Consider the following 72,089-nt stretch of genomic DNA (forward strand, 5'->3'; position numbering starts at 1 on the left):
ATTCGTTTTTTCTTGTCACAGATCCCTGTGCTCCACACATCTATCGTGTGGTAAATGAAGGCTGGAGGAAAGATGACGCTTGCAACATTTTGCCCGGGATGAACTCCTCCTTTAACAGCGACAATGAGCTAAACTCCGCCTGGATCCGTTTTGCTGGCACTTCAGGAACAAAGCTGAGAGATCGCTGTGTGCCACTGTTACACTGCGGGACCAGGAGACCTGTGTGGGTCAATGGATCCCATCCTACTCCAGAGGCCAAGCTTGTGGATCGAGTCGCGTGTGTTCCAGATCTACTGTCTGGAGACTGCTGCAAAGAGACACTGCCACTCAAAATCGCTTTCTGTCAGGTTCCTGGGTCAAGACAAGTTTTCTACGTGTATAAACTTCCCCCCACTCCGATTGGTGGAGCTTACTGTACAGGTAAATACAGGACTGCAAAACCCATGGAGCCAGCTCCATCCATTGTCTGGATTCTCTCTCACAAGTTAACACTCTCTGACGTGATTTTATTATATGATGTGGAGGTGCTGGTGTTGGACTGGGGTGGACAAAGTCAGAAGTCACACGACACCAGGTTATAGTCCAACAGGTTTATTTGAAATCACACAGGTTTTCGAAGCGCTGCTCCTTCATCAAGTCAACCTCACCGGATGAAGGAGCAGCGCTTCGAAAACTTGTGATTTCAAATAAGTCCATTCAACTACAACCTGGTGTCATGTGTGACTTCTGACTCAGTTTTGTTCTAGCCCTCACTCCCTTCCTGATATTACATTCATACATCCTGTGCTGCAATAGTACCCACTCTCTGTGCCATGTTACACATACTGGCCCCATTCCACTCTAACTCCTATTCCCTAACCATCTGTCACATTCCTTGACCCCGTCCCACTATAGTCCCCATTCCTCACTCTGTAACACTCACTGACTCTGTTCTACTATAATCCCTGTTCCTCACTCTGTGTAACACTCACTGATTCTGTCTGAGTATAGTCCGCATTCCCCAACCTGTGTAACACTCACTGACTCTGTCCTACTATAGCCCTCATTCCCAAACTGTGTAACACTCACTGACTCTGTCTGAGTATAGTCCGCATTCCCCAACCTGTGTAATACTCACTGACTCTGTCCTACTATAGCCCCCATTCCCCGCTCTGTGTAACACTCACTGATTCTGTCTGAGTATAGTCCGCATTCCCCAACCTGTGTAACATTCACTGACTCTGTCCTACTATAGCCCCCATTCCCAATCTGTGTAACACTCACTGGCGCTGTCCTACTATAGCCCCCATTCCCCGCTCTGTGTAACACTCACTGACTCCATCCCATTATCGCTTAAATTCCCTGACCCACGTCTCACTTACTGACGCCATCCCACGATTCCTCTCACTCCCTGATCCTACCCCACTGGACCCCCATTTCCTGACCCATGCTACTCTCACTAACTCGATCCCAGAAATGCAGGAATTCCTGTGGTCTTTCTCAGTCACCAAATATATTGTTAACAATTCCTTCTTAGAATTAATTTTGGTCACATTTTTAAAAGGTGTATGTTTAGATTTCCACATGAATCAAGAGAGGAACCTCCAATGTGTTTTCATTACACACAGAAACTAGGGCATACTTACCTTTAACATGTAGATTGATCATGCACAGTGTTCCCTAATGATGATCCCCTAATTTATCACTGTTTCTTTTGCCCAACAGAAGATTTTTGGGATCAGTGTGCTGATGGGACCCATAACTGTGATCCAAAACTGGCTACCTGTGTGAGGACATCATACAATGCACAGAATGGGACTGGATACTACTGCTCTTGTATCGCGGGATACAAGGGGAGTGGATCAAGAGGAAACTGCACAGGTGAATCCTTGAATATTGAAGACAGGAATAGGTAAAAACAAGCCAAAGAATTGCGGATGCTGGCATTCTGAAATAAAAAGCAGAAATTGCTGGAGAAACTCAGCAGGACTGCAGCATCTGGGGAGAGAAAAGCAGAGTTAACATTTTGGGTCCAGTGACAATTTTTCAGTTCTGGACCTGAAACATTAACTCTGCTTTCTCTCCACAGATGCTACGAGGCCTGCTGAGTATCTCCAGCAATTTCTGATTTTGTTTCTAAAAAACTTCAGGATGTCCGTTGATTCATTTCTTTGTCATAGATTGACTCGACTTATCTATCTTCCCTGCAGCTCCCTCAATCTCGTCTCTCCCCAGAAACATACCCAGTTGCCTCGACCCAATGAGTTTGTTTAAATGAATAATCTTGGTAGCGTATTGCAAAGATTCATTATCCAGGTGAATCTTTGATATTCCAAACTCCGTAACTTCTAAACAGTCTCAAACCGCACTTGTCTTCCCTGGTATTTAACCACTTTAACATGCCAAATAATTAATAGGAAATAATTGTTTTGTTCTCTTATTTTGACCTTATACCACTGTGTACAGAGGAATAAGAGGAGGCCATTCAACCTGTCAAACCTGCTGCACTGTTTAATTGGAACATGGCTGATCATTTACCTCAATACGATTTTCCCACACCATCCCCACATGTGGATCAGATTTAGTCACTGAATTCCAAGTCCACTAGCTGCAATGATGTGATCTGAACCCATGTCCCTAGAGCATTAGCTTGGGTCTCTGGATTACTGGTCCAGTGACATTGCCATTGTGTGTCATTACCTTCAATGTGATCACTTCTCATTCCTCAAAACTCTATTGAATACAGGCTTAGTTTCCCAAATCTTTCCTCATAAGAAAATCCTGCCAGCCCAGGGATTAGTCTGGTGAACATGTGTCATCCTCCCACACTGACAAGCCAAAACATTTTTTCAAGATAACTGACAGACCATTCTACACAGGAAAGGCCTACTGCAGACTAATGAGGTCACTTCTAAGTGTTTCCACAAGCTGGAGCATTTCAACTATCGAGTTACTACCATGCAGGGGAGATAACGGTGTGGTAGTAATTTCACTGAACTAATAATCCAAAAATCCATGGCTAATATTCTGCAGCATAGGTTCATATCACCCCTTGGCCGACAGTGAAATTTGAACTTAAAAATCTGTAGTGTCAATTGTTGTTAACGAAAAAGACAGTTTGGTTTACTTTGAGCAGGGAAATCTGCAGTTCTGACCCTGTCTGGCCTAATGTGACTTTAGACTCTTGGGTATCTTCTGAAATGGTCCAGCAAGCCAGGCAGTTAAGGGATGAGCAATAAATGGAGGTGCGATGCCCACATCCCATGCAAGAATAAAGTGAAGAAATATATTACCTGCATTTCTGATCGTCATTCCATTTGACATTTGACAGTGTTTATTGCAATAGCATCCATTACATTTTCTCATAAGTTGTAGCTTCTGATCGGTTGCTGTACAAGGTGATGTTGCTCTGATTGGTCACAGAGCTCCGGTACCGTTCAAGCCTGGGCCCAAGTAAAGTCAGTGGCTCCAGTATTAGCACATAGGCTGCCCACTCTTCAGGGTCTCTGTTCTGCAAAAGTTACGTGGATCACGCCTAAATCTGAATGTGTCAGTAGAATGTTTCAGATTCACAAACTTGGGATCCCCCAATGAACTCTTCCTTCCTTCCTAACCCTCAGATGTGAATGAATGTGAAAGTGGAAGCCACGACTGTCACAGCTCGGCCTCCTGTTTCAACAGCCCTGGCTCTTTCCAATGTGTGTGTGAGGCTGGTTACACTGGAGATGGGAGGAACTGTACAGGTAAGTGACACTAAATGTTCATTGTTTAAATCAGCTTTAAGATATAAATTCCATGTACACTTTCACTACCTTGTTTTTGTTAACTCAATGATTTTTAATTTTCGTGTCCCCCCTATAATTGAGTATTCCCTTGTTGACAGGTTCATAACTATTTTATCAACTTTGCAGCCTCCTTCTGCACCCACTCCTGTTCAGCCCCTTTTATCCCTTCTCTTGCACATTGAGCCTCCTCCTTGACCCCCAGCCACTTTGCAGCCTCCTCCTCCACTACCAACCTTCAGCCCTCACTTCTACCCTGAACTTTGCAGCTTTGTTTTCCTTCTCCACCTCGGAACCTCATCCTTTTCTATGCAACCTCTACATTCCCCAATGCTCTCTGCTTGAAACGAGCTCCAACCCCTTACAACAACCTGCATTTGTTTCTATCTTAGCCTACTGTCTACCTTTTAAACATGTGGCGCCCCAGGAACTGACCAGGCCAACAATGATCCCTGGGACCTCTGCCACACCAGACAAACCCCTGAGACTAGGAGCTGCACCTAGCAACCCCATAAGGCCTGACCAAGGCTTAGCAAAACCATGAGGCTTGACCAGCGCTTAGCAACCCCATGAGACCTGATCAGCACTTAGCAACTTCATGAGACGTGTTCAGCGCTTAGTAACCTCTTGAGGCCTGATCAGCGCTTAGCAACCTCTTGAGGCCTGATCAGTGCTTAGCAACCTCTTGAGGCCTGACCAACAGCTGTACCAGCAGCTCAATCACTGCAGCCACATAACTTCCAAGCTGCTCCTCCAATCACAGTCTCACCCTCTCCCACGCTTGCTGCTGATAGGTTCACCTGTGAGTGCATTAGCAGCAAATGCACAGAGAGGTATACCTGGATTGGAGGAGCAGTTCTTCACGGGCCTATCTCCCTTGTGAACAAGGTGATGTTGCTCTGATTTAGTTGCAGAACTCCAGTACTGTTCAGGCCTGGGCCCAATTAAAGTCAGTGGCCCCAATATTAACACATATGTTGTTCCCTCTTCAGACCCTGTCAGGGTCTCTGTAGAATCCTCAACATTTACATGGATCAAGCCTATATCAGGGTGTGTAGCAGAAGGAAGTTTCAGGTTCACAAAGCTGGGGATCCTCCAATGACTCTTCCGTCCTTCCTAACCCCAGATGTGGGTGAGTGTGAAAGTGGAAGCCACGACTGTCACAGCTCGGCCTCCTGTTTCAACAGCCCTGGCTCTTTCCAATGTGTGTGTGAGGCTGGTTACACTGGAGATGGGAGGGACTGTACAGTTAACTGGTACTAACTACTCATGGTTTAAATCAGAATGTTTCCACTTTTATTGTTCAGGTTGTCTTTTTTTTTGGTGTATTTTTTCCAATATTTTCAGTTCCAACTTGGAAGTGGAACCATGTCCAGATATTTCGTCGTCTACATAGAACATTACAGCGCAGTACAGGCCCTTCGGCCCTCGATGTTGCGCCGATTTCTCACTGTCTGTTTCAATGGATTCATGATGAGGATCCTTTGGTGATAATTATAAAATGCTGGGGAAGAGGGAGTATGTTTGGACACTCACATTAGTGTGACTGCCTCAAAACTGATTCTACTCAAAACAAAACCTTTTGCTGAATCAGAAAGTGGGAAAACTGTGCATTTAATTGACTGACACGTCATGTTTTGAAGCAATATAAGTGGAAAACCGGATTTCCGAATTTGGCTGAACACACCAGCCCAAATCCCTCATATGAGAATGTTGTTACGCATCTGGATCCCGTGGAATTCCTGACATACGGATGTACTTGGGATTTTCCCAAATCATTTGAAGTTTCAATGTGATTACTCCATGCTGCCTAGGATTCCCGAGAAATGATCGTTTTTGGTGGGGAATTGGTCTGGATGTTCATAACTGGGCAGTTACCCAGATGTTGCCATTCCATAACAGCTGGCTATTCCATAATCCAACTTCCCACCGAAAGATGCAGCTGGACAAAAGCTTCAGTATGTTTTCCAGTTGACTGCAGGAAGAGGCCATGTTATCAGACATAGCCAGCCTGACAGGGATAGCAGCAATGGGTTAGTGCAATTAAAAGCGATGCTAAGTGCTGCAGGATAGTCAATGATCTGCTGCTCTCCACAATGTTAAGTGCCACTTTCCTTTCTCTGGTACGTGGCAGTCAGACAGCCAGTGGTTACTCTGACACCGTGTCACTGTATCTCCCCAAGGCCGATAGGTTACAGCCCTAGGTATTGCATGTATCATGTCCAATCAAGGGCACTCACACAGCTCATGCTCCCAAACTTCGACCCCTTCCTGTCCTCTGCATGTCCTACACTCTCACTAGGGGCACTTCAACCCCTCTCCTGCCATTGCCTCTAATTCCATTAGATTCAACCTTTCCCCTCTCAAATGTTCATTCTGATCTCTCTCTCTGCACCTTCTCTGCGGCTGTAACACTTCATTGTGTTACCCTGATGCAGATTGTATGGTATAATCTTCCTGTGTAGCAGGCAAACAACACTTTTCACTGTATCTTGGTACATGTGATAACAATAAATCAAACTAAAACTAAAGGAAACAAACTTGATCTCTTACTGGAGAAAGAGGTCCACAACTCACTAAAAGGTCCAATATAAACAGGCTGGAGTGTGCCAGTTTGTGCTAAAATCAAGCTCCTCGCTTGTTGAGGAGCTGGGAAGGAAAAAGTAGATCCATTGACATGGTAACTGGGGACACCAAGGGACAGCCAATCCAATAAGCCCCATTGTGCCTTGTTGCTGTCTCATTTCCACCATCACTATCTCGTTATTCATCCTCACCAGCTTTTACTCCCCTCACCAGCTAATTCCCTCTCTTCTCTTATGGAGGAATTTGATGTAACCTATGTTGCAGCCCCAGTCTTTGTGAGCTTCTTACAGACTGCAACGGAAATCACAGACTTCTTGGTCCATGCGACATACCTGGCCACAAAGGAGCTACCTGAGTTGTTGGGATGAGCCTTTTAGGAATCATTATTGGATGAGGGGCAGCCAGAAGGTGTGAACTGAGTTAATTCTGAGTGCAATTTTTTTCTCGCTGAAGCAGGAAGAGGGGAAATGAGCAATAAATTCACAAGCAATGTACGAAGCATTGCTAGTTCTGTGTTGGTAAAAAAATAGCACAACATGGATGTGGCTGTCTGAGGAGAGCACTCTGTCTGTTTTATTCCTCTGCTGTTCAGCAACTCTTTAGAAGATTTTTCACTCTGAGCCATTTGGTCCAAGCCTTAAACCGGATGTGGAACAGTAGGAAGTATCAGATTCACAAACTTGGGATCCTCCAATAAACTCTTCCTTTCTTCCTGATTTCAGATGTGAATGAATGTGAAAGTGGAATCCACGACTGTCACAGCTCGGCCTCCTGTTTCAACAGCCCTGGCTCTTTCCAATGTGTGTGTGAGGCTGGTTACACTGGAGATGGGAGGAACTGTACAGGTGAACGACACAAACCATTCATTCTTTAAATCAAACTGTTTCCTCCTTTATTGTTTGGATAGTTTTTTTAAAATGTGTTTTCCCAATATAGTCTGTTCCAAACTGGAATGGGAATCATATTCAAATGTGCCTTGGGCTACGGGACATGATGTCTCACCGTTATTTCAGTTGATTCTTTACGAGGATCTGTCTGGGGAGAATTATAAAATGCTGGGGAAAAGGGAGTACGTTTGATCCCTCACATTTGTATGACTGCCTCAAAAATGACTTTAAACAAACAGAACCTTTAGCTGAATCAGGAGCTGGGAAAACAAAGCAACAAATTCACCCACAAGTCATGTTTTTAAGCAAATATAAATTGAAAACTGGATTACCCAATTTGGCTCAACGCATCGGCCCAAATCCTTCAGATGGAGAATGCCGATATGCATCAGATCCGGTGGAATTCCTGACATACAGATATACTTGGGATCTTCGCAGATCATTTGAAATTCCAATGTGATTGATCCATACTGCCTAGGATCCCTGAGATATGATTGATTTTGGTGGGGAGTTGGTCTAGATATTCATAACTGGGCAGTTACCAGGATGTTGCCATGAGCAGTTTAAAACCTCGTTCAACAGCTGGCTATTCCATAATCCAACTTCTCGCCTAAGTATGCTGCTGGACAAAAGCTTCAGTATGTTTCCCAGTTGACTGCAGGAAGAGGCCATGTTATCAGATAGAGCCAGCCTGGCAGGGATAGCAGCAATGGGTTAGTGTAATTAAAAGCGATGCTAAGTGCTGTAAGATAGTCAACGATCTGCTGTTCTCCACAACGTTAAGTGCCACCTTCCTTTCTCTGGTACGTGGTGGTCAGACAGGCAGTGGTCACTCTGACACTGGGGCTGATAGGCTACAGCCCTAGGTATTGCATGTATCATGTCCAATCAAGGGCACTCACCCAGCTCATCCTCCCAAACTACACACCCTTTCTGTCCTCTGCTTGTCCTACTCTCTCACTGGGGGCACTTCACCACATCTGTTTTTGCCTCTAATTCAATCAGATTCGACCTCTCTGCCTCTCAAATGTTAATTCTGATCTTTCTCTCTCTATGCACCTTCTCTGTAGCTGTAACATTGTATTCTGCACTCCATTCTGCTACCCTGTTGCACTTTGTATGGTATGATCTGCCTGTTGAACACACAAAACAACACTTTTCACTGTATCTCGGTATATGTGACAACAATAAATCAAATTTGAAACTAAATCAAATCAACTTTATCTCGTCACAGGAGAAACTAATCCACAACTGGCTGAAAGGTCCATGATGGGCAGGCTGGAATGTGCCTGTTGGTAGCTAAAAAATCAAGCTCCTCACTTGATGAGGAACAGAGTGAGGAGCTGTAGGGAAGGCTAGATCCATTGACATGGTGACTGGGGAAACCAAGGGACAGCCAATCCAATAAGCCCCATTGTGCCTTGCTGCTGTCCCATTACCACCAGTACCATCTCGTTATTCATCCTCACCAGCTTTTACTCACCTCCTCCAGCTAATTCCCTCTCTTGTCTTATGGACAAATTCGGTGTGACCTATGTTGCAGCCCCAGTCTTTGTGAGCTTCTTCCAGATTACAATGTAAATCATAGATTTCTTGGTCCGTGCGACATATTTTCCCACAATGGAACGAACTGAATAGTTGAGATGATACTTTGAAATATGTGTCAGGGTAACAAGTTAACTCAGAATGGAATTATTTTTGCTAGTACAACGGGGGAAATGAGCAATAAATTCACAAACAACATAAACAGTGTTGCTAGTTCAGTGTTGGTAAGTAAATGGCACAACATAGCTGTGGCTGTATGAGGAGAGCACTCTGTCTATTTTATTCCTCAACTAGTCAGCATTTCTTTTGAATATTTTTCACTCTGAGCCATTTGGTTCAAGCCTTAAACTGGGTGTGTAACAGTAGAATGTATCAGATTCACAAACTAGTGATCCTCCAATAAACGCTTCCTTTCTTCCTAACCCCCAGACATGAATGAGTGTGAAAGTGGAAGCCATGACTGTCACAGCTCGGCCTCCTGTTTCAACAGCCCCGGCTCTTTCCAATGTGTGTGTGAGGCTGGTTACACTGGAGATGGGAGGAACTGTACAGGTAAATGACATTAAAACCGATGTGATTAATCAACTTTATTCGATATTTATTCTTCAGATAGCCATTGCCCCTGCTGTACCAAATCCATAGATAAGCCTTTGTTTCAGACTGGAATGAGAATCATTTCCAGGCATTTCTTGTTCTACGAGACATGGCTTCCCACTGCTTTCTTAACTTGTTTCTTATGAGGATCCCTTTAATGTTAATTATGAAATGCTGGGGACCAGGGAGTGTGTTTCATTCCTCACATGTGTTTGACTGCCTCAAAACCAATTCTAGATACAAAATGGGAATTTTTGTTGAAGCAGGAAGTGGGAGAGCTGAAGAATAAATAAATGCACAATTTACATGTTGGAAATTTATCTCCCAATGTCAGTGCTCACACCTGCCCTAACCAATCAGACTCACAGTGGGTGAAATGTGCCAGGACTGTGTGAATCTCCTGACAGAGAAACATACTTGGGAATTGAAGGAGAGATTTAAATTTCAGAAGGGCTAATACCCAGTTGCTGCGACCCATGCAAATATTTGCAACACTGGGTCAAGGCGATGTTTGGGTCATATAATATAGACTCTCACCTTCCCCTCATACTGTCCTTCCTGAAGCTGGACACCATTACTCAGTTACAACTGACCTCAGTACGTCATTGAATTCTCATTCTTCATAGGACAGTTCTGACAGTGGGTGAGAACAAACTGGAATTCCTCAGCAGCCATAATAACTGTCATGGTCCTTGGTCATAGAATTCACAAGAGCAAGTATTCAAGTGGGTTGTCACAGTGAGAAGTGGACATTCTGTAGCTTTCAGCCTTATATACCTGGGAGTTCTGCAGAGAACTGGAGACTTTCCAGTGATCAGAAAATTCCACTGAGCAGGGAACCGCAGGGACTTAGTGAAATATCTCAAGGACGTAAAACACACCAAGACTTGTTCTTACAATAACATTTGGCTACACTTGGACTCAGACTGAGACATTTGTATTTATCGTTGTGTCTGCAGTTATTGACGTGTGCCTGAGCAATCCGTGCGGAGCCAATGGCTCCTGTATCCAGCAGGAAGGAAGCTTCAGATGTTCCTGTGGGACTGGCTACACCTGGAATGGATCTGTCTGTACAGGTATGTGATGGGGATCAGGGAACCCAGTGGGGAATGAACTGAACACACTGCTTCCAGATCAAACTGGAGACTGTGTCACGTTCTAAACTAAATGGGGGGATGTAGAGTCTTTGTGAGCTTCTTCCAGGCTGGAATGTAAATCATACACTTCTTGGGCCATGTGACATGCTTGCATACAATGGAACTAACTGACCAGTCGAGATGAGCCTTTTAGGGATCATTATTGGATGAAATGAAGTGAGAAAGTATGATGTGTGTGTCAGGGCAAAAAATTAACTCTGAATGCAAATCTTTCTTCTGCTGTGGCAGAAGATGGGAATGAACATAAATTCACAAACAACTTGAACAGTGTTGGCGGTTCAGTGTTCGAAAATAAATCGGACAATATGGATGAGGCTGTCTGAGGAGAGCACTTTGTCTGTTTTATTCTTCCACTGTCGTAGAGACATACAGCACAAGAACAGATCCTTCAATCCAACTTGTCCAATCCGACCAGATGTTCGAAATTAATCTAGTCCTTTTTGCCAGCATTTGGCCCATATCGCTCTAACTCTTCCAGGTCATTTACCCATCCAGATGCCTTTTAAATGTAGTAATTGTACCAGCTTCCACCACCTCCTCTGGTGGCTCATTCCACACACGGACTACCCTCTGCCTGAAAAAGTTGCCCATTTGTCCCCTTTAAATCCTTCCTGTCTCACCTTAAACCTATGCCCTCTAGTTTTAGATGTCCCCACCCCAGGGAAAAGATCCTGTCTATTTACCCTATCCATGCCCCTCATGATTTTATAAACCTCGATAAGGTCACCCCTCAGCCTCCAACGTTCCAGGGAAAATAGCCCCAGGCTATTCAGCCTCTCCCTATAGCTCAAACCTTCTGATCCTGGCAATATTATTGTAAATCTTTTCTGAACCCTTTCAAGTTTAACAACATCCTTCCTATAGCAGGGAGACCAGAATTGCATGCAGTATTCCAAAAGTGGCCTAACCAATGTCCTGTCTGGCCGCAACATGACCTCCCAACTCCAATACTCTGACCAATAAAGACAAGCATACCAAACACCTTCTTCACCACCCTGTGTACCTGTGACTCCACTTTCAAGGAAATATGAACCTGCACCCAAGGTCTCTTTGTTCAGCAACACTCCGCACGACCTTACCATTAAGTGTATCCTGCCCTGATTTGCCTTTCCAAAATGCAGTAATTTTTATGAGGATTGTTCACCTAGGGCCATTTGGTTCAAGCATTATTCTGTGTGTGTGACGACAGAAAGGTTCAGATTCACAAAGCTGGGGAACCTCCAATGATTTCTTCCTTTCTTTATAATCCTCAGATGTGAACGAATGTGAAAGTGGAAGCCACGACTGTCACAGCTCGGCCTCCTGTTCCAATAGCCCCGACTCTTTCCAATGTGTGTGTGAGGCTGGTTACACTGGAGATGGGAGGAACTGTACAGGTAATTTGACACTAACCAATCATTGTCTAAATCAGATTGTTGCTACCTTTATTGCTCAGAAAATCTTTGTTTATTGTGTATTTATTGCGTATAGTCTGTTCCAACTCAGAAAGGGAATCATATCCAAATGTTTCTTGGTCTATGGGACATGATTTCTCACTGTCTGTTTCAACGGATTCATGATGAGGATCCATTTGGTGATAATTACAAAATCCTGGGAAACAGGGAGTATGTTTGATCGCACATAAATGGGTGACTGCCTCGAAACTGATCCTATACAAAGTATTCACAACCATTAATAGTTTAAAACCTGGTTCAACAGCTGGCTATTCCATAATCCAACTCGCTGCCTAGTGATTCTGGTGGGCAGAAACTACAGTACGTTTCCCAGTTGACTGCAGGAAGAGGCCATGTTATCAGACAAAGCCAGCCTGGTAGGGATAGCAGCAATGGGTTAGGGTAACCAAAAGGGATGCTAAGTGCTGTAAGATTGTCAATGATCTGCTGCTCTCCAGAGCATTAAGTGTGACCATTGTCTCCCTGCTACCTGGCAGTCAGAGCACCTGTGCTCACTCTAACACTGTGTCACTGTATCTCCCCTAGACTGATAGGCTACAGCCCTAGGTATTGCACATATCGTGTCCAATCAAGGGCACTCACCCAGCTCATCCTCCCAAACTTCGACCCCTTCCTGTCCTCTGCACGTCCTACTCTCTCACTGGGGGCACACTTCACCACCTCTCCTGCTCTTGTATCATTACCAATTGCTCTTGCGTCTCTTTCCATTAGATTCAACACCTTCCTTTATTTCATTACTGGAGAATCTGGCCCACAATTGTCCGAAAGGTCCAAGATAGGCATGGTGGGGTATGCTAGTCGGTAGCTAACATCAATCTCCTCACTTGATGAAGACGAGAAAAAGGAGTTGTACAGAAGAAGAGGTCCATTGACATGGTACAGGGGAAGCTAAGGGACAGGCAATCGAACAAGCCCCATTGTGCCTTGCTGCTGTCCCATTAGCACCAACACGATCTCGTGTTTCATCTTCACCGACTTTTACTCATTCCCTCCAACTAATGCCCTCTCTTGCCTTATGGAGAATTAGTGTGGCTTACGTTGCATCCCCAGTCTTTGTGAGCTTCCTCAAGACCGCAATGTAAATCATACACTGCTTAGTCCACGTGACCTACCTGTCCACAATGGAGCTAGTTGCGTGGATGAGACAAACCTTTTAGGGATCATTATTGGATGAAGGCAGTCAGAAGGTATGAAGTGAATTAATTCTGAATGCAACTTTTTTTGTTTGCTGAAGCAGGAAGAGGATAAATGAGCAATAAATTCACAAATAACATAAAGATCATTGCAAGTTCAATGTTGGCCAATAAATAACACAACATGGCTGTGGTTGTCTGAGGAGAGCATTCTGCCTGTATTATTCCTTTGCTGTCCAACATCTCTTCAGAAGATTGTTCACACAGAGCTGTTTGGTTCAACCCTTAATCTGGCTGTGCAATAGTAGAATGTTTCAGATTCACAAAGCTGGAAATCCAATGATGAATTTGTCCTTTTTTCCAATCTCACAGATGTGAATGAATGTGAAAGTGGAAGCCACGACTGTCACAGCTCGGCTTCCTGTTTCAACAGCCCCGGCTCTTTCCAATGTGTGTGTGAGGCTGGTTACACTGGAGATGGGAGGAACTGTACAGGTAAATGATACTAATTGTTCATTGTTTAAATCAGACCGCTGTTCAGATAGTCATTTATTAGTGCCAATTCTCAGTGTAGACTCTTCCAGCTTGGAATGGGAATCATATCCAGATGTTTCTTGGTCTATGGGACATGATGTCTCACTGTGTCTTTCAACCAAATAATAATCATGATCCCTTTGGTGATAATTATAAAATACTACAGAACAGGGAATACGTATGATACCTGATGTTCGTGTCACTGCCTCAAAACTTAACCTAGGCAAAATATTCACAGCAGTGAGTTGTTTAAATCCCGGTTTCACAGCTGGCTATTCCATAATACAATGTCCCGCCTAGAGACACTGGTGGACAGAAATGCATGTTTCCCAGTCAACTGCAGGAAGAGGCCATGCTTGGGATGCTAAGTGCTGCAAGATAGTCAATGATCTACTGCTCTCTACAACGTTAAGCGCCACCATCCTCTCTCTGGTATCTGGTGGTCAGACAGCCAGTGGTTACTCTGACACTGTGTCACTGTATTTCCCCAAGACTGATAGGCTACAGCCCTAGGTATTGCACATATCGTGTCCCATTAAGGGCTCTCACCCAGCTCGTCCTCCCAAACAACATACACTTTCTGTCCTCTGCACATGCTGCTCTCTCAGGGGAGGGGCATTTCACCACATCTTCTACTCTTGTATCATCACCAATTTTTTGTTGAAACTAATTCCATCAGATTTGACCCCTCCCTTTATCTAATTAATAAAGAAGCTGGCCCACAATTGGCTGAAAAGTCCAAGATGGGCCTGTTGGGGTGTATTAGTGTGTTGCTAATATCAAGCTCCTCACTTCAATTCAATAAGCCCCATTGTGCCTTGCTGCTGTCCCAATACCACCAGCACCATCTCATTATTCATCCTCACCAGCTTTTACTCACCCCCTCCAGCTAATTCCCTCTCCTGTTTTATGGAGAATTTGGTGTAACCTATGTTGCAGCCCCAGTCTTTGTGAGCTTCTTTCAGACTGCAATGTAAATTGTAGACTTCTTGGTCCATGAGACATACTTGCCCGCAATGGAACTAACTGAGTAGTTGAGATGAACTTTTCGGAAACTGAAGTAACGACACACAGGCTGGTATCCTGGCACCAATTCACCCTTTATTTACATGTGCACAGTACTCTGACTGTGTCCAGCCAGCTCAGAGTCAGTACCTGAAGTGAGGAGACTCTGAATCTCCTGTTTAACTCCTAATTTTTCCCTTCCTAATTGGACCAGGTTAACAATCCCAATCAATGATCTCATAGTGAATAAGATCCACCTTGTTCCAATCACTACAGGGACATTATTGGATGAAGGACAGTGCGAAGTGTGTGTCAGGGCAAAAACGTTAACTGTGCAACTTTTGCAAGAAATGCAATTTTTTGGCTGCTGCAGGAAGCTGGGAAATGAGCAATAAATTCACAGACAACTTAAACATCATTGCTAGTTCAGTGTAGGAAAATAAATTAAACAACATGTCTGTGTCTGTCTGAGGAGTCCACTTCAGTGACCAACATCTCTTTTGAAGATTTTTCACCTACAGTCGTTTGTTTGAGCCTTAAACTGGGTGCAAAATAGTAAAACATATCAGGTTCACAAAACTGAGGATCCTTCAGTGAACTCTTCCTTTTTCTCTATCCCCAGATGTGAATGAATGTGAAAGTGGAAGCCGCGACTGTCACAGCTCGGCCTCCTGTTTCAACAGCCCCGGCTCTTTCCAATGTGTGTGTGAGGCTGGTTACGCTGGAGATGGGAGGAACTGTACAGGTAAATTATAGTGAAACTAAGTTGATTAAATCCACTTTATTCCATTTTGATCCTTCAGACAGCCTTTGCCAATAGTATTCCAAAAAGATAAGATCTGCTCCAGACTCTAATGGGAATCAGGTCTAGGCATTTCTTATTCTAGCAGATACAGCTTCCCACACCTTTTTTTTTGTCTTGTTCCTTATAGTGGTCCCTTTAATGTAAATTTTAAAATATTGGGCATCAGGGAGTATGTTTGATTCCTTACATGTGTGACTACCTCAACGTAGATTCTGAATATGAAATAGAAACTTTTCTTGAATGAGGAAGTGGGAATGCTGAACAGTAAATGAGAGCACAATTTACATGTTGGAAAAAATAACTCCCAATATCTGTTGTCAAACTTGCTGTAATCAATTAGATCACAGAGGGCGATGTGTTTCAGATATCTGTGAATGTCCCGATAGTGAAACATATTTGGGAATTGAATGAGATGTTTAAGTTTCAACAGGGCTAACATCCAGCTGCTGGGACCCAGTACAAATATTTGTAACTCTGAGCCAAGGCAGTGTTTGGGTCAGAGACTATCGGCTGTCACCTTCCCCTAAATAATATCCATCCTGAAGCTGGACACTATAACTCAGTTCCAGTTTAAGAAAATATTAACACATTTAGCAACAGACAATGATTCCATTGGTGATGAGAAAACCAACTGAGAATGTTTGTTGAGAATAAGACACAGAAAAGGATTGTCTTGCAGCAGTGTTGGAGAGAGGGCCCATATTGTTGAACTGTACTTCAAGGAAGTTGTAACTTGTGCAGAATGGATTTGCAGCAGACAGAGTGCAGATACACCAATAATAACCAACACATTTGACAGTGCAGCCTACAGAAGGGCACAGCCTGTGAATTTCAGAAGAGAATACTCTGTGAATTTACTGCATTCAAGTTCAGGATTGAATAAGGTTATTCTCCAGTAAACAGGTGGTTCATAGTGAAGAAAACTAAATACTCACAAAGCTGGGGAATCTCCAAACGAACTTTCCCTTCCTAATTTCAGATGTGAATGAATGTGAAAGTGGAAGCCATGACTGTCACAGCTCGGCCTCTTGTTTCAACAGCCCCGGCTCTTTCCAATGTGTGTGTGAGGCTGGTTACATTGGAGATGGGAGGAACTGTACAGGTAACTGACACTATGTGTTCATTGTTTAAATCCAACTGTATCCAAATTTATTATTCACAAATAGAGACAACAGAGTATGGTGCTGGAGAAAGACAGCAGACCAGTCCTGATGTGTTCCTCCAGCTCCATACTATGTTGTCTTTGTCTCCATCATCTGCAGTTCTTGCGATTTCTTAATGTTCACAAAGTCTTGTTTAATGTGTATTTGCAACATAGTCTGTTCCAACTTGAAATGGGAATCATATCCATATGTTTCTTGGTCTATGGGACATGATTTCTCACTGTCTGCCTCATGGTGAGGATCCTTTGGTGGGGAACAGGGAGTATATATGATCCCTCACATTTGTGTGACTGCCTCAAAACTAAACCTAACAAAATATGCACAATAATGACCAGTTTAAAACCTGGCTTAACATCTTGCTATTCCGTAATCCAGCTTGCCGCCTGCTGGACAACGGCTCCAGTACGTTTCCCAGTTGACTGCAGGAAAAGGCCATGTTATCGGATAGAGCCAGCCTGGCAGGGATAGCATCAATGGGTTGGCGTAATCAAAGGGGTGCTAAGTGCTGCAAGATAGTCAATGATCTGCTGCTCTCCACAACGTTAAGTGTCACCATCCTCTCTCTGTTACCTGGTGGTCAGACAGCCAGTGGTTACTCTGACACTGTGTCACTGTATCTCCCCAAGGCTGATAGGCTACAGCCCTAGGTATTGCACATATCGTGTCCAAACAAGAGCTCTCATCCAGCTCATCCTCCCAAACTTCGCACCCTTCCTGTTCTCTGCACACCCTACTCTCTCACTGGGGGCACGCTCCACCACCCCTCCTGCTTTTGCATCATCATAATTGCTCTTATATCTAAATCCATCAGATTAGACCCCTCACTTTATCTCAGTGTTGGAGAAACTGGTCCGCAGCTAGCCAAAAGATTCATGATGGGCAGGCTAGGGGTGCCAGTTGGTAGCTAAAATCAAGCTCCTCACTTGATGAGGAACGGAGTGAGGAGCTGTAGGGAAGGCCAGATCCATTGAGGTAGTGACTAGGGAAACCAAGGGACAGCCAATCCAATAAGCCCCATTGTGCCTTGCTGCTGTCCCATTACCACCAACACTATCTTGTCTTTCACCTTCTCCAGCTTTTACTCACCTCACCAGCTAATGCATTCTCTTCTCTTATGGAAGAACTAGTGTGACCTTTGTTGCAGCCCCAGTCTTTGTGAGCTTCGTCCAGACTGGAATGTAAATCATACATTTCTTTGACCATGTGACTTATCTCCCCACAATGGAATTAACTGAGTGTTTGAGATGAACCTTTCAAAAATCATTATTAGATGAAGGGCAGTGAGAGGTTGTGAAGTGTGTGTCAGGGCTGAAAACTAACTCTGCAGTAAGATGGGCAATGAGTAAAAAAATTCACAAACAACTTAAACATCATTGCTGACTCCATGTGGGAAAATGAATAGTACAATATGGCTATGACTGTCTGAGGAGGCCACCCTGCTGGTCAGCATCTCTTTCGAAGATTTTTCACTCAGGGCCATCTGGTTCATGCCTTAATCTGGGTGTGTAACAGTAGAATGTATCAGATTCACAAACTTGGGATCCTTCAATAATGTTTCCTTTCTTCCCAACCCCAGATGTGAACGAATGTGAAAGTGGAAGATACGACTGTCACAGCTCGGCCTCCTGTTTCAACAGCCCCGGCTCTTTCCAATGTGTGTGTGAGGCTGGTTACACTGGAGATGGGAGGAACTGTACAGGTAACTGATGCAAAGACTCAGTTGATTAAATCAACTTTATTCCATTTTTATCCTTCCCATAGCCTTTGCTATTTGTGCACCATATGGATATGCTTTGTTTCCAGATTGGGATGGGAATCATATCCAGACATTTCTTATTCTAGGATACGTGGCTTCACACTGCTTTTTTAACTTGTATTTTACGACGATCCCTTTAATATTAATTACAAAATGTTGGGGACCGGGGAGTGTCATTGATTCCTCACATATCTGTGACTGCCTCAAAACTGATTCTAGATACAAAATAGAAATGTTTGTTGAAGCAAGAAGTGGGAGTTCTGAAGAATAAATAAATGCACAATTTACATCGAGGAAAATTAATTTCCAATTCCCAATTTTGGTGTTCACACTTGCCGTCATCATTCCATCTCACAGAAGATGATGCGTGAGAGGTATTTGTGAATGTCCTGAGAGGGAAACATATTTGAGAATTGAAAGAGAAGTTTAAATTTCAGAAGGGGTCTAATACCTAGCTGCTGGGACCCACTGCAAGTATTTGCAACGCTGTTCCAAGGCAGTGTTCAGGTCATATACTACCTTCCCCTCATACTGTCCATCCTGAAGCTGGACACCATTACTCATTTACAGTTTACGAAACTATTAACAAGTTTAACAACAGACACTGATTCCACTGGCAATGAGAAAACCCACTGACAATTATAGTTGAGACTAAGACACAGAAAGTGACTCCCTGGTTGTGGTGTTGGAGATTGGCCCCACGTTGTTGAACTGTTTCTCAAGAAAGTGGCAACTTCTACAGAATGGTTTAGCAACAGAGTGCAGATACAATAATAATGACCAAAAGTTTTGACAGTGCAGCCTACTCAGAGACATGCCCTGTGGCTGTCAGAAAAGAGCATTCTTGTGAATTTACAGCTCCCTAGGTCAGGATTGAATAAGGTTTATTCTCCAGGGATCAGGTGGTTCTCGGTGAAGAAAGCTAAATACTCATAAAGCTGGGGAACCTCTAAATAAACTTTTCCTTCTTGATTTCAGATGTGGATGAATGTGAAATTGGCAGCCACGACTGTCACAGCTCGGCCTCCTGTTTCAACAGCCCTGGCTCTTTCCAATGTGTGTGTGAAGTTGGACTTACTGGAGATGGAAGAACTTGCATAGGTAATTGGCACTGTATAAGTCCAGTCATATATAAATCTGTCCAATTCTTGCTTTATTCTTGGGATTTTCCTTTTACTTCCAGGATATTTGTTAGTTCAGTCAGACTGATATTCCAATTAAATTCACTGTGATTGGTCCATGTGAGAAAACTGTTCACAGACAAAGCAACAGAGTCCTTGGAAGGATGTAATGAGTGATAATTGTAAAATGTCAGAGAGTGTATGTCTAATCTCTGCTGATACATAATATAAACTTCTGCTTAAACAACAAGTTTTGAAACTGAGCCAGGAATTCACTCATAACTCAAACTTCATACAAGTCCAAAATTGCAGAATAAGTTCCAATATGACTGTGGCTGTCCAAAGAGAAGTCTCTGTGCTTTTACTCCTTCTCAGTCCAGGATCTCTTCAGAATATTTTTATTTAAGTTTCTTATCATTCAAGCCTACCTAAGAGCATGTACGAGCAGAAAACTAAAGATCCACAAAGTCTAGAAATTTCCAATGAACTCTTCCTTTCTTCGAACCCTCAGATGTGAATGAATGTCAACGGGGAAGCCACGACTGTCACAGCTCAGCCGTCTGTTTCAATACTCCTGGCTCTTTCCAATGTGTGTGTAAGACTGGCTACACTGGAAATGGAAGGACGTGTAATGGTAATTGACAATTAACCTTCTCAGCCATGAACCGTCACAATTCCATCTTTAATCTTTACATGTTCCATGAAATTTGGATTCCCGGTCTCTGAGAGTCTGTTCCAGCCTTGAATGGGGATCATATCCAAAGCCTCTTTGTTTGCGACATTTCCTGCAGCTACTAATTTAGAGTCAGAATCGCTTTGTGAATGACTTCATATTTTTCTTTATGATGCTATAATTTCAAATGGAAGTTGGACTTTACTCTATAACTAAAATACCAGGAGAGTTTTAGAAGTCAGAAAAATCAAATGGCACACAGTTTTAACAAGGAATGAACTGATTTTACTGCTTCCATATTTGATTGGAGATTCTGTCAAGTTCAGATTGGAGGAGGGGTGAGATCAGAATGAAAGGTCATACAGTCATAGAGTCAAACAGCCAAGAAACAGACCCTTCAGACCAACTCATATACATCAACCAGCTATCCCAATCCGACCTACTCCCATTTGCCAGCATTTGGCCCATATCCCTCTAGACCCTTCTTGTTAGTGTAGCTATCCAGATGCATTTTAAGTATTCTAATTATACCCTCCTCCAATACTTCCTTTGGCAATGAGGAAATGATTAATAAGATGAGCAACAGACTATGATTCCCTGACAAACTGAGATGTGACGCTGACACTTAAGGTAGTGAGCAAGACTCACTGGTTAGAGATGATGTGTCAACTAAGTGTTGAACTGTAACTAGCATGGATTGGGGACTGGGAGTAGGAATTTAATAACTGCCTTTTTGCAATGCCAGGAATCCTGGATTCCCAGATCTGACTATGATTCAAACACAGCACAAATGGTGGGGAAAGGACGATGGATGTGATCACAAGGAGCCGCAATAGGATGGTTATAGGGAGCATTCCTGTGGTATACTGTCGACTGTTAGTCGGTCTGTAAGCCATTCCACTAACGCACACAATGATAAGCGACTGATTCAAATGCACCAACACATACAAGGGAAGAGCTGCTGAATGTTAGAAGAGGTCACTTTATTCCAGTCTATTCTCTGATTACAAGTGAAGCTTGTTCTCCAATACTCAGGTCATACAAGCCTTCAGCTTGGTGTGTGGCACTATAAGGTTTAAGACTGACAAAGTTGGAGATCCTCCAATGAACGCTTCCTTTCTCCCTAATCCACAGATGTGGATGAATGTGAAAGTGGAAGCCACGACTGTCACAGCTCGGCCTCCTGTTTCAACAGCCCTGGCTCTTTCCAATGTGTGTGTGAGGCTGGTTACACTGGAGATGGGAGGGACTGTACAGGTAAATGACATTGAATCTTTATCTTCAGTCTTTAAATGTTCCTTGTAACTCATATGCCCACTCTCTGGGAATCTGGTTCAGCCTGGAATGGAGATCATTATGGAGTCTCTTAGATTATGTGGCTATTTTGGATTATTTTAACTGTCTGAACCAGCTGGATTACAGGGACAATCCCTGTCATAGTGATTATTAAAGAATGTTGGATAGTCAGGATGTTTGTCAAATCTCTGTGAAATGTGTGAAAAGAGATTTCTGCATCCTGATAGAATGAAACAGAGCAATTAGTTCATGTAAAATTCAGACATTTAGAAAAGTTAGAAAATCAGTTAACTCAAAGTTAGTAAATCCACGGTGTCCTCCCTGTGCCATGTTATCTCCCACTGTAGTTCCAGTTGGAACCTACCACAGTATGAGTCAGTGAGAAATCCAGTCGCGGTACCTCATTAAATTGTTCTTTATTCATGGCTCAGCTCTGACAGTCAGTGACATTGGGCTGGTATTATATGGGACAGAGACCAGTTCTGTTCTCTCACAACCCTCAAGTATGAACGAAATGTGTGTTCACCCATGACTAGAAATGGAGTTTCTGCTGTTATTACTCCCTGGTCCAGACTGTCTGTCAGACACTGGAGCATTTCCTGTGATAAGCAAATTCCATTGCGCAGTACAGAATTTGATGAAATATACTGAAGTTGAAAAAGGCAAAAAATTGAGTATTTTGGAATAATTTTGGATTGAATGTGAATGAGCCAGAAATATCCACATTCATTTCCATCTGCTGTGATTGACGTGTGCCTGAGCAATCCGTGCGGAGCCAATGGCTCCTGTATCCAGCAGGACGGAAGTTTCAGATGTTCCTGTGGGACTGGCTACACCTGGAATGGATCTGTCTGTACAGGTGTGTGACGGGGATCTGGAAACCTAGTGAGGAATGAACTGAACACACTGCTTCCAGATCAGACTGGAGACTGTGTCACGTTCTAAGCCAGACTGGGAGAGGGGAGGGATCAGGGAGTGTATTGTGATGTTTATTAGCAAAGAATGAATGGTTAATAAATTTAATAACAGATAATAATTCCATGCACAATGAGCCAATCCGCTCATAATTGTGGTTGAGGATATGACAAGGAATGTGACTTTCTGTGTGAGATGCTGAACGGGGTCCACATATTGTTGGCTTGTACTCCACATGGACTCAGAAGGAGGAGGGAATGTACTGACCTCTGTTGCCCAGTTCCCAGGAATTCTGGATTCCCTTAAATGGGTGTCAGTGAAATGCAGGTTCATTGACTGTGTAAAAAGGAATGGGCATAATCACTGTGACAGATACAAGATGGTCAATGCCTTGCTGGGTACATTCCCATTACAGCCCATTCAGACAGTTAAGCTGTGTATCTATCGTAGCATTTCTATAGGCAATTCTCTGTAGCAGGAATTACCTGCTGTTTTGAAAGTGCAACCCACAAAAGGCAGGGACAGTGTCTGTCAGAAGAGGGCTCTATCAGTTTAGTCCTTCCTAGCCCAGGATGTCTTAATGTCATTCTTTAATAATCAGATTGTTCAAGGAAGTTTGAAGAAAGTTTCACATGCACAAAGCTGGTGAACCTCCATGAAGCATGTCCCCTAACATTTTACACCTTCCCTATTCCGGAATAAACTTTAAGGTATTTCTCTATGAGTCAGGCAGTTCAATTGTAAATCTGGATCTGTATCAGTAGAAAGGTTAATATTCACAAAGCTGACAATCCCCCAATGAACGCTTCCTTTCTTCCTAACCCCCAGATGTGAATGAATGTGAAAGTGGAAGCCACGACTGTCACAGCTCGGCCTCCTGTTTCAACAGCCCTGGCTCTTTCCAATGTGTGTGTGATGCTGGTTACACTGGAGATGGGGGGATCTGTACAGGTAAATGATACGTCATGGTGTGTAAAGTCACCTCAAGTCCATGTCCATTTGTTGTTTGAATCCCCAATATCTAAAAGTTTAGTCCAGTTTGGAAATAGAATCAGTTCCCAATCTCTTCTTCAATGTAATGTAACTGATCACAGGTGGGATCACCTGAAACATTGTGAGGAACTCCTCAGGGATCTCAGTAAATTTTGTTGAATGAGGAGGTTTGTGTATTCCTGATATTTGTGAAACTGTATCCGATTGGAAACAATACAAAAACTGCTGTTGAATTGGGATCTTGGGAAACTGAGTAAAAAATTGCCAAGGTGCTCTACATTTAAGTCACTTCACAATCAGTCAGGTCTGTGTGCCTGCTCAGATATCTAACACTGTCCATTCCTGAGGCAGCTCTTCCTCATTCCATTACAGCTCCCCTCCTTGTCCAACATTCAACTGCCCATTCTTGATGGGACAGCTTTAACAGGGAGAGACAGCATGGGCTGATATTCCAAGGAAACATTACGACACGAGTTCAGTTGGTCTCTATCACGGTTCACATTGCAAGATTTCAAGCAGATCATCATGGTTCGAAGAGATCAATTTCTCATTTGTCCCCTCTTCCTATCCCATGACCTCTGTACAAAATTTTAGTCTTTCAATCAATTAGCAAATTCCACGGAAGGGGGAAGAATGTTGGGAAAAGCAAGTGGGAGAAAAATCCAACAGTTACAGGGATTTTGATCATTATTTCACCAACGACTTTGTCTAAAAGTCCCACATGATGTAATGCCCTCTCTGAATCCTCCCACTGTTAGAGATCTCACTGAAACTTACAGTCTCACAAAGGCATGGACAGTGACTAACTGGGTCACGTATTGCATCGTGTTGGTATAATGTTATATGGTATCCTGTGTGAGTTGGGGACGTGAAGATTTAATTCCCTCCACTTCCCAGTGTGAGGAATACTGGTTTCCCACATTGACACAGAGCCCGGAAGAGATGGAAAGTGCGATGGGTCACCACTGTCCCGACAGCTGCTGATTTAAGGTGGTTGAGGCCTCGGAGGGTGCAATCAGTGAATGAGCTGTGAGACGCGTAATCGGCCTGTAGACCATTGCACTACAAACACACAATTCTCTCTAAGGATCGAGTGAAGGCACATCAATAAAAATCTAATGTTTGGAAGTGTCAGTCCTTAAAAGTCAGGGCCTGTGCCTGTTAAAGGAGAGCACTCATTTTACACATTGCTAGTCCCAAGATTATTGGCGGTTATGTTGCAATAATCAAGTTGTCCAATGATCTATGAGAAAAGTTTAATATTCATAAAGATGAACATCTTCCAATCATCTTGTCTTTTCATCTAAACCCTCAGATGTGAATGAATGTGAAAGTGGAAACCACGACTGTCACAGCTCGGCCTCCTGTTTCAACAGCCCTGGCTCTTTCCAATGTGTGTGTGAGGCTGGTTACGCTGGAGATGGGAGGAACTGTACAGGTAGCTGATAATGGATATGTAGAATGAAAATGCAGCCCAATACTCGCTTTATTCCTCAGATTTTCCTTATATCTCAAGGGTATTTGAAGGCTCTGTCAGACTGAAATGCAAATCAAATGTACAGTGTTCAGTCCATGTTACGTAAATGTTCACAATGGGAGGAACTGAGACACTGTGAGGGAGTAATTAGTGATAATTATAAAATGTTAGAAAGTGAGCAGCTATGTCTAAATGTTGAAGTCAAACAATGAGTCAAACTGCAGGAGGGAGATAAAGGGCTTAGTGACACGTTGCAATGAATGCCATCTGCCTCTCAATGTCGGCAAAACTAAACAAATGATCATTAACTTCAAAAAAGAAAGGAAGAGAACATGCCCCCATCGACATCAACGGAACTGAGGTTGAGAGGGTGAACAGCATCAATTTCCTTGGTATGATGATATCTGACACCCTGTCCTGGACTTCAAATGTAGATGCGACAGTCAAGAAGGCACAACAATGCCTTTTCTTCCTCAGATGGCTCAGGAAATTTGGCATGTCCATAAGGTCCGTCACCAATTTCTACAGATGCACCATTGAAAGCATTCTGTCTGAGTGCATAACAGCCTGGTATGGCAACTGCTCTGCCCAGGACTGTAAGAAACTACAGAAGGTGGTGTGCACAGCCCAGACCATCACAGAAACCAACTTTCCATCCATGGACTACATTTATTTGGCTCGCTGCCGTAAAAAGGCGGCCAACATCATCAAAGACCCATCACATCCTGATAATGGCGTCCTCAACCTCTTCCAACAGGCAGAAGATATAGAAGCCTGAACACACATCCCAACAGATTCAGGAACAACTTCTTCCCGGCCATTATCAGTTTGAAGAATGGACTCTACAGCCACAAATAATGCTGATCTTGCTAACGTTGATCTCATTTGGCACTCGCCCTGTGCAATGTAGCCTGTATGCCTCTGTCTTCCTCTTTTTGATCTGTACATCATTTGCTTCCTACTATTTGCCTGTAATACTCGTAAACAAAGTTTTTCACTGTATTTTGGTATACATGACAATAAATTAATCAAGTATTTTCGAGTACATCAAAAGTGATGCTAGACACAAAATGTAAACTTTGGCTGAAACAGGAAGATGGGAAGCTGAGCCATCAGTTTTATTAACAATTCAAACTGTTATATAAGTTCAAAGTTGCAGAATAAATTGACAATCTGGCTACCAATGTCTGAAGAATGTCCCATAACATTTTACGCCATTGGATTCCAGAATGTCCATTGAGGGATTTCTCAAATAGTCAGGTGATTCAAACCTAGATCTGGGTGTGTAACAGCAGAAAGCTCAATATTCACAAAGCTGACAATCCCTGAATGAACTCTTCCTTTCTGTTTAAATCCAGATGTGGATGAATGTGAAAGTGGAAGCCACGACTGTCACAGCTCGGCCTCCTGTTTCAACAGCCCCGGCTCTTTCCAATGTGTGTGTGAGGCTGGTTACACTGGAGATGGGAGGAACTGTACAGGTAAATCAAACAACATGGTGTGTTAAGTCACCTCAAGTCCATGTCCTTTTGTTGTTTGAAACCCCGATATCTCAAAGTTTATCCCAGTTTGGAAATGGAATCAGTTCCTGATCTCTTCATCAATGTGATGTAACTGATCACAGATGGGATCACCTGAAACATTGTTCGGATTTCTTCAGGGATCACAGTAAATTTTGTTGAATGAGGAGGTTGGTGGATTCCTGATGTTTGTGAAACTGTGTCAGAATTGAAACTACACAGAAACTGCCATTGAATTGGGATCTTGGGAAACTGAGTAAAAAAATTGCAAGGAACTCTACATTCATGTCAGTTCACAAATGGAAAATAACTTGCTCCATGTATGTGTCTCCATTGTGAAATTCATCAATGGTAATAAATCAGGTCTGTATGCCTGCTCAGATGTCACACACTGTCCATTCCTGAGGCAGCTCTTCCTCATTCCATTACAGCTCCCCTCCTTGTCGCACACTGAACTGCCCATTCTTGATGGGACAGCTTTAACAGTGAGAGACAGCATGGACTGATATTCCAAGGGAACATTACGACAAGACTCCAATTTGTCTCTATCACAATTCACATTGCAAATTTTCAATCAGATCATCATGGTTGGAAGAGTTCAATTTCTCATTTGTCCCCTCTTCCTATCCCATGACCTCTGTACAAAATTTTAGCCTTTCAATCAATTAGCAAATTCCACAGAAGAGGGAGGAATGTTGGGAAAAGCAAATGGGTGAAAAATCCAACAGTTACAGGGATTTTGATTGTTATTTCACCTGCGATTTTGTCCAAAGGTCCCACATGATGTAATGCCCTCTCTGAATCCTCCCACTGTTAGAGATCGCACTGGTACTTATTGTCGCACTAAGGCATGGACAGTGACTCACTGGGTCATGTGTTGCATAGTGTTGAAATAACGTTGAATGGTATCCTGTGTGAGTTGGGGAGGTGAGAATTTAATTCCCTCCTCTTCCCAGTGTGAGGAATCCTGGTTTCCCACATTGACACAGAGCTCAGATGAGATGGAAAGTGCCATGGGTCACCACTGTCCCGACAGCTGCTGATTTAAGGTGGTTGAGGCCTCGGAGGGTGCAATCAGTGAATGAGCTGTGAGACGTGTAATCGGCCTGTAGACCATTGCACTACAAACACACAATTCTCTCCAAGGATCGAGTGAAGGTACATCAATAAAAATCTAATGATTGCAAGTGTCAGTCCTTCAAACGTCAGGACCTGTGCCTGTTAAAGGCGAGCGCTCATTTTACACATTGATATTCCCAGGATTAATGGCAGATATATTGCAATAATCAAGTCGTCCAATGATATAAGAGAAAATTTTAATGTTCATAAAGATGAGGATATTCCAATGGTCTTGACTTTTCTTCTAAACCCTCAGATGTGGATGAATGTGAAAGTGGAAGCCACGACTGTCACAGCTCGGCCTCCTGTTTCAACAGCCCCGGCTCGTTCCAATGTGTGTGTGAGGCTGGTTACACTGGAGATGGAAGGAACTGTACAGGTGACTGTCATTAAAATTTTACCATTGGTCTTTAGATGTTCCTTGTAACCTATATTCCTATTCTCTGGAATCTGGTCCAGCTTGGGACACAGATCATGATGGAATCTCCTGAATATGCGGCATGATTTTAACTGTCTGAACCAGCTGGATGATAGGGACAGTCCCTTTCATAGTGATAATTAAAGAATGTTGGATACTCAGGATGTTTGTCAAATCTCTGAGAAATGTGTGAATGTTTGAAAACTGATTCTCAATTCAGATCACAAGATGGTCCCGCATCCTGATATAGTGACACAGAGCAATTAATTCAAATAAAATTCGGACATCTGTGTTGTATCAAAGTTGGCAAATAAATTAGCTCAAGGTTGGTAAATCCACTGTGTCCTCCCTGTGCCATGTTATCTCCCACTGTTGTTCCAGTTGGAACTTACCATAGTATGGTTCAGGGAGAAATCCAGCCACGGTACCTCATCAAATTGTTCTTTCTTCAATGCTCAGCTCTGACAGTGAGTGACATTGGGCAGGTATTATGTGGGGCCATTAGGACAGAGAGCAGTTCTGTTCTCCCACAACCCTCACGTATAAACGAAATGTGTGTTCACCCATGGCGAGAAATAGACTTTGTGCATTTATCACTCCCTGGTCCAGACTGTCTGTCAGACACTGGAGCATTTTGTGTAATCAGCAAATTCCATAGTGCAGGTGAAATGATGAAATATCCTGCAGTTGAAAAAGGCAAAAAATTGAGAATTTTGGAATAATTTTGGATCGACTGGGAATGAGCCAGAAATATCCACATTCATTTCCATCTGCAGAGATGGACGTGTGCCTGAGCAATCCGTGCGGAGCCAATGCCTCCTGTATCCAGCAGGACGGAAGCTTCCAATGTTCCTGTGGGACTGGCTACACCTGGAATGGATCTGTCTGTACAGGTGTGTGATGGGGATCAGGGAACCCAGTGGGGAATGAACTGAACACACTGCTTCCAGATCAGACTGGAGACTGTGTCACATTCTAAGCCAGACTGGGAGAGAGGAGGGATCAGGGAGTGTATTGTGGTGTTTGCTTTGGCAAAAAATCAATGATTAATAAATTTAGTAACAGGTAATAATTCCATGCACAATGAGACAATCCGCTCATAATTATTGTTGAGGATATGACAAGGAATGTGACTTTATGTGTGAGGTGCTGAATGAGGTCCACATATTGTTGGTTTGTACTCTGCATGGACTCAGAAAGAGGTGGCAATGTAATGACCTCTGTTGCCCAGTTCCCAGGAATTCTGGGTTCTCATAAATCAGCGTCAGTGAAATGCAGGCTCAATAAGTGTGTAAAAAGGAATGGGCATTATCACTGTGATAGATACAAGATGATCAATGCCTTGCTGGATCCATTCCCATTACAGCCCATTCAGACAGTTCGGCAGAGTGTGTGTCATTCCATTTCTCCACTCAATTGTCTGTAGCAGTAATCAGCTGCTGTTTTGAAACCGCATCCCACAAAAGGCAGGGACTGTGCCTGCCAGATAGTTCACCCCATCATTTCAGTCCTTCCTAGTCCAGGATGTATTAATGTCATTCTCTAACAATCAGATTGTTCAGGGAAGTTTGAAGAAAATTTCAGATTCACAAAGCTGGTGAACTTCCATGAAGCATGTCCCCTAACATTTTATACCTTCCTATTCCAGAATAAACATTAAGGTATTTCTCTATGAGCCAGGCAGTTCAATCTGAGATCTAGGTCTGTAACAGTAGAAAGGTTAATATTCACAAAGCTGACAATCCCCCAATGAATTCTTCCTTTCTTCCTGACTCCAGATGTGAATGAATGTGAAAGTGGAAGCCGCGACTGTCACAGCTCGGCCTCCTGTTTCAATAGCCCCGGCTCTTTCCAATGTATGTGTGAGGCTGGTTACACTGGAGATGGGAGGAACTGTGCAGGTAACTGATGCTGAAACTCAGTTGATTAAATCAACTTTAATCCATTTTTATCCTTCCCATAGCCTTTGCTATTTGTTGGACCAGGTTAACAATCTCAAAAAAGGACCTCATAGTGAATAATATCCACCTGGTTCCAATCACTACAGGGACATTATTGGATGAAGGGCAGTGCAAATTGTGTGTCAAGGCAAAAACATTAACTGTGCAATTTTTGCAAGAAATGCAATTTTTTTGGCTGCTGCAGGAAGCTGGGAAATGAGCAATAAATTCACCGACAACTTAAACATCATTGCATGTTCAGTGTTAATCAACATGTCTGTGTCTGTCTGAGGAGTCCACTTCAGTGACCAACACCTCTTTCAAAATTTTTTTACCGACAGTCATTTTTTCGAGCCTTAAACTGCATGTGTAATAGTAGAACATATCAGATTCACAAAACTGAGGGTCCTTCAGTGAACTCTTCCTTTTTTCCTAACCCCCAGATGTGGATGAATGTGAAAGTGGAGGCCACGACTGTCACAGCTTGGCCTCCTGTTTCAACAGCCCCGGCTCTTTCCAATGTGTGTGTGAGGCTGGTTACACTGGAGATGGGAGTAACTGTACAGGTAAATGATACGTCATGGTGTGTAAAGTCACCTCAAGTCCATGTCCTTTTGTTGTTTGAATCCCTAATATCTGAAAGTTTATTCCAGTCTGGAAATGGAACCAATTCCAGATCTGCTTCATCAATGTGATGAAACTGATCACCGATGGGATCACCCGAAACATTGGGAAGTTCTCCTCAGAGAAGTACACTGAAGAAGATTACTTGTGAATACAGTGAGATCTTGATCAACTGGCCCAGTGGGCTGGAGAATTGCAGATGGGATTTAATTTATATAAATGCAAGGTGTTGCATTTTGGTAGGTCAAACCAAGGCTGGACTTACACAGTCAATGGTAGGGTCCTTGTGTTATAAAACAAAGACACTTAGGGGGGCAGATTCATAGCTCCTTGAACGTGGAATCAGAGGTAGACGGGGTGGTGAAGAAGGCTTTTGGCATCAAAAACAGTATTGCTGGAAAAGCTCAGCAGTTCCGGCAGCAGCTGTAGAGAGAAATCAAAGTTAACGTTTCAGGTTGAGTGATCCTTCCTCAGAGCTCAACCTGAAATTTTAACTCTGATTTCTTTTCACAGATGCTGCCAGACCTGCTGTTCCTTTTCAGCAATTTCTCTTTTTGTTTATGATTTACAGCATCCACAGTTATTTTTAGTTCTTGTTAAGGCTTTCGGCTTGCTTGCTTTCTTCCGTCAGAGCATTGAGTATAGGAGTTGGGACATCTCGTTGCAGCTGTACAAGACATTGGTAAGGCCACATTTGGAGTACTGCATGCAGTGCTGGTCACCTTACAATAGAAAGGATATAATTACACTGGAAAAAGTGCAGAAAAGATTTACTATGATTCTACATGGACTGGAAGGTTTGAGTTATAAGGAGAAGTTAGATATGCTGGCATTTTTTTCCCTAGAGCATAGGAGACAGAGGGGTGACCTTATAGAGGTCTATAAAATCATGGGATGCATAGATAAGGTAGATAGTCAACAGCTTTCCACATGGTAGCGGAGTCTAAAACTCAAGGGCATAGGTTCAAGGTGAGAGGGAGAGATACAAAAGGGTCCAGAGGGGCAATTTTTTTCACACAGAGGGTGGTGAGTGTCTGAAACGGGCTGTCAGAGGTAGTGGTAGAGGCGAGTACAATTTTGTCATTTAAGAAACATTTGGAGAGGTACATGGATGTGATAAGTATGGAGGGATATGCAGCAAACGCAGGCAAATGGGACTAAATTAATCAAGATAACTGGGCAGCATGGACAAGTTGGGCCAAAGGGCCTGTTTCCATGCTGTAAACCTCTAAGGCTCTATCATATTCAGATGTTGGTGAATGAGGATGTTTGTGCAAACCTGACAATAGTGGAACAGTATCAGATTGGAAACAATACAGTAACCTCTGTTGAGTTGGGATCTTGGGAAACTAAGGAATCAATTGGCTTTGAAGCTCTCCATTTATGCAAATTCACAATTGAAAAATACATTTATTCTTTCTTCAGTATGAAAATTACCTATGGTCAGAAATCTGTCCTATAACCTAGCCCTGTCTAGTTGCCTCACACTGTCCATTCCTGAACTTGCGCACCCTTACACACTTACAGCTCCCCTTCTTGTCCCTCATTGAATTGTCCATTCTTCATGGGGCAGCTTTAGCATTGAGTGACAATATGGACTGATAGTCAAAGGGAGCATTACGACAAGACCAATTCTATTCTATCCCAATTCACAACGCAAATTTTCAATCAGATCACCATGTTTCGAAAAGACCAATTTGTGATTTTCCCTCTTCTTAGCCCAGGACTTCTGTAGAAAATTATGAGCTTTCAATTGATCAGCAAATTGCACAGAAGAGGGAAGAAAATGTGGAAAAGCAAGTGGAAGAAAAACCCAGCCGCTACAGAGATTTGTGTTATTGTTTCGCTTGTGATTTTTTTCTGATGCGCCCACTCTTAGAGATCTCACTGAAACTTACAGTCTCACAAAGGCATGGACAGTGACTCACTGGGTCATGTATTGCATATTGTTGGTATAATGTTAAATGGTATCCTGTGTGAGTTGAGGAAGTGAGGATTTAATTCCCTCCTCTTCCCAGTGTGAGGAATGCTGGTTTCCCACATTGACACAGAGCCCAGATGAAATGGAAAGTGCGATGGGTCATCACTGTCCCGACAGCTGCTGATTTAAGGTGGTTGAGGCCTCGGAGGGTGCAATCAGTGAATGAGCTGTGAGACGTGTAATCGGCCTGTAGACCATTGCACTACAAGCACACAATTCTCTCCAAGGCTAGAGTGAAGGTACATCAATAAAGGAGAGTGAAAGGAGAGTGAGAGTCTCCTGTGAAAGGAGAGCACTCATTTTACACATTGCCATTCCCAGGATTAATCAAGGATATCTTCCAATAACTAGGTGGTTCTACGATGTGAGAAAAAATGTTGTTGTTGTTATTCATAGAGTTGGAGATCCTCCAATCATTTTGTTGTTCCTTCCATCCTAACCCTCAGATATGGATGAATGTGAAAGTGGAAGCCACGACTGTCACAGCTCGGCCTCCTGTTTCAACAGCCCTGGCTCTTTCCAATGTGTGTGTGAGGCAGGTTACGCTGGAGATGGGAGGAACTGCACAGGTAACTGATAATGTAAATGTTTAATGAAGAAACAGCCCAATACTCTCTTTGTTCTTTGGGTACTCTTTATATCTCAAGGGTATTCGAAGATTGTGTTAGACTGAAATGCACAGTCTTTGGTCCATATTAGATAAGTGTTCACAATGGGAGTAACTGAGACACTGTGAGGGAGTAATTAGTGATAATTAGAAAATGTTAGTCAGTGAGGAGCTGTGTCTAAATGTTGAATTCAAACAAAGAGTCAAACTGCAGAAGGGAGATAGAGGGCTTGGTGATGTGTGCAGAGAAAACAATCTGGCTCACAACGTCGGCAAAACTAAAGAAATGATCTTTGACTTCAGAAAGAAAGGAGGAGAACATGCCCCGATCTACATCAACGGAGCTGAGGTTGAGAGGGTGAAGAGCATCATGTTCCTTGGAGTGACGACAACTGACAATTATCCTGGACTTCTCATGTTGATGCAGTAGTCACAAAGGCACAACAACATCTCTTCTTCCTCAGGCAGCTCAAGAAATTTGGCATGTCCACAAGGTCCCTCACCAACTTCCACAGATGCACCATTGAAAGCATAGTGTCTGGGTGCAAAACGGCCTGGTATAGTAACTGCGCTGCCCAGGACCATAAGAAGCTACAGAAGGTGGTGTTCACAGCCCAGACCATCATGGAAACCAACCTTCCATCCGTAGACTCCATTTAAACAGCTCGCTACCGTAGAAAGGTGGCCAATATCATCAAAGACCCATCACACCCTGGTAATGATGTCCTACAATCTCTTCTGTCAGGCGGAAGATACAGAAATCTGAACCCACACTCGAGCAGGTTCAGGAACAGCTTCTTCCCAGCCGTTATCAGACTGTTTAATGGACTCTCCAGCTTCAAATAATGCTGATCTTGCTAACATTGGTCTCGATCTACACTCAGCCTGTGCAAAGTCAGCTGCACACCTCTATCTAAGTCTTTTTGATCTGTACATCCTTTGCATCCTACTATCTGACTGTACTACTCGTAAACCAAGCTTTTTACTGTATTTTGGTACACATGACAAAAAATCAATCAATCAATCAAGTATGTTTGAGCACATCAAAAGCGATGCCAGATACAAAATGTAAACTTTGTCTGAAACATGAAGCTGAGAAGCTGAGCAATCAGTTTATTAACAATTGAAACTGTTTTACAAGTTCAAGGGATAAATTGACAATGTGGCTGTCACTGTCTGAAGAATGTTCCAGAACATTTTACACCATAGGATTCCAGAATATGACTTGAGGGATTTCTCGAATAGTCTGGTGTTTCAATCCTAGATCTGAATGCGTAACAGCAGAAAGCTTAATATTCACAAAGCTGAGAAACCCCCAATAAACTCTTCCTTTCTACCTAACTCCAGATGTGAATGAATGTGAAGGTGGAAGCCACGACTGTCACAGCTCGGCCTCCTGTTTCAACAGCCCCGGCTCTTTCCAATGTGTGTGTGAGGCAGGTTACACTGGAGATGGGAGAAACTGTACAGGTAACTGTCATTGTATATGTTTAATGAAAGATCAGCTCAAGTCCAGCTTTACTCTTGGAATTCTCTTCATATTTCTAGGGTTTTTGAAGGTTCTGTCAGACTGACATCCAAATAAATGCACACTGATTAGTCCATGTGACATACTATTGGCAATGGGAGTAACTGAGACAACGAGAGAGTAATTAGTGATAATTATAAAATGTTAGAGTGAGGAGCTATGTCTAAACATTGAACTATATGTGAGAGCATCATAAGATATCACATATACAAAATGTAAACTATAGCTACTTTGGGAAGCTGGGAAGCTGAGCAATCAGTTCATTAAGTATTCTACAAGTTCAAAGTTGCAAAATAAATTGATAATGTGATTTTATGTCTGAAGAAGATCCCATAACATTGAACTCTTTGCTGTTCCAGAATGTCCATTGTCAGTATTTGTCTAAAAGTCAGGTGGTTCAATCTTAGATTCTAGGTGTGTAGCAGCAGAAAGCTCAATATTCACAAAGCTGACTCTACCTCAAAGATCTCGTCCTTTCTAAATCCCAGATGTGAATGAATGTGAAAATGGAAGCCACGACTGTCACAGCTCGGCCTCCTGTTTCAACAGCCCTGGCTCTTTCCAATGTGTTTGTGAAACTGGTTACATTGGAGATGGGAAGAATTGTACAGGTAAATCAAACAACATGATGTGTTAAGTCACCTGAAGACCATGTCCTTTTGTTGTTTGAGTCCCCAGTATCTGAAAGTTTTGTCCAGTTTGGAAATGGAATCAGTTCCCAATCTCTTCTTCAATGTGATGTAACTGATCACAGATGGGATCACCTGAACCATTGTTAGGAACTCCTCAGGGATCACTGTAAATTTTATTGAATGCGGAAGTTTTCCTGTATTCCTGATGTTTGTGAAACTGTATCCAATTGGAAACAATATGGAAACTGCTGTTGAATTGGGATCTTTGGAAACTGAGTAAAAATTTGCCAAGGTGCTCTACATTTAAGTCACTTCACAATCAATCAGTTCTGTGTGCCTGCTCAGATATCTAACACTATCCATTCCTGAGGCAGCTCTTCCTCATTCCATTACAGCTCCCCTCCTTGTCCAACACTGAACTGCCCATTCTTGATGGGACAGCTTTAACAGGGAGAGACAGCATGGACTGATATTCCAAGGAAACATTACAACAAGAGTCCAATTTTACTCGATCACAGTTCACATTGCAAAATTTCAATCAGATCATCATGGTTGGAAGACATCAATTTCTCATTTGTCCTCTTCCTAGCCCATGACCTCTGTACAAAATTTTAGTTTTTCAATCAATTTTCCACACAAGAGGGAAGAATGTTGGGAAAAGCAAATGGGAGGAAAATCCAACAGTTACGGGGATTTTGATCATTATTTCACTTGTGATTTTGTCCAAAAGTCTTACATGATGTAATGTCCTCTCTGATTGCTCCCATTATTAGAGATCTCACTGCTACTTACAGTCTCACTAAAGCATGGACAGTGACTCAGTGGGTGCAGTGTGGCACAGTGTGGATATAATGTTGAATGATACACTGTGTGAGTTGAGGAGAGGGGATTTACTTCTGTCCTCTTCCCAGTGTGAGGAATGCTGGTTTCCCATACGGACACAGAGCCCGGATGAGATGGAAAGTGCGATGGGTCACCACTGTCCTGACAGCTGCTGATTTAAGGTGGTTGAGGCCTCGGAGGGTGCAATCACTGAATGAGCTGTGAGACGCGTAATCGGCCTGTAGACCATTGCACTACAAACACACAATTCTCTCCAAGGCTAGAGTGAAGGCACATCAATAAAAATCTAATGTTTGCAAGAGTCAGTCCATGAAACATCAGGGCCTGTGCCTGTTGAAGGAGAGCACTCATTTTACTCCTCACTAATCGCAGGATTAATCCACGATATCTTCCAATAATTGGGTGCTTCAGGGATGTCAGAAAAAATGTTGTTGTTGTTCATAAAGTTGCGGGTCTTCCAATCATCTTGTCTTTCCTTCCTTCCTGACTCTCAGATGTGAATGAATGTGAAAGTGGAAGCCACGACTGTCACAGCTCGGCCTCCTGTTTTAACAGCCCCGGCTCTTTCCAATGTGTGTGTGAGGCTGGTTACACTGGAGATGGGAGGAACTGTACAGGTAACTGACAATGAATCTTCCCACTAACATCCTTATTCTTCACATATTACTTGTAATTTGTATCCACGCTCTGTGGGAATCTGTTCCATCCGGGAATGGAGATCATTACAGAGCCTCTTGGATGATGTGATAGGCTTTTAACTGTCTGAAATAACTGGATTACAGCTGCCATGCCTTTTACAATGATCATTGAAGAATGTGGGACAGTCAGCCTGTTTGTCAAATCCTTGAGATGAGTGTGAGGTGTCAAAAGTGAGTCCGGATGCATATTAGAACCTTTTTTCCAGATCCTAAAGTCACGAAACAGAATGGTAAACTCATGTAAAACTCAAACCATTATTGTGTATCAAAGTTGGAAATCAGAATTGATCCAAACCCCCGTGTCCACTTTGTGTCCTGTTGTCTCCCTTTTTCCCCCTGATTATTATTTCTGTGACACAGTTACAAATCCAGCCCTGGTACCTCATCGAATGGTTCATTCATCATGGGACAGCTTTGTCAGTGAGTGACATGGGGCCGGTATTACATGGGGCCATGAGGACAGTGTTGAATTCTCCTCTCACCCAACCCTCACGTGTAAGCGATATGTGTTCACTGTGGCCAGGAATGGACATTCTGTGCTGTTATTACTCCCTACTCCAGGGTCTCTGTACAAAACTGTAGGCTTTCTAGAGCTTAGCAAATTCTGAAGAGCAGGGAGAGAAATGGATGAAATACCCCAGGGAAGGAAACAGGAAAAATGACATAATTTTGAATATTTTCAATCTGCCCTGTGAATGTGTGTAAACCTCCCATGGTCATGACCATCTACAGTTATTGATGAGTCTGAGCAATCTGTGTGGACCTCATTTGTCATTTTACTTCTCCCTATTTCAGAATCTCTGTAGAAAATTTCTTTCTGAGAGTTTTGTGTTTGAGGTCTAAATCTGGACCTGTATATCACTCAAACATCGCAGATTCACAAATCTGTGAACTGTCAGTGAGGTGTTCCTTTCTAAACCCCCAGATGTGAATGAATGTGAAAGTGGAAGCCACGACTGTCACAGCTCGGCCTCCTGTTTCAACAGCCCCGGCTCTTTCCAATGTGTGTGTGAGGCTGCTTACACTGGAGATGGGAGGAACTGTACAGGTAACTAATTCTGAATTGTTATGGTTTAAACCAGTCCATGGTTTCCATCTTTGTTCTTCAGATGGTCTTTTTGATTTGTCTTCCCAAATATTGGATTGGGTTGCATTTCAAAGGCATATCATGCCTTTTTCATTTTCTTCTTCTCCAGATGTTCCTTGTAATTTGCAACCACATTGTCTGAGAACGAGCCTGGATGGGGATCATTTCAGAGCCTCTAGGTTTACATAACAGGCTTTTCTCTGTCTGAACAAGCTGAATTACAGTGAGGATCCATTTTATAGTGATCATTAAAGAATGTTGGATAGTCTGGATGTTAGTCCAATCCCTGAGATAAGTGGTAATGCATCAAAAATGAGTCTGGATACGAATCAGAAACTTTTCCTACATCTTGAAGTGTTGAAGCTGAGCAATACATTCATGTAAAATTCATTTCTTTCTGTATGTCAAAGATGAAAGAGAAATGGCCCAGTGTAAGTAAATGCACCGTCCAATTGTTTTTACAGTTGCCTCTCTCAATCCCAAATTGAAGTTGTACTCGGTTATTATTGCAGCCTTGATATTCGATCGAATTCCTCATTTTCAAGGGGACAGGTTCAACAGTGAGTGACATTACATGAAGCTGTTGGATTCGAGTCCAACCCTGCTTGCTCACAACTCTCTCGTGTAAATGAAATGTGCTCACTGGCTAGAAATGAGCATTCTGATTCGCCCTCACTCCCTTCTCCAGGATCTCTGTGCAAAATTGTTGCTTTTCCAGTCATCAGAAAACTCGGGAGCACAAAGAAGGAAAGTTCTGAACTATGCTGGACCCAGAAATAGCAAAAAATAAAATATTTTTGAAAATATAACTGAATCTAAACCATCCACATTCATTTCCATCTGCAGTTATTGACATGTGCCTGACCAATCCGTGTGGAGCCAAAGCCTCCTGTATCCAACAGGATGGAAGCTTCAGATGCTCCTGTGGGGCTGGCTACACCTGGAATGGATCTGTCTGTACAGGTGTGTGATGGGGATCAGGGAACCCAGTGGGGAATGAACTGAACACACTGCTTCCAGATCAGACTGGAGACTGTGTCACATTCCAAACCAACCCTGGGAAGTGCTTTGATAAGGTTTATATATTGTGGAAGTTGCCATGTTGGTAGAGAAATGAATTGATAATTTTAGCAACAGATTGTAATTCCCTTGGCTAGGAGAATGTTACTGCCTCTTGCTGTTGTCTAGGCTAAGATGAGGAAAGAGAGGGTCTACAGTTTGTTGATCTGTCCCCCAAATGGTTGGGGTGGAGGGAATTTGCTGATCTCCTTTCCACGGTACATTAGCTACCTAGTTTCCATACATTGTGAATCCAAAAAGGAGGTGGAAAGCAGGATGGGTATCATCGGAAGCTGCCGGTTCAAGATGGTTGAGGTCTTGAAGGTCATGATCTGTCGGACTGATAATCAGCAGGTTCACTGTTCCATCACAGCACACAGTTCTATCCGAGAGAAAAGTGAAGACACCGCGATGAGAACCTACTGAGTTAAATTTGGCGACACACTGAAGGGCAGGTGCGTTCTCCGTCTGAAGAGGGCAATCTGTGGTTTTACACTTTCCAATCTGGGAAATTCTGTACATGTTTTTTGTCTGAAAGTCAAGTAGTTCAGGCTTTCTGACTGATGTATCTAAATATCCGAAGGGACAAAAAGCTGTGTAGTTTCCAATGAAATCTTCCTTCCTTCCTGATTCCAGATGTGAATGAGTGTGAAAGTGGAAGCCACGACTGTCACAGCTCGGCCTCCTGTTTCAACAGCCCCGGCTCTTTCCAATGTGTGTGTGATGCTGGTTACACTGGAGATGGGAGGAATTGTACAGGTAATTGGTACTCAACCATCATAAAGACAAATCATTCCATTTCTACCTTCAATCTTCTGATTTTTTGTTTTCCTTTTTATCCCTTATTTCTGGGAAATCTGTTCCCTGGAATCTTTTGGACAATGCAATGTAACTGTTCATTATCAGTTACTGGGAAAGTATCCTGGAAAATCTAGTCATGTTGTTTACCTTGTCCACTGCTGAATAAATTGATTTATTGCTGGTTTTACAGTTGAGCAGGTGTCCACTGCACACAGCTGACATTCTGGAGTATTCATCTTTTATGAGAATCATGTGATTCAAGCCTTAAATCTGATAAATGTAGAGATTTTAAGATGTATACTATTGGTACTGACCAATGATCTCTTCCTTTCTTCCTACACCCCAGACCTGAATGATTGTGAAAGTGGAAGCCACGACTGTCACAGCTCGGCCTCCTGTTTCAACAGCCCCGGCTTTTTCCAATGTGTGTGTGAGGCTGGTTACACTGGAGATGGGAGGAACTGTACAGGTAACTGACAATTGATAGAAACCAAAAGAACTGTGGATGCTGGAAATCAGAAACAAAAGCTCAAGTTGCTGGAAGGGTCAGAGGACCAGTAATGTTAATTCTTATTTCTTGTCACAGATGCTGCCAGACCTGCTAAAGTTTCCAACTGAAAATTAATGTTAGTGGACACAAATCATTCCATTTCCATCTTTATTCTCAGATATTCTTCATTCTTTCTCTTCCTGCACTGTGTTAACGTGTTCCAGCCTGGAATGGGGACCATTTCAGAGCCTCTTGGTTTATACAGCATGACTTCCACTGTCTGAGCCAACTGAAATACTGGGAGATAACCAGGTGTACAGCTGAATGAACACAGCAGGGGAAGCAGCATCAAAGGAGCAGGAAAGCTGACATTTTGGGTCTGGTCCCTTCTTCAGAACCCTGCTGAGTTCACCCAGCTCTACACCTTGTTATCTCAGAGTTTCCAGCATCGGCAGTTGCTACTATCTCTGAAATATGGGGAGGATCTCTTTTAAATTGATCATTAAAGAATGTTGAATAGTCAGGATGTTTATCAAATCCCTGAGATAAGTGTGAATGCATCAAAATTGATTCCGAATTAAAAGCCAAGTAATAAATTCAAGTAAAACTCAAACATTATGACAGGTTAATATTGCCACATACTTTCCCTACCTCAGGGCTTCTCTCTCATCAGATAGAGGTAACTACTAGGGAGTTCAATGTGAGAGTCACCTCTGCTCAGGAAACAGAAAACATGGAGAAAGAAAATCCTTAATGTTATCCTTGGCCGGTGTACGAATTGAACCTACACTGCTCACATCTATCTACATTACAAACTGCTAGTCTAGTCAACTGAGCTAATCCTTTATGGTACATCTGAGCAGGAAAAGGAAATGGCTCAGAGTAGGCTAATCTACTGTGTCCTATCTGCATCCAGTTGACTCACACTGTCCCTCTTGACCCTGTGCCTCAGTTATAAATGTAGCTCAGGTACCTCGATGAAATGTTCATTCATCACAGAATTGTTTTGACAGTGAGTGAGATTGGGTTGGTATTTCAGGAGCACATTAGGACAGACTGTAATCCTGCTCTCTGACTAACCTCCCGTTTGGCGGGTGGATGAAATCAGAGTGTGTGTCTGGAGTTGCTTCTGCAACAGAGACATAGTTAATAACTTTAGCATCAGACAATGATTCCATTCCCAGTTTGACAATCGATTGATAATTATTGTCAAGGCTAAGACCTGGAAATGACTCTCTGTGTGAGGTTTTTGTGTCTAGATATTGCTGGACTCTACCAAGCATGGACTCGGGAGGATTGGGAATTTACTTAACTCCATTTTCCAGATCCGGGAATCCTGGATTCCCATTAATGGTCTTGATTGAAACAGAGACAAAATGAAGCGTGAAATGTGATGGACATTATCACTGTGACAGATACAAGATGGTCAATGTTTTGCTGGATACATTCCCATCACTGCCCTTTCAGACTGTTAATCAGCCTGTATGTCATTCCATTCCTAAACACAATTGTCTCTCGCAGTAATTTAAGAGTGCATCCCACAAAATGGTAGGACTGTAGCTCTCAGGAGAGAACACTCTCTGATTTGGGTCCTTTCAAGCCCAGATGTTTTGATACTATTCTGTAATAGAAGCTTCAAGGGCATATGAAGAAAGTTGAATATTGACAAATGGATTCTCCATCAAACTCTTCCTTTCTTCCTAACCCTCAGACTTGAATGAGTGTGAAAGTGGAAGCCACGACTGTCACAGCTCAGCCTCCTGTTTCAACAGCCCTGGCTCTTTCCAATGTGTGTGTGAGGCTGGTTACACTGGAGATGGGAGGAACTGCACAGGTAACTGATAATGATTCTCCTCAGTCACAAATCAGGCCTTTTCCCTCTTCTTCTTCTCCAGATGTTCCTTGTAATTTTCAATCACATTGTCTGAGAACGAGCCTGGATGGGGATCATTTCAGAGCCTCTAGGTTTATATGACAGGCTTTTCTCTGCCTGAACCAGTCGAATTACAGTGGGGATCCATTTTATAGTGATCATTAAAGAATGTTGGATAATCAGGATGTTTGTCCAGTGCCTGTGATAAGTGGAAATTCATCAAAAGTGATTCTGGATACGAATAAGAAACTTTTCCCACTTCCTGAAGTGTTGAAGCTGAGCAATACATTCATGTAGACATTTATTTCTTTATGTATATCAAAGATGAAAAGGAAATGGCCCAATGTAAGTAAATGCACCATACTAGTGTTTTTCCAATTGCCTCTTACAATCCCTCTTAAAGTTGTGCTTAATTACAATAGCAGCCTCAATACTCCATCGAATTCCTCATTCTCAATGGAACAAGTTCAACAGAGTTCAACAACTCTCTCGTGTAAATTGGATGTGTTCTCTATGGCTAGAAATGAGCATTCTGATTCGCCCTCACTCCCTTCCCCAGGATCTCTGTTGAAAGTTGTCACTTTTGCAATGATCAAGAGCTGTAATTGGAATCTTCTTAAATATGCTGGTTCTGGAAACTGTGTAAATGACAAATTTTGGAATATGTGACTGAATCTAAACCATCCACATTCATTTCCATCTGCAGCGATTGACGTGTGCCTGAGCAATCCGTGCGGAGCCAATGCCTCCTGTATCCAGCAGCACGGAAGCTTCCGATGTTCCTGTGGGACTGGCTACACCTGGAATGGATCTGTCTGTACAGGTGTGTGATTGGGATCAGGGAACCCAGTGGGGAATGAACTGAACACACTGCTTCCAGATCAGGCTGGAGGCTTTGACACGTTCCATACCAGCTTAGGGAAGTGCTTTGATCAGTAAAATATTGTGGAATTTGCCATGATGGTAGAGAAATGAATCGATAATTTTAGCAACAGATTGTAATTCCCTTGGCTAGGAGAATGTTACTGCCTCTTGCCGTTGTCTGGGCTAAGATGAGGAAAGAGAGGGTCTACAGTTTGTTGATCTGACCCCAAATGGTTGAGGTGGAGGGAATTTGCTGATCTCCTTTCCACGGTACATTAGCTGCCTAGTTTGCATACATTGTGAATCCAAAAAGGAGGTGGAAAGCAGGATGGGTATCCTCGGAAGCTGCCGGTTCAAGATGGTTGAGGTCTTGAAGGTCATGATCTGTCAGACTGATAATCAGCGGGTTCACTGTTCCATCACAGCACACAGTTCTATCCGAGAGAAAAGTGAAGACACCGCGATGAGAACCTACTGAGTTAAATTTGGCGACACACTGAAGGGCAGGTGCATTGTCCGTCTGAAGAGGGCAATCTGTGGTTTTACACTTTCGAATCTGGGAAATTCTGTACATGTTTGTTGTCCGAAAGTCAAGTAGTTCAGGCTTTCCGACTGATGTATCTAAATATCCGAAGGGACAAAAAGCTGTGTAGTTTCCAATGAAATCTTCCTTCCTTCCTGATTCCAGATGTGAATGAGTGTGAAAGTGGAAGCCACGACTGTCACAGCTCGGTCTCCTGTTTCAACAGCCCCGGCTCTTTCCAATGTGTGTGTGAGACCGGTTACACTGGAGATGGGAGGGACTGTACAGGTAACTGACAAGTAAAAAAACCAAGGGAACTGTGGATGCTGAAAATCATAAACAAAAGCTCAAGTTGCTGGAAGGGTCAGAGGACCAGAAACATTAACTCTGATTTATTTTCACAGATGCTTCCAGACATGCTGAGGTTTTCCAACTGACAATTAATGTTCGCGGGCACAAATCATTCCATTTCCATCTCTATTCTCAGATGTTCTTTGTGCCTTCTGTTCCCACACTGTGTTAATGTGTTCCAGCCTGGAATGGTGATCTTTTCAGGGCTTCTTGTTTTATACAGCATGATTTCCACTGTCTGAGCCAACTGAAATATGGGGAGGATTCCTTTTAAATTGATTATCAGAGAATGTTGAATAGTCAGGATGTTTGTCAAATCCGTGAGATAAGTGTTAAAGCATCAAAATTGATACTGGATTAAAAGCTGAGTAATAAATTCAAGTAAAACTCAAACATTATGGCTGGTTAATGTTGCCACATTTTTCACCAACCTCCAGGCTTCTCTCTCATCAGATAGAGGTACCTGGTAGTGAGTTCAATGTGAGAGTCACCTCTGCTCAGGAAACAGGAAACATGGAGAAAGAGAATCCTTAATTTCAACCTCAGCAGGGTAGGAACTGAGCCTGCACTGCTCACATCTACCTACATTACAAATCACTAGGCCAGCCAACTGAGCTAATCCTTTATGGTATATCCAGGTTGGAAAAAGAAATGGCTCAGTGTAGATAAATCCACTGTGTCCTATCTGCATCCAGTTGATTCACACTGTCCCTCTTGACCCTGACCTTCAGTTATAAATGCAGCACACGTACCTCGATGAAATGTTCATTCCTCATGGAATTGTTTTGACAGTGAGTGAGATTGGGTTATTATTTCAGGAGCCCATTAGGACAGACTGTAATTCTGCTCTCTGTATAACCACCCATTTGGCGGGTGGGTGGAATCAGAGAGCGTGTCTGGATATGCTTTAACAACAGACGGATGGTTAATAACTTTACCATCAAACAATGATTCCATGCCCAGTTTGACAATCCATCGATAATTATTGTCGAGGCTAAGACCTGGAAGTGACTCTCTGTGTGAGGTATTTGTGTCTAGATATTGCTGGACTGAACGCAGCATGGACTCAGGAGGATTGGGAATTTATCTAACTCCATTTTCCAGAGCCCAGGAATCCTGGATTCCCACTAATGGGTTTGATTCAAACAGAGATGAAATGAAGTATAAAATGGGATGAACATTATCACTGTGACAGATACAAGATGGTCAATGCCATGCTGGATACATTCCCATCAGAGCCCTTTCAGACTGTTAATCAGCCTGTATGTCATTCCATTTTTAAACACAATTCTCTCTCGCAGTCATTTAAAAGTGCATCCCACAAAAAATGTAGGACTGTAAATCTCAGTAGGGGACACTATCTAATTTTGGGCCTTTCGAGCCCAGAAATCTTAATATTATTCTCCAGTAGAATGTTCAAGAGCATATGAAGAAAGTTGAATATTTACAAAGCAATGGATTCTCTAACAAACTCTTCCTTTCTTCTTAACCCTCAGATGTGGATGAATGTGAAAGTGGAATCCATGACTGTCACAGCTCGGCCTCCTGTTTCAACAGCCCCGGCTCTTTCCAATGTGTGTGTGAGGCTGGTTACACTGGAGATGGGAGGAACTGTACAGGTAACTGACAATGACTCTTTCCACTAACACCTTTATTCTTCACATATTACTTGTAATTTGTGTCCGCACTCTGTGCGAATCTGTTCCAGTCTGGAATGGAGATCATTACAGAGCCTTTTGGATGATGTGATAGGCTTTTAACTGATTGAAATGACTGGATTACAGGTGCCATGCCTTTTACAATGATCATTGAAGAATGTGGGACAGTCAGCATGTTTGTCAAATCCTTGAGATAAGTGTGAGGTGTCAAAAGTGAGTCCGGATGCATATTAGAACTTTTTTTCCAGATCCTGAAGTCATGAAACAGAATGATAAATTCATGTAAAAATCAAACCATTATTGTGTATCAAAGTTGGAAATCAGAAATGATCCAATGTAGGTAAACCCCCGTGTCCACTTTGTGTCCTGTTGCCTCCCTTTCTTCCCCGATTGCTATTTCCGTGACACAGTTACAAATCCAGCCCTGGTACCTCATCGAATGGTTCATTCATCATGGGACAGCTTTGTCAGTGAGTGACATGGGGCTGGTATTACATGGGACCATGAGGACAGTGTTGAATTCTCCTCTCACCCAACCCTCACATGTAAGCAATATGTGTTCACTGTGGCCAGGAATGGGCATTCTGTGCTGTTATTACAACCTAGTCCAGGGTCTCCGAACAAAACTGTAGGCTTTCCAGTGGTCGCAATTCTGTAGAGAAGGGAGAGAAATGGATGAAATATCCCAGGGAAGGACACAGGAAAAATGACATAATTTTGAATATTTTCAATCTGCCCTTGAATGTGTGTAAACCTCCCATGGTCTTGATCATCTACACCTATTGATGTGTCTGAGCAATCTGTGTGGACCCCATTTGTCATTTTACTGCTCCCTATTTCAGAATCTCTGTAGAAAATTTCTTAGGCATCCATACAATCCCGACAGTGTGGAAACAGGCCATTTGGCCCAACAAATCCACACCACTCCTCCGAAGAAGATCCCCCCCAGACCCATTCCCCTAACCCCTGCATTTCCCATGTCTAACCCACCTAACCTAAACATCCCTGAACACTATGGGCAATTTAGCATGGCCAATCCACCTACCCTGCACATTTTTGGACTGTGGGAGGAAACCGGAGCACCCGGAGGAAACCCACGCAGACATGGGGAGAATATGCATACTCCGCACAGACAGTTGCCCAAGGCTGGAATCAAACCTGTTGCTCTGAGGCAGCAGTGCTAACCCCTGAGCCACCGTGCTGCCCAGCTCTGAGAGTTTTGTGTTTGAAGCCTAAATCTGTGTCTGTATATCATTCAAACGTCGCAGGTTCACAAATCTGTGATCCTTCAGTGAACTCTTCCTTCCTAACCCCCAGATGTGAATGAATGTGAAAGTGGAAGCCACGACTGTCACAGCTCGGCCTCCTGTTTCAACAGCCCCGGCTCTTTCCAATGTGTGTGTGAGGCTGGTTACACTGGAGATGGGAGGAACTGTACAGGTAACCAATAATGATTCTCCTCCATCACAAATCATGCCTTTTTCATCTTCTACTCCAGATGTTCTGTGTAATTTGCAATCACATTGTTTGAGAACAAGCCTGGATGGGGATTGTTTCAGAGCCTCTAGGTTTACATAACAGGCTTTACTCTGCCTGAACCAGCTGAATTACAGTGAGGATCCATTTTATAGTGATCATTAAAGAATGTTGGATAGTCGGGATGTTTGTCCAATCCCTGAGATAAGTGGGAATGCATCAAAAGTGATTCTGGATACAAATCGGAAACTTTTCCCACTTCCTGAAGTGCTGAAGCTGAGCAATACGTTCATGTAAAATTCATTTCTTTCTATATGTCAAAGATGAAAGGGAAATGGCCCAATGTAAGTATCGCTTTTACAGTTGCCTCTCACTGTCCCTCCTGAAGTTGTGCATAATTACTATTGCAGCCTCGATATTCGATCGAATTCTTCACTTTCAATGGGACAGGTTCAACAGTGAGTGACATTACATGAAGCTGTTAGAATTGAGTCCAATTCTGCTCCCTCACAGCTCTCTTGTGTAAATGACATGCGTCTCCATAGTTAGAAATGAGCATTCTGATTCGCCCTCACTCCCTTCCCCTCTGGAAAATTGTCACTTTTGCAGTGATCAGCAAACTCAGGAGCAGTAATTGGAATCTTCTGAAATATGCTGGGCCTGGAAACTGCGTAAATGACAAAGTTTGGAATATGTAACTGTATCTAGACCATCCTCATTCATTTCCATCTGCGGTGATTGACGTGTGCCTGAGCAATCCGTGCGGAGCCAATGCCTCCTGTATCCAGCAGGACGGAAGTTTCAGATGCTCCTGTGGGGCTGGCTACACCTGGAATGGATCTGTCTGTACAGGTGTGTGATGGGGATCAGGGAACCCAGTGGGGAATGAACTGAACGCACTGCTTCCATATTGGATTAGAGACTTTGTTCTCTTTTGCCATCAGAAATGATTGATAAATTCAGCATCGGACAACAGATCCAATCAGAATAGAACAATGTCCTAATAATTCTTAGGGATATGACAATGATGGAGACTCTCTATGTGAGGTGCTCAATGGGGTCCACACATTGTCGACCTGTCCCCGGTGAGTACCCAGTGGAAGGGGGGAATTTATTTACCACTGTTTCCCAGTGACCTGGAAGTCTAGATCTCCAACAATGGGCGTGAGTGAAACGCAGACTGAATGAAGTGTAAAATAGGACGGACAGTATAACTGTGACAGACACAAGATGGTCAATTCCTTCTTGGATACACTCCCATCACAGCCCTTTCAGACTGTTAATCAGTCTGTATGTCATTCCACTTCCACACACGATTGTCTGTAGCAGTAATCACCAGCTGTTTTGAAAGTGCCTCCCACAACAGACAAGGACAGTGTCTGTCAGAAGAGGGCACTGTAACATTTTAATCCTCCCTAGCCCAGGATGTGTTAATGTGATTCTTCAATAATCAAATGGTTCAAGGGAGTTTGAAGAAAGTTTCAGATTCACAAAGCTGGTGATCCTTCAATGAGCTCTTCCTTTTTTCCTAACCCCCAGATGTGAACGAATGTGAAAGTGGAAGCCACGACTGTCACAGCTCGGCCTCCTGTTTCAACAGCCCTGGCTCTTTCCAATGTGTGTGTGATGCTAGTTACACTGGAGATGGGACGAACTGTACAGGTAACTGGCAGTGTATATGTCTAATGGAAAGTCACCCCAATCTCTCCTTTATTCATCAGATTTTTCTGAAATGTTGTACCCCTAGTATTTAGGACTTTCTTCCAGATTAGAATGTAAATATTCTGTTGTTCTATCATCTTGTCAAGGATGATGTATGACAATGAGTTCGGTCAATAATATATTTCATAATTTGTAACTTCAGAAAATGGAAAGGCTTGCTTTTAGTTTCATTTAGGAGTGGTTTTTGTGGACTTAGTGCTGCAAAGTCAAACATCCTGATAGTTTTAAGTGTAATTTAGTGAGGTTTTATAACTCTGGAAGGGTATAAATGGTAGCTAGTAGTTTGGAGCATTTTAACAAAGGTAGTAGAAAATGATTCTCTTGCCTAGTGACAGAGATTTGAAGGCACAAACCACCCAGAAGGGAAGGATTCAGGCAATGTGTATAACTCACTTAGAGATGGTAAGAACTGCCGATGCTTGAGTCGGAGATAACAAGGTGTGGAGCTGGAGGAGCACAGCAGGCCAGGCAGAGGAGCAGGAAAGCTGACGTTTTGGGACGGGACCCTTCTGTGCTGGAGAGTGGCAAAAGGAGTTTAAGGCTGTCGAGTAAGAAAAGCTGCAAAACTGAAATGCTGCTGGAAACTGAATTGGTGACAACACCAAGATCCTGGGACAAGCAAAGCAGAGACAAGCACGGGAATTCCTAGAAGCCTGGTACTCCACGAAGAAAGCCATCAACAAACACATAGAACTCGACCCCATATACACTCCATTGCGAAGGAAAGCTGGAAGTGAGGCAATCCAGCTCAACGGACTCCAGAGTTTGAAAACCAGGCGGGAAAACACACCGACGCTTCATCAGAGGCTGCACTATGTTACCGAGCAGGGTAATGAAACGTCTGCGGAACAGCGAGCCAACCAACTTCAACGTCCTAAAGAAGCTCGATCGTATTTTATTGTTCCCCAGTCGGGGATTTTAGTTGTAGATTTCTTAATAGAATCCCCTATAGTGTGGAAACAGACCATTCGGCTCAACAAGTCCACATCAACCCTCCGAAGAGCATCTCACCCAGACTCATCACCACCACCCCCCCAATCCTGGTGACCCTGTATTTCCCAAGGCTAATCCACCTAACCTACAAATCCCTGGACACTATTGGCAATTTAGCATGGCCAATCCACCATGTGGGAGTAAACCTACGCAGACACGGGGAGAATATGCAAACTCCACGCAGTTGTCCAAAGCTGGAATCAAAACCAGATCCCTGGCACTGTGAGGCAGCAGAGCCAACCACTGAGCCACCATGCCACCCCATTTCTATCATTGTATCATGTGGTTCAAGCTTAAATCTGAGCGTAACAGTAGAACATTTCAGATTCACAAAGCTGAGGATCCTTCAATGAACTCTTCCTTTCTTCTAAACCCCTAGATGTGAATGAATGTGAAAGTGGAAGCCACGACTGTCACAGCTCGGCCTCCTGTTTCAACAGCCCCGGCTTTTTCCAATGCGTGTGTGAGGCTGGTTACACTGGAGATGGGAGAAACTGTACAGGTAACTGATCATTAACCTCTTCAGCTGTAAATCATTTCACTTCTGTATTTGTAATTTAGATGTTCCTTGTGTTTTGTATCCCCAGTCTCTGGGGGTCTCTTCTATGCTTGGAAGGGTTTGATAACTAGAAGCTTCTTTCTGACACAGCTGCTCCCTGCCTTAGCCAATTGAGTTACAGAGAGGATACGTTCAGTGATTATTATTCTACACTGGGGAGTCAGGAGGTTTAGTTCACTCCTGAAAAATGTGCAAATGCCTCAAAAATGATTGTGAAGACAATGTAGAACCTGCGTCACAAAGTGAGGAAGCTGAGCAAGAATTTCACACGTTAACCAAACTTTAACGTGAGTTCAAATTTGAGGGTCGGATACAAATGACCCAATGTAGTTAAACCTACTATGTCCTATTCATGTCCAATAGATTCACATTGTCTGACTTGAAGCTACTGGCCTTTACTCAGTTATAATTGCTCCCCACTTCATCATTCATTTATCCATTCTTCATGGGATAGCTTTGACAATAAATGAGAGCTATTGGTATTTTTTGGGGCCATTTGGACAAATTCTGCAAACATCACGTGTAAATGTTCAACAGTTCACCATGTCTAAAATTGGGCATCTGTGAGGTTATAGCCCCTCAGCCCAGGATCTTTGTAGAATATGGTCAACTTACCAGTCATCAGAAAATTTCACAAAGAAAGCAAACAAGTTGATGTAACATTAAGTTCCAAGAACCATGTAGCTTCGGATATTTTTTACCTTGCCCTGTGAATTTGTCTGCACTGTTTGCATATCCTTCCATCTGCAGTGATTGACGTGTGCAAAGTGTTGCAGTGTTTGGAGAATTGCAATGGTATAGTGTGTACTGACTGGCTTGCTGTAGTCATGTGACTCTACCTCTGCTGCAGGTGGTATCACTTTAGTTTGTAGCAGCCATTCAAAACATGACATGAAACACTTTATCAGAATTGTGAAGCTGGGATGAATGAGACTTTCAGAGCTGTGGTAAAGTCAATTTCTGTGCAGGAGTAAAACTGTAGTCTTTGACTTGGAAGTGCTGTGTTAGAGTCAGAAAGGCTGAGAGTTTTCCACACCCCCTTGCTGTGGAAATGAGGCGAGATATGGGACAGAATTGGGATATGTTCCAGTTTCAGTGGAAAATTGGGAATAGCTCCAGAATTGAATAAGGACACTGCTCGAATAAGAGTAGTGGCACTAAGATCACCACTGGAGAAAGAGTACTACAATGTATAGTGCTCCTACGCCTGACTCACTGAGAAGTAGAGACTCAGACAATAGAGATCATGAAGCTTTTGTTGACATGCCATGGAGTCGCTATTAAAATGACTTATGAACGTATGTTCCGAGTTTGGGCAATGTGTGATTGGACTGAAAGATGAATCTGTTTCTCTTCCCCAGGGTTGCAACCAAACCTACTGAGTTTTTGCAGCATGTTTTGTTTTTGTTTCAGGTCTCCAGAATCCACAGCATTTTTCTGTTTTCCTTGGTATTGCCTACAGTATTTATGAGTTTCTTCCAGAACAGAATGGAAGTCAGTGAGACAGTCTCCCCTCAGATAATTATCAAATGTTAGGCAGTGAGAAGGCATGTCTTACCCTGAAGTATATGAGAGTGTAAAAAACAGGATCTCTGTAGTAGATATATTTCCCAACTCGTGTCATTTGAGTCTGAATCTGGGAGTGTGTGAGATGAAAGTTTCAGATTTACAAAACAGTGGTTCCTAAAATAAACTCATACTTCTGATCCTTAGATGTGGATGAATGTGAAAGTGGAAGCCACGACTGTCACAGCTCGGCCTCCTGTTTCAACAGCCCCGGCTCTTTCCAATGTGTGTGTGAGGCTGGTTACACTGGAGATGGGAGGAACTGTACAGGTAACTGACAATTAATCTGCACCAGCAAAAGCTGTCTAATTCCCATCCATATTCTTTAAATATTCCTTGTAACTTGCATCTGCCATTGCTGTTTACTGCCTGATTGACTGAGCTGCAGTGAGGATCTCTTTAGTGAACAGTATCAGTTAGCAGGGAGTCAGATGGTTTGTCTGTTTCCTGAAATCTGTATAGGTGCCTCCACGGTGATTTTGGATGCACCTTGGAATGTTTTGTTGTGTCCTGAGCTGCCGGATCTGAGCAATAAATGAACACACCCTTCCAAATTTTATACAAGGTCAACGTTGGAAAGTAATATGTCCAATGTGAGCAAATCCATTGCATCCTCTATGTCTCCAATTTCCCCATACTGTCCTTCCTGTAGCTAATTACCCTTACTCGGTAACACCTCCAGTCCTGATACCTCATCAAATTCCTCGTTCTGAATGGGACAGTTTCGAGTGACATCAGCTTGTTTTAAATTGGTCTATTAGGATACAGTCCAGTTCCACTCTGATGCAACCCTCGTGTGTCAATGAATTGTGTTCACCATGGTTGGAAATAGACTTTCTGTGATATTCTCACTCCCTGGTGCAGGGAGTGATCAGCAAACTCACCAGCATAGGGACGGAAATTTGTGAAATATCGTCGGTTTGGGAACTGCAAAAATGAGGTTTTTTTTTTGGAATTTTTTTTGTATGGACTGTGAATGAGCCAAAACCATCCACATTCATTTCCATCTGCAGTTATTGACGTGTGCCTGAGCAATCCGTGCGGAGGGAATGCCTCCTGTATCCAGCAGGACGGAAGCTTCCGATGTTCCTGTGGGACTGGCTACACCTGGAATGGATCTGTCTGTACAGGTGTGTGATGGGAATCTGGGAACCCAGTGGGGAATGAACTGAACACACTGCTTCCAGATCAGACTGGAGACTGTGTCACATTCCAAACCAGACTGGTGGAATTACTGGGTTTAAGCTGTCATTTGTGATGTTTGCTTTTTCTACGAAGAAATGATTAATAAATTTCCCAAATAGACAACGTTGGAAATCACAATGAGATAATCAAGTTAGGATTATTGTTGAGATTAAGACCCAGAAAATGACTCTGTGTATGAGATGTTGAATGGTGTCCACACAGTGTTAGACTGTACCCAGCATGGACTTGGGGAGAGGAGAGGTGGATTTACTTACCTCTGTTTCCCAGTTCCCAGGAATTCTGCATTCCCATAAATGGATGTGAGTGAAATGGAGAATAAATGAGGTGTAAAATGGGATGGACATTATGACTGTGACCGGTACAAGATGGCCAATGCCTTGCTGGATACATTTCCATCACTGCCCTTACAGACAGTTAATCAGCCTGTACTTCAATCCATTTCTGTACACAATTCTCTTCAAGGCAAGAGTGATCATACAACAGTCATAACTTGCTGGTTTGAAAATGTCAAACTACAAAAGGCAGCACGTCTGTGATTTTGTCCCTCCATCATCTCAGACAGAGGAAGGTCATTTCTCCAAAGATCAGGGAACTCAAGAATGTTTGAAGTAAGCTTAATGTTTGCAAAGCTGGGACTTCTTTGATGATCTCTTCCTTTCCTCCTAACCCCCAAATGTGAATGAATGTGAAAGTGGAAGCCACGACTGTCACAGCTTGGCCTCCTGTTTCAACAGCCCCGGCTCTTTCCAATGCGTGTGTAAGGCCGGACTTGTTGAAGATGGAAAGATTTGTATAGGTAACAGGAAGTGTGTATGCCTAATGATAAGTAACCTGAATTTCAGCTTTATTTTTTGATTGTTCTTTTTTATATCCATTATATTTTGTTATTTTGCAAATCAAAAGCAAAGCCCATGTCCATAAATGTGACAGCTCACAGTGAAAATAACTGAGTAATTGGGAAAATCCCTTGAGTCCTAATTAGAAAATGTTAGGGACGGAGGAGGTATTACAAACCTTGAAGTATCTGGAAGTGCAGCAAAAGCAGTTCCAATACAAAAATATGCATTTTTGTTGAGTCAGGAATTCGGGAAGGTGAGCAATCAATTTACTGATGCTTCAAGTTCATACAAGCTCAAAGCTGTCAAATACGTTGCCCCATGTGGCTGTAGCTGTCTGAAGAGGGTCCCATGTCATTTTACACGTCCCTAGTCTAATGTCTCTGTGAAAGATCTATTTCCAACAGTCATGTGGTGCAAGCCTGAATCTGGGTGAGGAGAAAATTTAATATTCATAAATCAAGGAATCCTCCAGTAAACTCATGTTTTTTTCCCCTAAAACTCTACATATGAACGAATGTGAAAGTGGAAGCCATGACTGTCACAGTTCAGCCTCCTGTTTCAACACTCCTCGCTCTTTCCAATGTGTGTGTAAGGCTGGTTACACTGGAGATGGGAGGAATTGTACCGGTATTAGTCTTTCCAGTCATAAAATCATCCCATTTCCACCTACCCACGTAATTTGCATCCTCAATAAAAACCAAAAGAACTGTGGATGCTGTAAATCAGGAACAAAAACAAAGTTCTGAGGAAGGGTCACCGGACGAGAAATGTTAACTCTGTTTTTTCCTTCACAGATGCTGCCAGACCTGCTGAGCTTTTCCAGCAACTTTGTTTTTGTATCCTCAATCTCTGGCACTCTCTTCCAGCCTGGAACAAGGATGATATCCAAAACCTTCTTTCTCTTTCTGATTTTGCTGCTCGTTGCTTGAACCGATTGAGTCCCAGAATAGATCCCTTTCGTCATCATTATAATATGTTGGGGAATCAGGTGGTTTGTCTAATTCGTAAAATATGTGTGAGTGCCTCAAAAGTGATTGTGTATACAACTTAGAAACTGTGTGACAAAGTGGGGAAGCTGAGCAAGTAACTTATGCACTACTCCTATACATTGTAAGTTCAGCAAATAAATGGCCCAATGTATTTAAATCCATTGGGTCAACTGCATATCCAGTTGCCTCATGCTATCCCTCCTGTAGCTACTTACCACGTCAGTTACAATTCCAGATCCAGTACCTCATTAAACCGACCATTCCTCGTGAGGATAGAGTTCAGTTCTGCTCTCTCTCAACCCTCGGGAAAAGTCTTCACTGCGGTTAGAAGTAGGCATGCAGCACGTGCATTGGAATGCCACCAACTGTAGGTACCCCTCCAAGCCATTCACTATCCCTGACTCGGAAATATATCACTGTTCCTTAACAATTGCTGGATCAAGATCCTGGAATTCCATTATTAACGGCATTGTGGGTCTACCTGCGGCATATGGACTGCAGTGGTTCAATGAGGCAGCTCACCGCCACCTTCTCAAGGGCGACTAGAGATAGGCAATAAATGCTGGCCTAGCCAGCGCTGCCCACCTCCCATGAGTGAACAAAAATATAAGCCTGTGATGTTATCATTCTCTAGCCCAGGGACTCTGTGGAAAATTGTAGGTGTGTGTCAGTGGAAATTTTAATATTCGTAAAACTGGGAATCCTCTTCCTTTCTTCCTAACTCCAGATGTGAATGAATGTGAAAGTGGAATCCATGACTGTCACAGCTCGGCCTCCTGTTTCAACAGCCCCGGCTCTTTCCAATGTGTGTGTGAGGCTGGTTACACTGGAGATCGGAGGAACTGTACAGGTCACTAATTCTGAATTGTTATGGTTTAAACCAGTCCGTAGTTTCCATCTTTGTTCTTCAGATGGTCTTTTTGATTTATCTTCCCAAATATTGGATTGGGTTGCATTTTTCCCAATATGAACCATTTGCAGATAGTTCTTGATTTATGTGATGTAGCCTCTTTGTCTTTTCGCATTAGGGAGGATCCATCTGGTCTTTTATTCTTTATTCATTCACGGGATGAGGGCGTCGCTGGCTAGGGCAGTGATCATTGCCCATTCCTAATTGCCCAGAGGGCAGTTAAGAGTCAACCACATTGCTTAATCCAGATATTTATTGAATTCAAATTCCACCAACTGCCATGGTGGGATTCGAACCCGTGTCCCCAGAGCATTAGCTGGTGGTCTGGATTAATAGTCTAGTGATAACACCACTAGGCCATCACCTTGCCTTAGTATCAATAATATAATGTTGATGAGCATGGAGTGTGTCTAATTCCTCAATACATGTGACTGGCTCCAAACTGAACGTGGGTACAAGATGGAACCTTTTGCTGAGTCAGGATGTTGCCTGGTTGAGCAGTGAATTAATTCTCAACTGGGATTGCTAAACCGGGTTAAATTTGGAATCCATGTCCCCCAGTGTAGCTGAATACACTGGCCCAAATCCTTCAGAAGGAAAAACGAAGGTGTGCATCAGGACCCTGACTCTGATTTTAGGGTGGGATCTTGGACTGGATTTGGTTAACTAGGTGGTTATCCAGGTGATCATATTGGACAGTTGCAAACAATGGTTTGGCAGCTGGTTATTCCACAACAGGACGATCACCCCGATATTCAGCCATGCCGCCCCCCCCCCCACCCCGCATCCCCCCACCTCTAAACCATCCTCACACATCTACGCAGCCACCCACTTTACACACTTATACTCTCAGCCACATATTCACATCTCACGTCCCTCTCATTGATACTCAGCTCATCTACCCACCCATTCACTTCCTCTTCCTTTTTACCCATTTATCTATTCACCCATTCACTGATATTCATTGGCAGACTGGATCATTAGAAACGATCTAAACTCAGCAGCGTTCACTGTAAAATTGAGCTGGGTGCCCTTTCTTTCCCCCCCACAGTACTCTACAGATTGGAAGAAATGGACAATACATTTGCCAGTTGCAAGAGCATCTAGGTCCCTGTGTTACAACCGTGTCCAGTTGCTTCAGGCAGTATATCTTGCGGCTGCTTGTCCTTATTCAGTTCAAATTTTTAAACCCACTACTTCCCCTAAATATCACTGTTCTAGGAACTAATCTGAAGGTAAGAGACAGCACCCAGGGAGGTGGCTATTACAACAGGGACATGCATCTCTCTCAAACAAGTCAAGGGAGATCGTTGATAAGAAGTCAACATTCTGTGATTTTTAAATGGAGCATCAGACGGATTTAATTGTTTCTTGGGCAAATTCCAAAAAGCCAAGAAGAGGGTAAAGTTGGTGTAATATCAGCATGAAGTAAAACACACCAGTTGTATATTTAGGGACACTATTTCGCTGCCATGCGGATTGCACTTCAGTTTCTGCCTGGATATTTCTGTCTGCACAGTTATTGACGTGTGCCTGAGCAATCCGTGCGGAGCCAATGCCTCCTGTATCCAGCAGGACGGAAGCTTCCGATGCTCCTGTGGGACTGGCTACACCTGGAATGGATCTGTCTGTACAGGTGTGTGATAGGGATCAGGGAACCCAGTGGTAAAATGAACTGAACACACTGCTTCCAGATCAGACTGAAGACTTTGTCACATTCCAAACCAAGCTAGGGGAGAGTTGCTACTTGTAGAATAATGAAGGAATGATTAAGAAGTTTATCAACAGCCAAGGATTCCCCTTAACAGGAGACTTCTGATTGACATTTATTGTTCATAAGCTAAGATATTGAACATGACTCACTTGGTATAAGATATATGGAAATGATATCTCTACCAAGTGTTGAACTCTACGGAGCATGTACTGAGGAGTAGGTGTGGGAATTTAATTACAGCCTTTTCCCAGTTCCTGGATTCCCATATATGGATGTGATTGAACCTGAGCAGAAATGTCATGGAAAGCAGCAGAATTATCACAGGCGCAGCTACAAAATGACCTGAGAGGTCATTCCCATGACAACCTGTCAGACTGTCAATCAGCCTGTACATCGTTCCACTACAGCACGCAATGCTCTGTAAGGGAAGAGTGAAGATACAACAAAAATAAACTGCAATTTCGATGCACCAACCCACACAATGGCAGGGTCACTGACTGTCAGAACTGGGATCTCTTCTGGTTTATAAATGGCTATTTCATAATAGATTATTCTCCAAGTGACAAATTGTCCAAATCCAAATCTGGATGTGCAGCAGTAGAACATTTCAGATTGACAAAGTTTGCCTTCCAACCATGAATTCTTCCTTACTTTTGACCTTCAGATGTGGATGAATGTGAAAGTGGAAGCCACGACTGTCACAGCTCGGCCTCCTGTTTCAACAGCCCCGGCTCTTTCCAATGTGTGTGTGAGGCTGGTTACACTGGAGATGGGAGGAACTGTACAGGTAACTGATATTGACGTTATCAGTATGATGCTGTTTCCTCTCCTGCTTCTATTTGTTGTGAAATGTGCTTAGTGCAGGGATTATTATTTGCATCTATTTACAGTCCATATTCATGACTATGCTGAGGGGACTGAGTGTAGGATGTTGAAGTTTGCTGATGAAATGGAGTTTAGTTGAGCAAGAAGGCGTTAAAGACATAAAGTGACAGCAGAGGGTTATTGGCAGATGGGGTGAATGAGCAAGAATCTGACCAGAGTGTCTCAAGAGGATTTTTCTCCCAAGAGTCACATGGCGAAGCTTAAATCTAGGGGTGTTTCTTGGGTAGAAAGTTTCAGATTCACAAAGCTGGCAACCTCCAATGAAATCTCCCTTTCCACCAATCTCACGGATGTGAATGAATGTGAAAGTGGAAACCACAACTGTCACAGCTCGGCCTCCTGTTTCAACAGTCCCAGCTCTTTCTGATGTGTGTGTGAGGCTGGTTACAGTGGAGATGGCAGGAATAGTACAAGGAAATGATGCTGAAACATTTTGAATGACCCCATTTTCATTTTCTTTGGAATCATTTCAAAATAGCTAAGTTTCCTCCAGCATGCAAAGCGACTTAATTCCCACACCTCTTAGTTTGTGTGATATAATTGCTCGGAGCCAGAATTAACTGAGTCATTGGGAAGGTCTCCGTGATAGGTACAGTGTCGGGAGTGATGCAATTTTTATAATCATTGAAGTGTGTGTGTCTCTAGAGGAATTCTGCATGCAAATAAAAACTCCTCTTGATTCGGGAGGTTGGGAAACTCGGTAGTAGTTTAAAACACAGCTCCAAATTTAATGGCGGCTCAAAGTAGGAAAATGGTGGGCCCAATGATTTTTTTTCTTGCTCCCTGTGTGCAAATCAACAATGGTTGTAAATCCGTTCTATGAAATATTCCTGGCTAGTTGTCTCACACTGACAAATCCTGAAGCTACCTCCCATCCTAGTCCCTCATTGAATTGTCCATTCTTGATTGAACAGCCTCAATGCTGAGTGACAGCATGGATTGATAGTCCAAGTGAGCATTATCACAGAGTCGAATTCTGCTCTCATTTTGAATTAGATCATGGTAGTTAGGTGAGAGCATTCTATAATTTCAACCCTTCATAGACCAGGACCTCCATAGAAAATTGCAGGCTTTCCAATGATCAATAAATTCAATAAAGAAGAAAATTGGTAAAATATCCAATGGTGAGAAGCACAACAGTTTTGGGTGATTATTTCACATGCACTCTGGCGTTGTCAAAACTTCCCACATTTGTTTCCATCTGCAGTGATTGACGTGTGCCTGAGCAATCCGTGCAGAGCCAATGCCTCCTGTATCCAGCAGGACGGAAGCTTCAGATGTTCCTGTGGGGCTGGCTACACCTGGAATGGATCTGTCTGTACAGGTGTGTGATGGGGATCAGGGAACCCAGTGGGGAATGAACTGAACACGCTGCTTCCAGATCAGATTGGATACTTTATGTTCAGAGCCAGACTGGGGAGAGATCAGACAATTGCGTTGTCAGTGCGGACGTGATTTTAAAAAAAGCTGACGTACAGACTATAATTTTGTCAATTTCGGGGAGGCAATGGCCTAGTGACATTATTGCTGGACTGTTAATCCAGTGACCCAGGTACTGTTCTGGGGTCGTGGGTTCAAATCCCACCACGGCAGATGATGGAATTTGATTTCAATAAATATCTGGAATTAAGAACCTAATGATGACCTTGAATCCATTGTCCATTGTCAGAAAAACCCATCTGGCTCACTCATGTCCTTTAGGGAAGGAAACTGCCATCCTTACCGGGTCTGGTCTACATGTGACTCTAGACCCACAGCGATGTGGTTGACTCTTAACTGCCCTCTGGGCAATTAGAGATGGGCAATAAATCCTGCCTAGCTAGCGATGCCCTCATCCCATGAATGAACAAAAGGAAGTTCCAAACCAAACGGTGGAAGGCTGGGATCAAGCTATGAGTTCTGGAGTGTGCCTGTGGGGATCATTCCTGTCACAATGTGTTAGATTTTTAATCATCCTGCAATTCGTTCCAATACTTCACAGGATCCTTTTTAAGGGAAGAATGAAGATATTGCAGGAATAACTGACAACTTTGAATGTGCCAGACAACAAAAGGGCAGAGCCAGCGACTGTCAGAACTGGACTCTCTGTCATTTTGCTTCTCCCTTTTCCTGAACCTCTCTGGAAGATTGTTCTCCAAGAGTCATGTAGTTTAAACCTAAATCTGGGTCTGTGTGTAAAGTTTCAGATTCACACAGCAGGGAATCCTCCAATGAACTCTTCCTTTCTTCCTGATTCCAGATGTGAATGAATGTGAAAGTGGAAGCCACGACTGTCACAGCTCGGCCTCCTGTTTCAACAGCCCCGGCTCCTTCCAATGCGTGTGTGAGGCTGGTTACACTGGAGATGGGAGGAACCGTACAGGTAACCAATACGGAAACTATGCCTTTGTCAATGTCTCTAATCCCCTATTCACTTTCATTTAATACCTAATTGGTGGAGGTTGCATCGAGTCTGGAATGGGAGTCCAGTCAAGAGTCTCTTATTCTTTCTGATGTCATTCCTATGAGCTCATGTCACCTGAGTCAATGAGAAAATCTTAGTGATCATCATAAGATGTGGAGGAATAAAAAGTTTTTGGATGACATCTGACAGTTTTATGATTGTTTCAACTGTTATTCGAGATATTAAATAAAAACTTGTGTTTGTCCTGGAACTGAGCAATTGAGCAATACCTGAATACGCATCCAAAATGGTTATGGTACTTCAATTTAGGCAATTATGGGCCCAGGTTTTTTGTCCCCAGTGTGAAAAACATTCATTGTTATAAATGTGCTCTGTGTTATATCCATGTCCAGTTGACTCATAGTGAATTTAGCTCTTCTTACCCAGAACCGGATAGGAAAATGTGGCTTTCGAAAGTTCGAAAAACTCTACAGAGGAACGAAGATAATTGATGAACTATACAGAGGAGAGTTCGCTGCTACTATTCCATGTGCACTGTGATTTTGTCAACTCTTCGCAATTCTGTTTTTCTTTGCAGTGATTGACGTGTGCCTGAGCAATCCGTGCGGAGCCAATGCCTCCTGTATCCAGCAGGACGGAAGCTTCCGATGCTCCTGTGGGACTGGCTACAGCTGGAATGGATCTGTCTGTACAGGTGTGTGATGGGGATCAGGGAACCTAGAGGTAAAATGAACTGAACACACTGCTTCCAGATCAGACTGAAGACTTTGTCACGTTCCAAACCAAGCTAGGGGAGAGTTGCTACTTGTAGAATAATGAAGGAACGATTAAGACGTTTATCAACAGCCAAGGATTCCCCTTAACAGGAGACATCTGATTGACATTTATTGTTCATAAGCTAAGATATTGAACATGACTCACTTGGTATAAGATATATGGAAATGATATGTCGACCAAGTGTTGAACTCTACCCAGCATGTACTGAGGAGTAGGTGTGGGAATTTAATTACAGCCTTTCCCCAGTTCCTGGATTCCCATATATGGATGTGATTGAACCTGAGCAGAAATGTCATGGAAAGCAGCAGAATTATCACAGGCGCAGCTACAAAATGACCTGAGAGATCATTCCCATGACGACCTGTCAGACTGTCAATCAGCCTGTACACCGTTCCACTACAGCACGCAATGCTCTGTAAGGGAAGAGTGAAGATACAACAAAAATAAACTGCAATTTCGATGCACCAACCCACACAATGGCAGGGTCACTGACTGTCAGAATTGGGATCTCTTTTGGTTTACTTGTGGCTATTTCATAATAGATTATTCTCCAAGTGACAAATTGTTTCAAAACAAACTCGGGGCGTGTAACAGTAGAACGTTTCCGATTCACAAATCTTAGCTTCCAACCATGAACCCTTCTGCTGTTTTAACCCTCAGATGTGAATGAATGTGAAAGCGGAAGCCACGACTGTCACAGCTCGGCCTCATGTTTCAACAGCCCTGGCTCTTTCCAATGTGTGTGTGAGGCTGGTTACACTGGAGATGGGAGGAACTGTACAGGTAATTGATCATAAACCTTCCCAGTTGTAAATCTTCCCATTTTCATCTTTTATTCTTTTCCTTGTTTGTTCTTTAGGTGTTGCCTGTAATTTCTATCCTCAGTCTGTGGGATTCTCTTCCAGCCTGGAATGGGGATCATATCCAGAAGCCCTTTGCTATATGAGATGTAACTGCTCTCTGCAAGAACTGACTGAGTTACAGTGAAGCTCTCTTTAGTGATCAGTATCATTTGTCCCATATCAGGAGATTTTTCTAATCCCTGGAATAAGTGGGACTGCCTCAAAAGTGATTTTGGGAACAATTTAGAACCTTCTGCTGTGTCACAAAAGAGGGAAACTGAGCAGTCAATTCAAATGCAGCTCAAACGTTTGTAAGTATTCAATGTTGGAAAATGATTAGCCCAGTGTAGTTCAACTCAGTATGTCCTCTCCATGTTCAGTTGCCTCACATTGTCTCCACTCACCTTTACTCTGCTACAACTCCATCCCCGGTATCTCACTGAATTATCCATTCTCCATAGGACAGCTTCAACAGTAAGTGACACTGGTCTAGTATTTTCTGGAGCTGTTTGGATGGAATCAAATTCTGCTCTTTCACAGCCCTCCCATGTAAGTGAAATGTTTTCACTGCGGCTAGAAGTAAACATCCTGTGGTGCATCCTTTCAGCCACCAGTTCAGAATCTCTGACGTTAACATAATGGTGGGGTTAGTTCACAGTTTGTTTTAGGTGGCTCATGTAGAGATACCAGTTGAAGCATAAATGCATCAAATTAATGCACAGAGGTTTACCAAAGGAAACCACGAGCAGTTTGTACCTGCATTGAGCAAAAAGCCTTACTGTGTAGATATTGGTATAGGATTAGGTCTAGGGGTTTTGCTTTTTGTGAGAATGTTGCTAGGCTAACAGGAACAATGTGAGCTGGAATCCTTTTCTGGTGTTTCTCATGAAGACTTTCTGAAATCTTTAGTTTTCCATTGTATAATTCATGTTTCTCTTAAGATTTAAAAAAAATTCTTTGCATTAAGAATGTACAAACAGACTGTTGTGAATGTGATCAATGATGGACTTCCATGGTTAGAAAAAAAATAAATATTTTGTCTAATATACCAGTTTTCCCTCTGAGTTCTGACATATCCAGTATTAATATCAGCTGGGATTATTGCAACACATGGAGTCTCATGGTCCATGTGACATTACTGATCAGGGAGAAACTAAAAAATATAGTGGGTGGATGTATTCAGTGACAATTGCAAAATGTTAGGGAGTGGGAAGATATATCTAAACCTTGTGGAATGTGTGGGAGCATCAAAATCAATTCCAGAAACGCAACTTGGCTGAGTCAGGAATTTTGGAAACTCAACAATAAATTCGTTCAACTAAGTTCAAAGTTGTAAATTAAATTTCCCAGTGTGACTGTGGCTCTCCAAAGAGGTCACTCTGTCATTTTATAAATGTGGGTCTCGGATTTCTGCGCAACATTTCTCCAAACTCTAAATGTGGATGAGTGTGAAAGTGGAAGCCACGACTGTCACAGCTTGGCCTCCTGTTTCAACAGCCCCGGCTCTTTCCACTGTGTATGTGAGGCTGGTTACACTGGACAATGTCTATGTGACAACATTGCCCACAACTAGAATGAAGCAAATCATTGGAAAGCTCCCTTTCATGATCTTTTTAACTTGTTGGTGTGCCAGGAGTTTGGTCTAATCCCTGAAACATGTATTACTGCCTCAAATGTAATTCTGGACCCAAAGAAATTCAAGATTTGTGCTGCATCGCAAAGCGGTGAAGCTGAACAATGAATTCATGTGTGACTCAACCTTTTACACACGCTCTAAATTGGAAAATGAATATCCATGAAACTCACAGATGTTATAATCCCGGCTGGTGTTATTATGGATTATGTCGAAATCCTGAGGGACATGGATAGGGCTAGTAGCCAAGGTCTTTTCCCCAGGGTGTGGGAGTCCAAGCCTAGAGGGCATAGGCTTAAGGTGAGAGGGGAAAGATTTAAAAGGGATCTAAGGGGCAACTTTTTCACGTAGAGGGTGGCACACGTATGGAACAAGTTGCTAGAGGAAATAGTGGAGGTGAGTATAATCATAACATTTTAAAAGCATCGGGGTGGGTCTATGATAAGAGGGATATGATCCAAATGGTGGCAAATGGGACTAGGACTGGTTGGGATATCTGTTTGGTGCAGACAGGTTGGACTGAAGGGTCTATTTCCATGCTGTATGACTCTATGACTAAGTGAGATCCCAGACCAAAAGCTGGCTTGATCATTTGTTTTTTGTTTTAAGGAGGCATTCTTTCACTGAAGCACAAGTTCAGAGGCACAAGCTAGAGAGTTTAAGGTGCGTAACATTGGTTAGTCACCAATGAACTCTTCCTTTCTTCTAATCCCCAGATCTGAATGAATGTGAAAGTGGAAGTCACGACTGTCACAGCTCGGCCTCCTGTTTGAACAGCCCTGGCTCTTTCCAATGTGTGTGTGAGGCTGGCTACACTGGAGATGGGAGGAACTGCACAGGTAATGGCCACAAAATTTTCTCTGGGGTTAATTGATCCCATTGTATTTTTATTCTTAAGATATTCTTTTCAATTTCTATCCCCAAAGTCTAGGAGTTTCTTTCAGAATGAGAATCAAATCTAGAGACATTTTTTTTGTCTCTGTAGCATCACTGCCCACAGCTGGAATGGACCAACTCATTGGTTGTATTTTGTGATCATTATAACCTGTTGGGGTGCTAGGAGTTTGGTCTGATCGCTAAAATATGTAGTACTGCCTCAAAGGTGATTCCAGATACGAAAGATAAATTGGCCGTGGGTGAAGCTGAGCAATAAGATAATATACTCTTTAAACTTTTGTGCGAAGGTCTAAGTTGGAAATAAATGCATGTAAAAATAAGAGGTTGTGATCTGGGCTGCTGTTATTATGGACTAAATCAGATCCCAGACTGAACTTTAGCTTCATAGTTCATATTTTTGTTTTTTTTTAAACAAGATGCTCTTTTATTGAAACACAAGGTCGCAATGCTACTAATGTTGTTTTAACAATAAAACATAAGCTTACTACACAAAGAAATAAACATAACACACAATAAACCAAACTGTCCACTTATAACACAAGTTTAAAAATTTTGAAACCACAGTAAAATACAATCTCATTAATCCCAGAGTACCCCTTTATCACACTCAAATACCAGATTGAATCTCCTTTCTAAACGCACTGTATAAGTTTTGTCTTAGCTGTGACTTCAATTCCATGTCTTGAGAATCTTGTATCCTGTTCTGCTAATCTTCAATCAATGGAGCTTAGACTTTGTCTGCTTCAAATAAGCCGTTCAGGGTTTTAAGCAAAAACTCCAGGTGTGGAACTTCAAAACTAAATTTCTGATACTGAGGTAATCTATTTCTTAACAGTCTTAAACTCCCTCCTTTCTTCGGAGGTAACTATTCCACAAATCTAGCTTTAGCCTAGACTTCAGCAAACTGCCAAACTCAAAGCAATGAAAAAATGTCACGTTATTGGAGTTTCCCCAAAGCCAAATGAAAATGCAATGTAGGATCCTTCTTACTGAAATCTAATGTACAGCTGTACAGACTCTCACAATGTTAACAAAATTACTCTCTCAGAATGATCTCAATCTTAATAAATTAATCGTTAAACTTCTTAACAGACTCAAAACAAGACCACATGCCACTTGCTCAAATCAAAAATTCAAAATAAATGTCTTTAAATTGTTTATGAATCTCACGCCAATAGTTAAACCCACTGTGTCCTGTCCATGTTCAGTTGCCTCACACTCTCCCACCTGAAACTACTGGGCCTTACTCAGTTATAATTCTATCTGCAGTATTGCACTAAAGTATCCATGCAGCATGGAACAGCTTTGGCAGTGAGTAACACTGGGCTGGTACTTTATGTGGCCATTTAATTCTGCTTTCGCACAAATCCCAATTTTAATCTTCCAAATGTTCACCAGTGGGTAGTCTTTGTGATGTTATCAGTCCCCAGTCCGCAATCTCTAGAGAAAATTGTAGGCTTTACAGTGATCAACTAATTCCACACAGCAGGCAAGAAATTTGGTGAAATATCCAGAGGATGATATTGGAAAGAGTTTCATCTGTTAGGATATTTTTTACCTCATTTGTAAATTTGTCTGAAGTATCTGCATTCATTTCTACCTTCAGTGACTGATGTGTGCCTGAGCAATCCGTGCGGAGCCAATGCCTCCTGTATCCAGCAGGACGGAAGTTTCAGATGCTCCTGTGCGACTGGCTACACCTGGAATGGATCTGTCTGTACAGGTGTGTGACGGGGATCAAGGAACCCAGTGGGGAATGAACTGAACACACTGCTTCCATACCAGACTGGACACTGTGTCACGTTCCAAACCAGACTGGGAGAGGGCCAGATCATTATGAAGTTTGCAATATTGGTAAATAAATGAATTAGTAATTCCAACAGCAGACAATGATTCCTGCAACTACGAGGCTTCTGACTGCCACTTGCTGTTCAACTCGGCTAAAACTAGATAAGAAACCCAGTGGATGTCAGCGATTTTCAACAATTTTTTGAACTGTACCCCAAGTGGTCTGGGGGGAGTTTACTTAACTACTTCCCCTGGTGCCTAAGATGCCTAATTTCCATACATTTGCTGGATTAACATTGTGAATCCAAAATATGAGGTGGGAAGCAGGATGGATATCATCAGAAACTGTTGGCTCAAGAAGGTTGAGGCCTTGGAGGTCATGGTCTGTCAGATTGTTAATTAGCCTGTTCATCATTCCGCAACAGCACACAGTTCTGTCAATGGGAAGAGTGAAGAAACTGCAATGATAACCAAGAGACCTTAAGATATTTGAGCAGAATTAGGGCACTCAGCCTACTGAGTCTGCTCTGCCATTCAATCGTGTCTGATATGTTTCTCAATCCCATTCTGCAGCCTTCTCCCCATAAACCAGAGACAGCACCTCCCCACGGCAACAGGAACCCGGGTTCAATTCTACTCTCAGGCAACTGTCTGTGTGGAGTTTGCACATTCTCCCCGTGTCTGCGTGGGTTTCCTCCGGGTGCTCCGGTTTCCTCCCACAGTGCAAAGATGTGCAGGCTAGATGGATTGGCCATGATAAATTGCCCATAGTGTCCAGGGATGTTTAGGTTAGGTGGGTTAGACATGGGGAAATGCAAAGGTAGGGGAATGAGATGGGGTGGGATGCTCTTCGGAGGGGTGGTGTGGACTTGTTGAGACAAATGGCCTGTTTCCACACTGTAGGGATTCTATCAAAAAAATAACCTTTGATACCCTTACTAATCAAGAACCTATCTATCTCTGTCTTAAGCATGCTCAATGACCTGGCCTCCACAACTTTCTGTGGCAACGAGTTCCACAGATTCACCACCCTTTGACTGTAAAAAAATCCTTCTCAGTTCTTAAAGGGTTTGTCCCTTCACTCTGAGGTTGTGCCCTTGGGCCTAGTCTCTCCTCCTAGTGGAAACATCTTCTCCACATCCACTTTATCCAGGCCTTCCAGTCTTCTGTTAGTTTCAATGAGAACTCCCCCTCCCATCCTTTGAAACTCCATCGAGTACAGACCCTCAACTGCATGACAAGCCCATTATCGCCAGGATCATTCTTATAAACCTCCTCTGGACTCCCTCCAACGCCAGCACATCCTTCCTTAGATAAAGGGCCCAAAACTGCTCGCAATATTCCAAATACAGTCTGATGAAAGCCTTATGCACCTCAGTACTACATTACAGCTATTGTATTCCAGCCCTCTTGAAATGTATGCTAACATTGCATTTGCATTGCTAATTGCTAACTGAGCTTGCAAGTTAACCTTGAGAGAATCCTGAACTTGGACTCCGAAGTCCCTTTGTGCTTCAGATTACTGAAGCATTTACCTGTTTGGAAAATAGTCTACACCTCTATTTTTCCGACCAATGTGCATAAGCTAACACTTTTTCCCACATTGTATTCCATCTGCCACTTCTTTGCCCACTCTCCTAGCCTGTTCAAGTCTGTCTACAGCTTCCCTGCTTCCTCAACACTACATGTCCCTCCACCTATCTTTCTGTCGTCTGCAAATTTAGCAACAGCGTCCTCAGTTCATTTATCCAGATCGTTAATGTATGATATGAATAGTTGTGGTCCCAACACTGATGCCTGTGGATCTCCACTAGTCACTTGGTGCCATCCTACAAAGGATGCATTTATTCCCACTCTCTGCCTTCTACTAATCAGCCAATCTTCTATCCACACCAGTCCCTTGCCCCTAACACCATCTGATCTTATTTTGCAGCTTTCTCTGTGGCACCTTGTCAAAGGCCTTCTGAAAATCCAAATAGATCGCCTCCACTGGCTCTCCTTTGTCTAACTTGCTCGTTACCTCCTCAAAGAATTCTAGCAGACTTGTCAGGCATGACTTTCCCTTGACAAAGCCATGCTAACTCAGTCCTGTTTTATCATGCACTTGCAAGTACTCCACAATCTCATCCTTGGTAATAGACTCCAAATTATTACCAACAACCAAGGTCAGGCTAACCAGCCTGTATTATCCTGTCTTCTGCCTCCTCCCTTCGAAAACAGGTGTGTTATATTGGCATTTTCCAGTCCTCTGGGACCTTCTGTGATTCCTGAAAAATCACCACCCATGCCTCTACAGTCTCCTCAGCTATCTCCTTCAGAACCCTGAGGTGTTAGCCATCCGGTCTGGATGGTTTATCCATCTTCAGACCTTTCTTCTTCCCCACCACCACCTTCTCAGTGGTGGCCACAACACTCACCTCTGCCCCCTGACTCTCTTGAAGTTATGGTGTGCTACTGGTGTCTTCCACCATGAAGACTGTTGTAAAGTGCCTATTCAGTTCCTCAGCCATTTCTTTGTTCCCCATTACTACTACTCCAGCCTCATTTTCCAGCAGTTCAATGTCCACTGTTACCTCTGTCTTATCTTTCAGATATCTAAAAAACCTCTTGCAATCTTCTTTTACATGACTAGCTAGTTTAACCAAATGTTTCAACTTCTGCCACCTTTATTGCTTTACTAGTTATCCTCTGCTGCTTTTAAAGCCTTCCTAATCATCTGGCTTCCCAGTAATCTTCACCATCTTGTATGCTTTTTCTTTTGCTTTTATGATGATCCTGGCTTCCCTTAGCAGCCATGGTTGCCTCATCCTCCCCTTAATATCACTCTTCCTCCTCAGGATGAGTTTGTGCTGCATATCTCGAATTATCCCCACCAATCCTGCCCTAACCTACACATGTGAATGTGCCAGGGCAGGAGCGTTGTCTGTCTGAAGAGGCCACTCTGTGATTTTACACTCCTCTATTCTCATCATCCCTGTACAGGTTTGTTGTGCAAGAGAAAAGTAGTTCAAGCCTTCATCTTGGTGTAAATAAAAATCTTAAGGGTTACAAAGTTCTGTGGCTTCCAATGAGCTCTGCCTTTCTTCCTAACCCCCAGATGTGAATGAATGTGAAAGTGGAAGCCACGACTGTCACAGCTCGGCCTCCTGTTTGAACAGCCCCGGCTCTTTCCAATGTGTATGTGAGGCTGGTTACACTGGAGATGGGAGGGACTGTACAGGTAATTTGACAATCCTTTCAGGGGTAAATCATCCGATTTAAATTTTCATTTTTGTCCCTTGTTGAGGAAATTGCAAGATCTCAGAAGACAATTAAAGAAAATACTGACATCTTCCTGGTTTTACCTATGCCCTGCCTGATCCAGCTGAGTCTTTTGAAGGGGCAATGAGTAGATTCTCTATTATAACCTGATGGAAGCAGTCTATATGTTGGAAGACGTCGCTGCCTCCCACTGTGTTTTTGAGTAGAAATGTTACATTTCCTTTTGTGACTGCAATCCTGTTCCCAGTGGGGTTTTACAGGCTCAGTGCAATGTTTAATGCACCTTGTGTTCTAAGTTTATGATTTGGACCATTCCACTCACCACCACCAACCCCAATACCGCAAAATACCAGGCTTCACTCAAGAAGCAATACTGGATGAGACAGACTGAAACAAAAGGATGTGTAAATGGTGTTAAACCAAATAAACGCAGTGGCAAAAGGTCATGGTGTGTAATGAGCCAAATGTTCTGCTTCTTTGTTATAGATCCTACAAAAAGCCGTAGCTCAGGAGCAAGGATGAATCCTTGTTGTTGGATGCAAAATTTGTCCAGTTATAGCCTGGCAGAGTCATGTTGATGTGTGATCACACAACCATGGGCATAGGTGCTCACAGCTCTTCACTCATTCACTCTCTGATTCACTGGTGTTTATTTTTTAACGCTGCTTTCAGATGTTAACGAGTGTGCAGATCCAGCAATGAATCAGTGTGACCCAAACGCAGAGTGCCTGAACTCTGATGGTTCCTACAGCTGTGAGTGCAAACCCTACTACACAGGGAATGGGACACATTGTGAAGGTAAGCAGCAAGTACCAGCCTTCTCTCTCACTAATGGACTGACCACAGAACTTGAAGATACACTGGGCTGGAGATCCACCTTTACTGCCTGGCAGGAAAGAGAATCCTGCAGATTCTGTGTGATCATGTTCCCCGTTAGATCTTCTTTACTGCTGACCACTCAGGTGATGCTGAAAGCCCTGATGGAAAGGCAGAAATAGATTGTCACTGAGTGGAATGTTAATGAAAATGAGAGAGTTCGTCTCCGAGCTCATGAGGAGCAATGGATGATGTGTTTGCAAGTATATCAGAGAACGGGTGTCAGTTATATCAGGGCAGTTTGAGGATTTTAATTCCGTTTTTAGTTCCATGAAGAAGCTAAGAATTAAACAAAAAGCAGTTGGTTAAAGTGATCAGTTCAGTTCAGTCCTGTCCTGTAGAGAAAGAACAGATGCTCCTTACCCAGTGACATTTGTATGTGACTCCAGCCCAATGTCAGTGAAGTTGTCTCTGAAATACCTGAACTATCTACCCTCTTGTATTGAAACAATTACTAAGATTGGTCACCACGATCTTCTCAGAACAGCTCGATGCACAATAAATGTCAGTTTTGTTGAGTGGTGCCTATATCCCAAGAGTGAAAGCAAGCAAGATTGTGCCCTTACTGTGATCTGTTTTGTCACCTCCTAAAAATCATTCAACAGAGAAACCGAAACCGTTTGGAGATTTTTCTCTCTCTGTCACTCACTCACTCATGCACATGTGCATGCACACACGCACTGTCTCTCATGCACAGTCTCACGCACATTCTCCCACACACACACACACACACACACACACACACACACACACACACACACAGGAACAAAAAATTTAAGATAGCATCAGTAGCAATGAAGACATTTTGTTTCCTTCTCTACATTGTTCCCTTTGGCTTAATGTGTCATTTCTTTGATGCAGGACCAATAAGGACCGTGCATTTGGATCTCCAGGTTCCCTCTTTAAGTGACTTTTGTATAAATAGAAAGTTTTTCAGATCATCCCATATGTTGCCTGTAGAGACTATCATTTCCTGGGTGAAATACCATTGACCACATGCTGCATGCAGCATTGAGCATCATCAAATGCTCAGTATCTGAATAAAAAGGCAAACCCAAACAAACACACAATGTCAGCCTTGCTCTAAGTGCATGCAGCACAACATCCCTCCAGAACAGAATCCTGCAGAGGGGCACAAAACAGAGTGTCATGGAATTGCTGAATTGTAAATTATGATGGCAAATATTAGAGGAAATAACTAAGACATTAACAAAAAGCCAAACTTATCTCGACCGCTTCATGTTTTCCTTCTCTATTTCTAGGTTGTTTTTGCCCACCAGA

Source organism: Rhincodon typus, chromosome 18 (assembly GCF_021869965.1).
Source record: "Rhincodon typus isolate 14 chromosome 18, sRhiTyp1.1, whole genome shotgun sequence".
Taxonomy (NCBI): Eukaryota; Metazoa; Chordata; class Chondrichthyes; order Orectolobiformes; family Rhincodontidae; genus Rhincodon; species Rhincodon typus.